Here is a 60,994-nt window from a genome sequence, read left to right on the forward strand (position 1 = left end):
ACACACACACACACACAAACAAACACACACACACACACACACACACACACACAAACAAACACATCTCTCCCACCTTCCTATTTTCTGCTGTGTCCATTCACATTCTTCTATTGTTTAAACCATGGGAAATGACCTCACCATCCTGCATGACAATAATCTATAAACAGCAGCACACTGGCAAAAGAAAACCATGGGAACGTAACCAAACAAAAGCATTATTGTTTCAAACTTGAATGTGCAACATGCTAAAACAGCAAGAGCATCTCAGTGTTGTGCTGGCCTTTTGTTCATATCCTGAATGGATATCCTCCATCTTTCATCATTACTCCCATTATGTTACAAGCCATTTTGAACCTTTACTCTTATGTGTGAGAGTTCAACAGGGGGCATGGTTTACCGTGGGGTTAATGGCGTTAACAGATAGGGCAAACAATATTAAAGATATAACATAAAACACATTTAAATTGAACCTTTATCTATGCAGGAATGCCTTATAACAGATTAAGGAAATCAGTTTTTTCAGAGTTTTCAAGCCAGAATAATGTAATAATTTAAAAGGTTTCACACACTGAATGGTACCTTAAAACAACTCAAAATCTGTATAAAACTATAATAGACCACCCTATGACAATGCTTAATTGCTGATGTTAAGCAAATATAATGTTAACTATTACAATAGCTCATATAGTTGCTCATTAGCACAAAAAAAATGTACCGCTGAGGCTTCTGGGAATGTCGTTTGTTTTGCAGGTGTTGTTTTGTACTCAAATGTATTATGCATTGAAATGTTTAACCTGATTGTGTCACTAGAAGGTACAGTACACTTTGGTCACCAACATCCTGAGGGGACCTGAATGGGTGCACCAAATGTCATGGAAATAAGTAGTAATATAATAGTTAAGACATATCACTGAAAGCCAAACATGTTGATCTCAGGGTAGTTCAAGGGGAAAGTTTATCGGATCGGAACGAAATGAAATATTTAAGTCAGAAACCCATGACACAGACCCCAGCATAGAAGAACGTTACAATCCAAAATGTTATTCCTGTCTAAAACTATGACACATTTACCCCAACATCTGCAGCCATAAATGACAAAATATTTGAGCAGAATTATAGTAAACAAAAATATACTCTTGATACATTTGACCAGGGATACCTAAAGCAGTAAATGTTGCATGTAAAATGGATAAAAAAAGGGATTTAAACCAAAACCACTGTGAGTTTATTACAGTCCAGAGTGTTTCGGCCAAATTGAATAGAAACGAGGGAAATAATGCAGGGAAAAGATCACAGAGCCAACTGGTCTGCCACACTGGCATCAAGTCAGTGTGGCAGACCAGTTGGCTCTGTGATCTTTTATCTGGTATTAAAAATCATGTGTCTTTACATGTCACTTGTTAGACGCTTTTATCCAAAGCAACTTACATACTCAATACTGTGGACAATCCCCACAGGAGCAATTTGGGGTGAAGTGTCTTGCCCAGGGACACAACGACATGCTGTCTAAGACTTAAAACATGATGCTGACATCATTATCTGCAGCGAAGTCACGTCAAACTGCAATGTGAAAAGGCTGATCCAACAACATGTATCTTCAGCTAACAGAAGGCTACCGATACTGAAAAACTGACCTCATGCGACAGACGAGAAAATGAAAAAGCAGAGACACAGGCAGATTAACTGTTTAATCTTTAGGCCATCAAATCTGTGATTGATCGGGGATTACACACTGTGTTTGAGTCTTTGGCCTTGTGATTTACGATGTGGGGAAACCTAAAGCACAGTGAAGACCAGTTGACGAACACAATTCTCAGACGAGGGTTAGGGGCAGTCTGAAAGTTCATCTGGCATGTAATATGGCGTAAATCTGACTCTTTATTGCTCTAAACCAAAAGGTTGCCGTGTGCCAGAAGAAGAACAACTGTACCACCAATGGAAACTGACTTTTGGACCTCCACTTTACCAAATGATGTGTGCTCCTCTCGATTTTCCGTTCTTCTCTAATTTGTCACTAAATCAATTATAATCTCTCATTGTTTTTGATTGGGATCTGTGTGCATGTGCATGGATTCGTGTGGGTGTGTAATCTCGGTAGTGCTGTAGAAACGTGGAGTGTGCACTTGGCCGGTGTTCAGCGGGCAGCTCACAGGATTATGGTGACTGTAGCTGTGGCGTCTGTGTTTTTTGGGACATCAGAGAAAAAACTAAAAACCCTAAGGGAGAGAGAAAATGGAGGCAAATAGAAAATAATTCTGTGGAGGAAATATCAACTGATTGAGAGACAATAAAAGAGGGGGAAAACTTTTTAAATAAGCCCAGGATGAAGAGGCAGATGCACAAAAAAGAGGCAAACAAAAAAGGACATGAAGGGCTGTGCTGGATTGTTTCGGCGGGGTAGCATGTGTGTTCCAGCTGTGGACAGTGGATTACGCAAAAGTTCAAGAGGATGCCTATCTGTCAGTCTCAATCAGCCTTTTCTGTGCCTCCCTGCAGTGGAAAACTGCAAACTTACTAGTGGAAACATATCAGTGGTTGCCTGTGAGCGCACTGGCATCCACCTGCTGGCTGACAGAGTGCAGCCAGAGGAGGACAGACACGCAGAGCAACAGTCTGCAGCCTGGGACTTGGCAGCGATCATGTTGTTTTACCCTTCCTGCTCCCAGTGCAGCTGTAATCCACCGCTCCATCCTTTAAATTCACAATCCTACACATGGCGTGGCCTCACACTCAGTAACAACAGATGCACACACACATTCTGTGTTCACACCAGCAAATTACTGCTCAACTTAGCAAAGGGGGGGGGGGGGGGGGGGGGGTTGACCAACACTGACCGAGTGAAAAAAGCAATCACAGCAGATGTCTCTGCAGCTAAATACATCCTTATGCTGCCACAATCGCTTTTGTCATTACGTCATATCTATACCACCCCCCCTTCTGATTGAGCTGTGATTACACAGCTGCACCTGTTACAATGAGGCAATAATTAGTCCATTCTTTCAGACACACACACACACACACACACACACACACACACATACACACACACACACACACACACACACACACACACACACACACACAGCCACATCTTAGTGTGAAGACGAGTTTAATTGAACAGTGTAGTGCTGACTGATGAATGCAGGAGCCAGTTAACATTGGTCTGATTTCACCTTTGCACAGAACCGGAGAAATAATCGTATAGTTTCACAATACGTTATATTTGCATAAGAAGATGAGGTCAATCAAGTTGGATGACCATAAAATCCGATCAGTAATTTGCTGAATGGAGCAAAAATAGACTAAGCTGTAAAGCAACAAATTATTACATCAAAATTGTGAAAATATATAATGAGAATCAATATCATTTTAAATAATCATGAAGCAACCATCAAATACCTTTTATATTGGGTTTAAAACGTGTTGCTTTATTAAAACTAGTAAATCAATAACTGATCCTAAAAACTCTTGGCTTTTAAGATGTCAATATTACAATTAGGCGACCCTTATGTGCTATGGCTATAACAGATGCAACAACAGTAAATGATTTATCAACAATTATTTATCATATATATATATATATATACTGATTATCTAAAAGTGGTAACCTTTTCTTAGTTTTACTGCCTGTACTTAAATATAATTGGTGACAATAGTAGGTTTTGATAAGTATTATATGTAATGTACACTGTGTATTCACATGAAAACAAATAATGTAATCAAAATAAAAGCCTGAAAACAATCCAAATTCTAACTGTGATTACCCTACGTTTCAACCAATTATGATATGACATCTAAATGAATTAATCAACGTTTTCCTACTTTTTGACCTCATCGCTGTCTGAAGCCTGCCTTTTATTATATGTGAGAGAGAAATCCATCACATCTTTCACTTGTATTCACATCACCAGTGTGTCGTCACTATTATTAAAAGTGCTAAAATAAACAGAGCAGCATACCTGGAATAACACAAGTTGTTATCAGGAATATCCAAAATCCAGTGCTGTCCATGCCCGAACCACCGTTGCCAGCTTCTCGTTGTGGTTAAATTCCCAGTGTGCACTTGTTTTACGGCTCCTGCCTACCGCGTCTGAACCCACGGCAGCAGGTTTCAGCTGCAGGTGTGCCCGCTGGTTGCAGCCAAGTCTGCGTATGCGCACACACACTTCGCAAAAAAAATATCTAAAACGTAACACTTACGCGCTGTGATTTGGGCTTGATGTGAGTAGTACCGGAGCTGCAGCAGTGTCTGCCCGGCTGAGGCTTGGCGGAGATAAAGCAGCTTAACGTGTGGGCAGATTACTTCCGAGATAGCCTCCCCTTCAGAGCCCCGAGCGACAACTCTCTGTCACTGTGTGAGGGTTGGACACCGCTAGTGTGCACAGTTAAAGAAAGGCTCAGTCAGGCTATTTTAAATGAGCAGACTCAATAGAAGCAATGAGGTCGCCCAGACAGGGATGTAAACACAGGAAGAAGCTCCCAGGGACTGCTGCCCCCCCCCCCAATTAATATGAATGGGTAACCGAGCCTCGGTCAGGACAACAACACTTTTAATAACTCCTTATCTCCCATTACTTAGGTTTTCTCCTGATTTGATCATTTGTGCACACTCATTTGCCTTCTGATTGGTGCTTTTTACTTATAATATCCTATATTTTGCCTCCTCCTTTTTTAGAGGGGCAGTGAACACTTTTTTGCACTATATATATTATTCAGTCGATTCGAAATACGAAAAATTCCTTTATGAGTGCTCCACATTATAGGTCTAACAGTCAATCGATATCATATATCGATTCAATGATCACCAATCCAATATCATCAGTGAGAAAACATCGATATATCTCGCAGGACGCTTCTGGCATTCTCGCTGATGTTGTTGAGTGTGCTGAGAAATAGAGGTGGCATATTTTGGGAATAGAAATTACGTAGCTGTGTGTAGTGGTGCAGTGTGTGTACAGTTAATTGTTGGTGAATAAATACTTCTACCAGGCTAAACTCCCGTGTCTTGCTGGCAACCTGCTGATTAAAGTGAAAGGGGCTGGGATTAGCCCCCAAACTCACAACAACAACAACCCAAGCTCACTTTAAAGTGGGATAACTTTTAAGGTTGACCAGATATCCTCAGAAATAATGAGGTCTATTTTTAGTGGTGCTTTATTAAAATGAAAATATGTCTGAAAGAGGCGAATAATAAAATGGTCTAATCATATTTTAGATGCTATATTTGATCATAATGTTATTAATTATGTCAAATGGGCATGTGATATATTCCCATATTGCTCGCAGGTCACTGAATCAAAGTCCTATCATTGTGACCAAACTTTGGATTTACTCCTTTACTCCACATCCCCGAAGCAGATTTTTTAAGGAAGTGGATAAGCTACTAGGTAAACTGTGTTAAATGTGTTTAAGCTACCCCAAAAAGAACACAATTTTGTGTTTAACCCAAAAACCCAAAGATAAGTATACCTATTTATCTCAGCCCAAAATTGAAATCAAACCATCTCAAAGCGATTCAAAATGAGAGTGTGAAGGGTACGCAAGATAAAACTAATGGCTTAAAGGTGATAAGCTATGGTAAAGCCACTTTAGACCTTTGGGGCTCATGGACATACAGCATAAGATTAGTGTGCTTAAATATCCAGCAATGTATATGTATAAGAGTTCAACAGTTACATACACTGAATCTATTTGTGGAAAGACATAACAGCAAAGCCGTAAGGGCAAATAGCCTGCATGTCCAGTTTAATTGAAGAGGAGGCTACCGCGGTAGAAAGGAGAGAAATTACAGAAATCGAGACTTAACATATTTGGTGTGGGAGGGAAGAGTCGGAGGCTGTGTCTGAATGTGCCTGAAGATGAAAGAGAAAGACATTTAATGTGGGCAGCACCATGAAATGTCTGTCTCTGATAAGCTAAAGAGAAATGTGTTCCAGCAGGCATTTATTTCCAGACAAACATTTTGCTGCATGTATTTCAACCGCATTCATATATAATTTATATATCTGTGAGAGAGCGGGATATGCAATCTAATTACAGGATGCCATCAAACTGTTTCAATCAACAACAAATTACTAATTATTTGGCTGAGTTTTGTTTCAGCAACATTGTAAAGAAGAAGGGATAACAGTCATTAAGCCTTTTGTCAATAACCAATGATATAAGTTCACTGTGTTCACTGTGTCCTCATCTGTCTTGATGTTCTTTACATTTTAATAGTAGCCTATTACAACTCTGACTTTCCTTTTCTTGTCTGGGTTTTCTGTTTACCAGGTTCAGGTGAGATACACGTCAGGGAGTTGTTTTCCTGCCTTCTGCACAAAGCATGCTTCAAACAGCCCAGTGATCTGTGATTGTGAATTAAGTAAAAGAAGTACATTTTCTTAAGTTTACCTTAAAGGTCACCTATTAGGCAAAATCCACTTTTTCCATGTCTTTTATACATAAACATGTGTCCCCTTTGTGAAAACCTGTCTGGAAATGAGCTGATCAGATTATGGCCACTTTGATGTCATAACGATTTTTTGGCTTGTGTAACCATTAGCCAATCACCAACCAAGGTAATCCCCCCCCCAATATCTCTCAGAGGGACGTGGGGAGTGGCTCCTTATTCTCATCCAAAGTAACAGACAGAGAATCAGCACAACAGGGCTGAAACAATGATCTATTTGGTATTTGGAGCCAAACACTTCAGAGACATGTTTTGTATATATTTGAGACCTATAATATATTTATGAAAAACAGTATAATAGGGGACCTTTAAAAGTAATTTAAGACAACATTACTTTTTTTTCACGCTTAATATATCTTCATCTATGTCATTGTAGCATTTAGCCCCCTCACTTTCAAAAAATAAGTCCTTCATTGGATGATATTGGTCATAGCCATCCACCTACAACAACAACAACAACAACAACAACAACTCAACATCCCATAGTTAAACCCTGGAACCTTGTGATGCATGCTTTATTTACTGTAGCTGCTTCCAATTTACTCTGTGAAATTCCTATTATGGCCTCAGGGTGGAGACACTGAGCGGTGCTAGAAATGCTAGAAATGTCTGGGGGTCACACCCTGTGGTCATACTTGCCAACCTTGAGACCTCAGAAATCGGGAGCATTTCAAAACCACCACGGGGGGGGGGGGGGGGCTTGGGTTGGGCTGGACCTGTATTTTACAGGAAAGGAGTGAGCAGAGGGTAGAGTTGTCGATTCTTGTTCTGTTTTCTGTGACTAAAGAGACGCGCTACCATGGAAACCAGAGAATGGTGTAGCTGTATTAAAGTCCGAGTGGAAACAGTCCTGAGTAAATCTGATTTTGTCAGAAATGCGGGAGAAATATGACCCCGGGAGGAAACCGGGAGAGGGCTATGAAATCGGGAGTCTCCCGCGAAAATGGGGAGGGTTGGCAAGTATGCCTGCTGTGGTACCACCCTGTGGTAATGTGGATTTTCAAACAGAATGTCAATTAAAGGACATATATCTTTAAATGATCTTTACAAATATTTTTAAAATAGTAAATCTAGAGTGTATAGTACGTAATGTGCTCGTTAAATAGAGCATCTTATAAGAACGAATCTCTGTCAAAGTAAAATAGGAAGTATAACAGCAGCATAACTGAATAGATAAGGGAGAATACCACATAGAGATAAACATAAAGTGAACATCTGTATGAGAAGAGCTTTGCAAATGAGACAAGGTGAGCAGAGGACCAGAGAGGAAATGTAATAAGGTCATATATGCTTCCTGTGAAAATGATGCTGACAGAGTTTTTCAGCCCTACATTGTGTCCTCCGTCAGACACTGCAGAGGAGAACATGACGAATCAGCGCTCTGTGGTCCACCCTCGTCCCTCCCTCTCTCCTCTACCTCTCTGTATTTCTCCACATCATCTCGTATGATGCTCTATATTGCTGCACACTAAAGCCGACAGCTTTTTATCATCCAGCCGGACAGGAACACGCAGGCAGAAACTACATCATCCAGCCCTGACGAGAGGTAAGTCTCCTCTAAGATGTTCAGCTCCAGCTATGGGAATAGTTATGAACATATAACGCCTAGGAATGCCGTAAAAGAATATAAGGGAATGACGGACATGATAGCAGAAAATGCCCAAGTGCAGAGATGTGTAAACAAAAATAATTAATTTGTGTCATGAGACGTTGCATATGGATAAATTAATGTAAAACTGTGTCAAGAGCGTTGGAAAATGTGAATAACAGTTTTACAAATATAGAAAACATTTGTTTCATCTAAGTTGCATCTAGTCAAATTCTGAAGGCAACTAGAGGACATTAACAATTTAGATCGTATAATATTTAAAGATGCTCTATGTAATTTGCTTTTCTGTCTTTAATAAAGTTGGATGGGTGCTTTTCCATCATGCTCAAGTCTCTGTTTGTATTTGGAGTGCTGGGAGGTAAGATTTATTTTGTATAACTTAATATTTCTTCTTTGTTGTATCTCAAGGCCATATAATAATAAGGTTTACATTTAAATATAAATCTGCTCAATTCCACTGGGTTTATCATTTGCTCTTTTATTGTTTTGCCACAGTTCTGCTGATCCCAGCACAGTGCGATCGGATCTCCGTGTGTGTTGAAGATGACAACGACCTCAGAGTTGACTGTCTGATTCCGCCCAAGCCCAGCCAGATTGCCAGCTATGAGTTCTCTTGGTCCACAGGAACCAAAGAGTACGTCATTAACACCAATGTGTCCGGTTCATCTGCAGATAAGGAGTTCAAAAACAAAAGCTACGTGGAGGAGCTGGATCCTCAGGGCTACAGGATGATCCTGACCGGCTACACAGACACACTCCACACCACTACGTACATGTGCAAAATGTCTGGGGAGGTGGCCAGCATCAGCGTGGAAAAAGGTAGGTGGATCGGCTTTGTGTGTGTGTGGATCTGAGCAAGTGAGCGTGAGAAAAAGTGAGTGGGAGACACATTTGAGAACATTTTGTCATCCAACTTTTCTTCCTCTGCAGAACAAGTTGTCCAGTGTTCAGCCATGTTTCTGAAGAGTGCTGGCTCCTGGATCGTTTGTCTGCTGCTCTTCTTCTATCAAACACACAGCTAAACAAACCCTACAGGCTTCTGCTGGCACACCCATATCCAACCACACCTACGCATCTGATAACAACAACAATAACACCCACATGTATATTAGATGTTGCCTATAGCTTACAAATGCATCTCTCTTGTTTCCCTCCCAAAAGCACAACAATAGTTTAAAATGTTTTCTTAACTCTCTTTGACCAGAAAGAATGAAGATAACTCAACAGAAATGTTTAGAGATGTGTTTTTTTCTGAGGAGGCACACCCAAATAGACTGAATAACTTCTCATGTAAATAATACTTTGGAAGTCACAACATTTGTTTTCAATAAAGGGAGGCTAATTAAAACCAGACATTGATTTGTTGTGAATTAATTGGACAAAGATGGAAATAATAGGGACGGACATTTCTTTTAAAGCTGCGTCATGTAGACCAGCTCCATCAAGTTTGAGTAAAGTGTTACTAAAAAGGCAAATGTTTCACATCATTAGCATTACTGCAGGTGTATTCGATGTTTCCATGTAGGGTGGTAATCCCAAGATGATCTACAGAGCAGGTAAACAAGTAGACACACTCCATCACATGTTTTGGTTTTACAACATGACATCTGACATTAGATTTGATATTATGTGAAACATAGTCACATATTGTTTTGTTCATAATACTGTCATTTTACCTTTAATTACTGTATAAAAAGGAATATATGTGTTACTTCTTATTATGCATTCACATTTACCACATTCCTGTTACCGTTCAGTTAATTAACTTGCACTACTTTCTACCATTTTTGTTAATATGTTAGCTAACCAAATTTAACTTGCATACTTGAGCATTGTTTGATGCAGAAAGTTTTTCTTTCTTTCTTTGTTTATTGGGTTTTTTCAACAGCATACAGTTATTCTATCAGATCATCTATCAAAAGTAGGTAAACAAATCTTCACTTTATAGAAAAATAGGTAGAGTAACAATGTAAATACTGCTTAACACCAAGGCAAACAAAATCCCACACAGACAGAAGACAAACAGACATACAAAAGAAATAAAATAAACAATACATGTCAGTATGGCAGCACCTCCTCCCCGTGACAACCCATCTGTGGAGGAAACTTCTGTGTAGCAATGCAGTGGGAGTCACCGACTCATGAAGGAGACACGGGACGAGCAGGAGTTCTGATGTCAAACACTGAGATTTAATACAAGCATCGGCCGGAGAAGATGTCTCTCCCATCTCTGGAGCTTAGAAACTAGCGTTCTCACACTCGCAAAACCCTCCACTTGACTGTAGGTCAAGCTGTAAAACCTAGTATCAACATACGACTGCATCAACACATTCCTTACGGGAGATTAGAAGCAGGGATGGTCGTACATGTCAACACACAAAATAAAGTTAAATGTCTAAGGAGTAAAGACAAAATTAATCCCTAACACCGTCCAGTGTAACTTGGGACCCCTCCAAAATGCAAAAGTTTAATCAGGAACTTCATCCTCTTAACAAATTTGAAAAAAGGGCCCCATATTTTCCCAAATGTATTTGAGGAGCCAAAAGAAAACCTAATCCTTTCCATCTTCAGGAAAAAAAGGATGTCTCTTATCCAGTGAGATGGAGGTACAGTATCTTTCCATTTGGTCAATATCAACCTTCTAGCCAAGGCAAGTTTATTTATATAGCACCTTTCAACACAAGGCAATTCAAAGTGCTTTACAAACAACGAAAGACATTAAGAAAATTGCATTTAAAATCAGTCATTAAAAAGAAAAGACAATAAAATAAACATTAAAAGAAAAAATACATGGATAAAAGTTACAGTACAGTTTAAGATGTAAATAGTTCAATTAAAAGCAGCGACAAAAAGAAAAGTCTTCAGCCTGGATTTAAAAGTAGTCAGAGTTGCAGCGGACCTGCAGTTTTCTGGGAGTTTGTTCCAGATTGTTACGACCCGTCCCCCTACCAAGTGGTAGTGGCTTGTGGGAAGACCCGTAACTTAAAAACAAACCATGCCAAACACAGAATATCGTTAAGGACGGGCATTTATTATCAGCACAGCCGTAACTTACATGCCTACCGGCAAAAAGGAACCAAGTCTGGAGGACGGCAATAAACAAACAAAAAGGAAGAAGGGGGCCTGGGCCAGCCACACCATGGGCCGTAGGACCCAGACTTCCCTCCTCTACCCAGAGATCTAACACAACCTACTGGGAAAAAACCAAAGCCGCGAAAAATCCTACACTAACATCCTCCAGAGTTCACACAGTATAAGACAGCAAAAGAATAATGGATCCACACGTGGGGTGAGAGGAAATCCACGGATATAATCCCTCGGCATCAGGGCAGGAAAAGAGAGCCTCTTCTCCTCCAGCTTCTCCTTTTAAAGTCCCCGGCTGAATGACACCTGGGGGAGGTGGAGCCAGGGGCGGACCAGGTGTACCTGAGCAGCAGAGAGACAGAGAAAAGCAACACAAGCACGTAACACCCCCACCATGAGTTAGTGATTTTTTTTTTTTTTTAAACAAACAAAACAATCACAACAATCGACTTTAAGTCGACAGACGTGCTCAACCACTCCACACACCGAACGGGCTACATATCAGTCAAAACACACACAAAAAATTGCAACCACTGCGACATTTTAAGAACAGTAACACCTCCAAGTGGTTGAGCCAGAACCATAGCCAGTGCTTCCTTTTCGACTGTGGAACCAATGGTGGAACACACCCGCTGGTGGGGATTGAATTTCCCGGAGCGGTACAACACAGGGCGCTCCACCTCACGATCAGCTCCAATACGTCTGCACGCTGCGCATCAGGCAAGTGTGCCAAATGAGACTCCATATTGGCCAGAGTCTCCGCAGCGATCGGGGCCTCCGAGGTGACAGGGGTGTCACTTTTAGCACTGGACAGTGCCTCCACACAGGCAGCGACAGGGTTATGAACAGCCCCAGGGCTTATCGTACCTGATTTCCCACCCTCACGCCATGATGGAGAATCCCTGACCGGTCTGTCCAATCCCGTAGCCGACGCTGTAAAACTGTCGCGGGTGACTGCCACCGCATTCACTCCCGGCTTAACGAGCACTCTGCCACCGGCTAAATCATTCCCCAAGACCAAATCTACCCCTTCAATGGGAAGACATGGCCGAACCCCGACAGTTACCGGACCTGTGACCAGATCTGACTCAAGATGAATATTATGCAATGGCGAACCCACACACTGCATACCAAACCCCTTCACAAGAACACCCGAACCCACAGCAGACTCCTCAGAGAGGGGCAACACACCCCTTATCATAAAGGATTGCGAAGCTGCTGTATCCCTCAAAATGGTCACTGGAACCCTGTTGTTCTTCCCCGGTAAAGACACCATTCCCTCCATGAGAAACGGAGCAAAAACTTCCAGTTCAGATTTGAGAGACCCTGGCTTTGAAGTACTCACCAAAGCGACCGTCTTTACAGGCTTCTCCTCATCCCGCAAAGCATAACAATTCGCAACAATAGGACCTATTTTCTTGCAGAAATAACACACTGGGCTATCTCTGGTTCCCCAATTCACCTCCCTCGCCTTTTCCTCCACAGCTCTCGGCATGCTGCCCTGTAACAGCACGTTAGTGGAGCTTTCCCTGACCTTGTTGTCACCAAACCGGGCCTGCGCGCTATCCCTCTCACCGAAGACAGACTTGTGAGTGAGGACATACTCGTTAGCCAAAACCGCAGCATCAGACAGTTTCATAGGTTTTTGCTCATTTATATATGTGGCTCCTCTGTCAGGCAAACAGTTTTTAAATTCCTCCATGAGCATCAACGTTCTCAGTTCCTCTAGAGATCTTACCCCCGTCGACGAGCACCACCGATCAAACAGCCCCTCTTTCTCACGGGCGAACTCCACATAAGCTTGAGAATCCCTTTTTCTAAAACTGCGAAACCTGACGATACGCCTCTGGCACCAGCTCATAGGCGCGCAGAATTGCTGCTTTTACCTGCCCATAATCCCGGTTGACCTCATCAGACAATGCAGCATATACCTCCTGAGCTTTTCCCGTGAGAACACACTGCAGCATCACAGTCCACACATTCCTAGGCCACTTCAAGGTTGTTGCAACCCGTTCAAAAAGAATAAAAAAATTATCCACGTCCCTCTCACTGAATACTGGAATAAATCGTGTGTATTTACCCACATCAAACTCATGAGGATGTGCGGAGCCCAACTGCTGAGTTCGGTGCGTTAATGTCGATAACTCCAGCTCCTTCAAACGAAGCATCCGATTAGACTTCTCTAGTTTCCTGATTTCGAGATTACAGTCGATCTCCTTCTCTCTCAGTTTGTTGTCAATCTCCTTCTCTCTAATCATCAACTTTCGTAGCTCCAGCTGAAGCTGAAGATCACAGATCAGATCTCTGATAACACTTCCCGCTCTATCAGTGCAGCCAACAGCTGTTCCTTAATGACCTGCTTCTTGTGTTGTTTACTAATTGCAACGTCAAATCTGCCTGCGATTAGCTCTAGTTGGGCTTTACTACAGGCGTCCAACTTCTCCCGAGTCGGACCACTAGCAAACCCCTCTAGATCAAACTCCATAATGCAAAATCCAACCTAAACTCACTCCAAAGAAAAAAACAAAAACAAAACCAGCTAGGCTATCATTCTAGCCACCCTACACTGCACACACAAATCAAAAATATATGCTGTCAAGGGCCGTTCTAGAAAGAAACACTCTCAGTACACCGGCACCTGCCCGAGACAGCCTTTGGACGAGCCCCCATATGTTACGACCCGTCCCCCTACCAAGTGGTAGTGGCTCGTGGGAAGACCCGTAACTTAAAAACAAACCATGCCAAACACAGAATATCGTTAAGGACGGGCATTTATTATCAGCACAGCCGTAACTTACATGAACTGGAGTGATGTGATCCACTTTCTTAGTGTTAGTGAGGACTCGAGCAGCAGCGTTCTGAATCAGCTGCAGCTTTCTAATAGATTTTTTAGTGAGACCTGTGAAGACACCATTACAGTAGTCGAGTCTACTGAAGATAAAAGCATGGACAAGTTTTTCCAAATCCTGCTGTGACATTAGTCTTTTAATCCTAGATATATTCTTTAGGTGATAGTAGCCTGATTTAGTAACTGTTTTAATGTGACTGTTGAAACTCAGGTCAGAGTCCATGACTACACCTAGATTTCTGGCTTTATCTGTTGTTTTGAACATTGCACACTGAAGCTCAGCGCTAACTTTTATACGTTCTGCCTTGGCTCCAAAAACCATTACCTCAGTTTTATCTTTGTTTAATTGGAGAAAGTTCTGACACATCCAGTCATTGATTTGTTCAATGCACTTACTGAGTGTTTGAATTGGAGCATAGTCTCCTGGTGAAATTGTTATGTAAATGTATGTGTCATCCGCATAGCTATGGTAACTTATTTGATTGTTTTTCATTATCTGAGCCAGTGGTAGCATGTAGATGTTAAAGAGAAGAGGCCCCAAGATGGAGCCTTGAGGTACCCCACATGTCATATTTGTCAACTCAGATGTGTATTTACCTATAGAAACAAAGTTTTTTCTGTCCTTTAAGTAGGATTCAAACCAATTCAGAACTGTTTCCGAAAGTCCCACCCAGTTTTCTAGTCGGTCTAGTAATATGCTGTGGTCAACAGTGTCAAACGCAGCACTGAGATCTAATAATACTAACACTGAAGTTCTGCCACTGTCTGTGTTTAAGTGGATGTCATTGAAGACCTTTACAAGAGCAGTCTCAGTGCTGTGGTTTGGACGAAAGCCTGACTGGAACACATCGAAACAACTATTTAAATGCAAGAAATTACTCAACTGTTGAAAAACAACTTTTTCAATGATTTTACCTAGAAATGGCAGGTTTTATATGGGCCTGTAATTGTTCATTACTGAAGCATCTAGATTATTCTTTTTAAAGAGCGGTTTAATGACTGCAGTTTTCAGGGCCTGTGGAAAAATACCTGAGTGAAGAGATTTGTTTACTATATGAAGTAGATCTGAGGCCATGCAAGGCAAAACATCTTTGAAAAATCCTGTTGGAATAATATCAAGGCAGCAGGAGGAGGATTTCAGAAGTTGAATAATGTCCTCTAGGTTTTTATCATTAATCTGATGGAATTGTGTCATGGTGTTTGAATTGATATTAGGTGGACATAGGGTAAATAAGATATAATAAATAAATAACTTTTACATATAATAATGATAATTTTGTTCACAACATTACACCTGTCCTCCAATCTCTACTAGGATAAGTGTGCATGTTTGGGTGTCTTAACGCTTAAATGTACCTAATCTTGTTATCCCTTTCATTGCAGAGCTGGGGAAATGGTATATTTAATAGATTCTGATCCGTGCAAGTCCAAATTTGACCGACATTAGTTCTAATGTTAATTTGAATTCAACCCATAAGTAATTATTTAAAGTAACTCTAAATGTCCTATGATGATGGATTAGTGTTCAATTTTTTCCAAATTGAATTTGAACAAAAGTGAGATATTTCTTTACGTACTGGGTATCAATATAGCCAGTAGGGTGGTAAAAGCTATCATATCTCTCTTGGACTTAGGGAGGGAGGGTGAAGAGGGGGAGACCCCAAACAATGCAGTAAGAGCCTTCGGTGCCAATGGGGCCCCAATTAGCTCCGAAAAAATCTCTACCCAATACGTATGTGAGGATGGGCAAAGCCAGAACATATGGATGAGGTCCGCAGGAGATTGTCGACATCTATCACAGGCTGGTGATACACTGTCATAGATCCTAGCAAAACAGGGCTTAGTATAATAAATACAGTGTAGTAGTTTACATTTAATAAGACCATGTCTTACACAACTTGAACATTTGTGTACACGTCCTAGAATCTCCTCCCATACCTCATCCGGTATTGGTTCACCCAAATCCTCCTCCCAAGCGGTCTTTATAGAGTTTAATGACTCCGGCTGCAAAAGATGAATTTGGTTGTAAATATGGGAAATTGAGCCTTTCAAAGTTAGAAATGGTGTCAAGAAAACATCCAAAGTGGAATCATTAGGTAGATTGGGAAACATAGGAAACGTGCTATGAGCACGCACATGTGTAATATTGATACCCAGTACGTAAAGCTATGTTGGGCCACTCTGAAGGGAAAGTTGTGCAAAGGATCCTTCTTAGCACTAGCAGCTGTATTCATAGGAAATATCTCACTTTTGTTCAAATTCAATTTGGAAAAAATTGAACACTAATCCATCATCATAGGACATTTAGAGTTACTTTAAATAATTACTTATGGGTTGAATTCAAATTAACATTAGAACTAATGTCGGTCAAAATTGGACTTGCACGGATCAGAATCTATTAAATATACCATTTCCCCAGCTCTGCAATGAAAGGGATAACAAGATTAGGTACATTTAAGCGTTAAGACACCCAAACATGCACACTTATCCTAGTAGAGATTAGAGGACAGGTGTAATGTTGTGAACAAAATTATCATTATTATAAGTAAAAGTTATTTATTTATTATATCTTATTTACCCCATGTAATATAATAATTGTAGTGTGTGTGTGTGTGTGTGTGTGTGTGTGTGTGTGTGTGTGTGTGTGTGTGTGTGTGTGTGTGTGTGTGTGTGTGTGTGTGTGTGTGTGTGTGTGTGTGTGTGTGTGTGTGTGTGTGTGTGTGTGTGTGTGTGTGTGTGTGTGTGTGTGTGTGTGTGTGTGTGTGTGTGTGTGTGTGTGTGTGTGTGTGTGTGACTGAACTCGAAGGAAGCTCGTTTTTAAATTAAATCAAAACAACTGTTAACTAAATACATTTGACATTTGGCTTGAGCTGGCTTCAATACTTTCTTTATGGTATTTAAATTGGGCTCAAGTAGAACCTTTACATTGATGCTATGATTTTGAAGTTTCATGATTTAAAGTGTAGGCCTGTGAAGGAAAGGAGAGGCCCTTGGAAAACAAAATCCATTTTTGACCTTTAATTTCTTATTTTAAAGATAATGCAACATTAAATAATTGGTCAATTAATTTAACACATTTATTATCAAGGGTTTATGCATTCAGTTGGTAGTCGGCATGCAATGTACATGTTCACTGTACATGCTGTGGTCCTGGCTGAATAAAGCCACCACTTGCCTATGCATTGTGTATTCCTTGTACATACACACATGCGTGTTCTAAGAAGTATCAACAACTTCTACAGCCCCCAAATGAAGAATGGTAAATCTAAGACTTTCCTTTTGTAACAACTTCACTTTGTTCACTCCGAAACTCTATGAAAAGGTGATTAAAAAGCAAAAGTGTGTGGGGAACAAACCCACTGCAAATCCCTTGTTCTTGCAGTGTTTTTAAATCTGAACCAATTGTTGGCACTGACACACACACGCGCACGCGCGCACACACGCTAGCCCTTAGCTGCTAACATAACTTCTCATCTGGTTTTTGACATTTTTGGTACTTGGTGCTATCCGTAGTTTCCGACAACACAACAATGGCCGCTTCAGCTAAAGGACTGGAGCTGTCTAAAGCTGAGTACCTAAAACGTTATTTATCCGCTGACGAAGATGGCAAGAAGTCAAAGGGGAAGCCTAAAAAGAAACGGCGTCCGGTTTCAGATAAAAGGTGAGTCGTTGTGAAGGTTTGTATCAAGCCTCTGTTAGCAATTTGTCTGTGAGTGATAGCCGCTAAGCTAACTGAAGTGGCCGTTGCTGTCGCTGCATAAAACTTATTTTGGTTGAATGAAAAGTGTTCATAACTATACTTACTGTTCCTTCCGTTCTTCAAGACTTACAATTGTGGACGATGACATAGACTGGAAACAGATGATCAATGAGGAGGAGGATGAAGAAGACGAAGAGGAAGCTCCAGTGGTAAGAAGTTAGCTAACTTTATTTAGCTGGCTAGCCTGTGTCCATTCATTCACATGCAGTGATTAGCACGCTGACTTATTCATGTAAACATACCGTGTACTACTGTCATTGTATGATATTAAGTAATCACCAGGTTATAACGTATTTGTTATGTTTGTGTCTTAAACCTGCAATTGAATGTAGAAAATGTTTTTGAAAAGTATGTAATCACTTTTATAAAAAACAAGTAAATGATCGTCATTTTGAATTAGTGGGGCATAGAATACGGGTTAAAAACTTTAAAACCCTCATTATGTATTTACATTTAAATTAAGATATACTTATTATATTGGGACAAAGACGTCAGACAATACTTTTATTTTAATGGTTACATCCATAATATTTGAGAACATTGTGAAATTCAAGTCCTGCTTATTGATCTGCCACACACTGACTGTAATGCTTCAATACAAGCAGAGGTATTAAACAAATGTCTACCATGTTATGTAGATGACTTATATAGGCTGTTTCTGTGATACTTTCCAAACACTCTCTTGAAATGTCCCCTCTTGCGTTTGCCTGCTTAGATTGCTGAGATGATTGACGAAAGACCAGCGGATGTGAAACAGCTGGAAGCCTTCAGAACCAGCCATAGATGGAAAGTTATTGGAGGTAATGTGGACGTACCCATGATAAGTATTGTATCCACGCTAAACAGGCTTATTTAATTTGGGTCTCCTCTACCAACAGCTGACGAAAATGAAGACACAGAAGAAGTCGAAGGAGAAGATAATCAACAGCAAGAGTCAGAGGCACCAAGCAGGAGTCGCCATGACTCTCCGGACATATCCCCTCAAAGAAGAGGTCGCCATGACTCCCCAGACATGTCCCCTCAAGGAAGAGATCATCATGACTCCCCAGACATGTCCCCTCAAGGAAGAGGTCGTCATGACTCCCCAGACTTGTCACCTCCTAGGCAGTCCAAGAAATCGGGGAAGGCAGAAAGTAAAGGTGAGAAGGTTGATGAGGAGTAATTTTTCTGGATAAAAACAGAGAGAAAAAAAGATGGGGAAAGTCATAAAAAAGACATCACCAAACAGAAAACCTTCAAAGATTTGTATTCAGTATATCAAGTTTATTGAAATATATTGGAAAATACCCGTAAAGTTGTCTAATGTATGGCCATTGATAGTCAAATGGAAAACTCTTTTTAATTTTGCTGGAACAAATGTCAGTTTTTTAGAAGTCATTATGAAAAGACTCCACTTCTTCCACATAAGAACATACTCCATATGGTTTAAGTGCTTTGTTATAATAACATTTCGCTTAACAACACCTTTTTTTTGTCAGATTCATCAAGTAAAAAACGCTCACCTGATTCTCAGCAATCAACACTGGGAAAAAGAGCTCAGAATCGGCACAATTCAGACTCTGACCAGTCACCTCCAAGAAAAAAGCTGCCTAAGGGAGAAGATGCAGACTCGGACCAATCCCCTCCAAGGAGGAAAAACAAAACAAAACGGGGCTCTGATTCTGACCAGTCGCCACCCAGAAGGCGACCGCGTGGTGGAAAGGACTCTGATGAAGATCTGTCACCACCTCGTAGGCCTGGCCAGGTGAGCAAAGAGAAGTTCAAAGAGTCATATTAATAATAATAATTCCGTATAGCGCTTTTTCCATGACCCAAAGTGCTTTATAGATACACATACATATTAGACATACATGTAATGGTCATGTACTGTGGACAATACCCACAGGAGCAAATTCAGGTGAAGTGTCTTGCCCAAGGACACAACGGCTTTACAGACGCAGCGGCGGCGGGTTTCGCCCCCTTGATCTGATGATCAATGCACAGCCCACTGCGCCACAACGTCCAGGCGCTTTACAAGTACACATTGATATCATACATGTACTGTGGACAATACCCACAGGAGCAAATTCGGGTGAAGTGTCTTGCCCAAGGACACAACGGCCTGATGCAGTGGCGGCGGAAGCGGGTTTCGAACTGGAGTTCCCCAGCACTCCCCCTTGATCTGATGATCAAACGCACAGCCCACTGCGCCATTCTGCCCCGAATATTACATCATATTCCTTGATAATTCAGTGTATGCAAACAATCAGACCCAATCAGCAATTGTTCATGTCTTCTTTTTAGGTCCCAAGGATGCTCTCTGGTGGGACGTCAGGTCTTGTTTCAATAGATGTTTTAAGAAAGGAGAAGGAGGAGAACAGACGCAGAGACAGAAACAACCTGCCACTGGAAGGTTCGCTCACTTCTTCCTTTATTATTATTATGGAACAACTCAGTGGATATTCCAGATTTGGATCATCTTCACTATCTATGCTTAATCCAAACATCTAAGTGTTTTATTGAAGTTCAGTGATTCAGGAAATGACCTTTCATATCTATTTTCCTGCTTTTACTAGATCAATCACGCAATGCCCAGACAGTGTTCCGAGACAAGACTGGTAAGAGGAGGGATTTGGATACAGAGAGAGAAGAGAAGCTAAAGAAAGCTGGAGAAAAGGCAGCAAAAGATGAGAAATATGCTCAGTGGGGAAGAGGGTACGTCTGCATTACATTCCACACATTTGAGAAGTGTGATAGTGACCCCATGAAGTTGATTACAATCTATTTGTATTTCAAGGATGGCTCAGGGCCAGATGTATCAGCAGAAACTTGAAGATGCGATGCATGAAGCCCACAAGCCGCTGGCACGTCAACGCGACGACGAGGATCTTGATCGCATGTTGAGAGATAAGCAGAGGGAAGGAGATCCAATGGCTGCAATGCTCAGAAAGAAAAAGGACCGCAGTTCAAACACACATGGTAAATTAAGCACCTTGTTCTCTGGGTTGACTGATGCTAAATGTTTTTCCCTTCTATATATGTATAGTGTATATTGTAACCTTTTTCTTGTTTTACTTTGCAGACAAACCTAGATATAAAGGTCCTCCACCACCTCCAAACCGCTTCGATCTTCTACCAGGTTATCGCTGGGATGGATGCGACAGGTACAGTGTGATATTCGTATCTGTCAGTCTGTGAAGGAGTGACTAAAAGTGGTCAATGGAAAGAAAGGGTCATAATCTGGGTTTGAGTTTACATTTCCCATTAGAGTGTATAGACTCAGGACCTGCCGCTAGTCTCAGGCGGGGCATTACCAAAGCCCATGAGACGATACATGAAATTGACTCTTAATACTTTGTCTCCTTTCTAAATTGTCTATGTATTAAAGGTCCCATGATATGGCCATTTCTACTGATCATAATTCCATTGTTGAGGTCTACTAAAATAGATTTACATTGTTCAATTTTCCAAAATCACATTGGTTTTCTCATGCAGCATCTCTGTAGTATGTGTATTCACTCTCTGTCCTACACGCCTTGTTGGAGCTCCTGCCCCCCCCCCCGCCTCCCTATGAGCCCACTGTGTTCTGATTGGTCAGCTCGCCCACTCTGTTCTGATTAGTCAACCACTGTTACAGCTGAACATCAGTGTTTATGTTTTACAATGGCGTTTGTTAGCAACCAGAAAATGACACCATTAATGACAAACAGATGAGAATGCTGGGTGGGGTCTGGGTGCCGTGTTGGCGGGACGTTGCGGGGCTAGCTGCTCCGCCCTTTGAGGCTCGAGGAGCGGACAGTGTGAGCTGGATTACTGGTGTCGTTTCCTGGTTGCTGCGTGGGGTCTGCGAGACAGCGAGACACCACGTAGCTCAGCCTGAGCACACACACACACTCACAGCCTGAGCTCCGAGTGTGTGTGCGGAGCTCCGCCAATTGGACTTTGTTACCTCCGTATTCCCCAGAAGGAAAAAATTGAAAAAGAAAAATCTCCAACGAGGCGTTCTGGGGCAGCATAGACAGGTATTTTCTGTGTTATAGTTTTACTCGCTACAAGGTGTACTTTGAGGGTTTGTGACTTTGTAGACTGTTTACATGCATAAAAAGCTAAATAACACACAAGGGGACGGGTAACAACCGGAAAAGCATGACATGGGACCTTTAAATTAAAGGTTTGCTCTGGTACATCAAATCAACTATGGAGTTGAATGTGTGATTAGATATTTAACAACAGAATTTGAATTGTTTTTGTCTCGCAGGTCAAATGGTTTTGAACAGAAACGCTACACTCGAATCGCGGATAAAAAGGCAGTCCAGGATGCGGCCTATAAATGGAGCGTAGAGGACATGTAATGGGAATCAGATCTGGAGCCAAGCTGAAGTGCAGGACCACGTGTCCCTAGAACTAAACATGAGCCAGAACATCTGATTTGAGGCTGTTCAAAAAGCTGTGTATAAGACTCATCTATTCAACAGAACTCACATTTTGAATGGATTGAGAAATTATTAGATTATAACAAAGTGAAAAAACAAAAAAATAATTGTACATAGCAGTGAAGTGACAGCATCTTAATTATTTTATAATAATAAGTCGATGTGGAGCCAAAACAGATGTGTTTTTCACTGTTTTATTATTAAATAATGTTTTGGTAAAGCATTGTGTCCTGTGTCATAAGTGGTCACATACAGAAATAGAAATATGAAGTGTAAAGGGATAGAGTTGGAATTGAGTCATTTCACATTTGAGCTTTATTTCACTGAACAAAATATAGAATAGTGTTTACTTTGTAGTATGCAATTATCAGAAGTTATAACAGTTACTTAACTCACTTCTCAGCAGATCAATCTTCATTACAACTGTGCAAACTCTGTCTGTTGATGAAAATGAGGGCTAAATTATTGAAAGCTCTGAAAAAACTAGCTGAGGAGTTAAAATGGTTTAATTAAATGATATTACAATAGGAATCGGCCTGTGCATAGTTTAATTTCATATTTAAGTATTGTAACTTACAGTATTATGTAATGACGATACATAAATGACAGTGAGGTTTTTTAATAAAGTACAACAACTATTTAAACAGTATCTCAACCTTAATCGAGTAAGTAGGAACCTTTTAAAAGGTGACTAGAACTCGTTTCACTACGGAATGTTTTTGTCGATGCACACAGACTCAGGTGAAATGTTCTCCGTATCAATGGGGTTTGTATCTAATAACATGAGTGTTGCGAAATAACCACCTCTAAACTGCTGCTGAAACTCGTGTTTAAAGAGAGACATTGTTATCTTAATTTTGCGCCACGATGGTTGACTGGAGTCCGATAGCGAAGGTGTACGACCCGCTGAAAGCTGGCAGCATCGACGGCACGGACGTGGAGCCCCATGACCGGGCGGTATGGAGGGCTATGACCGCCAGATACAAGCCCAACAAAGGCGTTGTTGGAGACCCACTGCTTACGCTGTTTGTGTACCGCCTGAACCCCCAGACGACGGAGGAAAAGCTGCATCAAGTCTTCTCAAAGTACGGAGACATCCAGAGGCTCCGGCTGGTTCGGGACATCGTTACCGGTTTCTCCAAAGGATACGCCTTCATTGAGTACAAGGAGGAGCGGTCTGTGGTCCGGGCCCGCCGGGACGCCAACAAGCTGGTGGTGGACCAGAATGAAGTGGTTGTGGATTTTGAGCAAGAAAGGACCCTCAAGGGATGGGTCCCCCGGCGGCTTGGGGGCGGGCAGGGAGGCAAGAAAGAGTCCGGACAGCTGCGGTTCGGTGGCAGGGACAGGCCTTTCCGTAAACCCATCCACCTGGGGTTCGGTGCTATGCAGGACCAGGGAGGCGGGGGAGGGAGGGAGTGGGACAGACAAGGGGAGAAAGACAGGGAGGACCGGGGGCGACACAGAGAGCCGGAGTGGGGCAGCAAAGGGAGGAGAGATGACCGAGACAGAGGCAGAGAGAGGGACGACCGGAGCCAGAGGGACGACCGGAGCCAGAGGGACGACCGGAGCCAGAGGGACGACCGGAGCCAGAGGGACGACCGGAGCCAAAGGGACAGGAGTAGGCACCGGGACAGGAGATGAAGGCCACATTTAAATATATATATATATATACACAGGAAGTCTGTGACAGATGTTTAGATCCAAAGCAGCTGCCTGTCTAGAAGAATTGGAAGTGTGCAGTGAAGGATCTGTTGGGTTGCACACCTGGGTCTGGTTACAATACAGAGGACGTTCTGGATGTATCATTGGTTTAGTCTGAATGGCAATTATACTGGTTGATATTCAACAGGTTGCAGTGTATGTTAATATTATATCGAGGGGGAGCTGCCCTTTTCAGCTGTTACTCTTGAATATTTCAGAGTGTTTGATTTTATCTTGGTGTAATTGGAGCAGCACACTGGAATAATTAAACTTATTTAAAGAAATAGGAATGTAAATCCCAATGAGTATACATTTTTGTTTTACCATATGTGAGGCCTAACAGTATGACACAAACTTTAAAAGCAGAATCTGCAGCTGAGCTGACAAAATGCAAACTTTTCTTATACTTTTGCCATTTACCAATTATGTTTTTACCGATGAAGATTTTTGGAGAATCATATTTTGTAAGCATGAGCATTGGTGCAACACCGGCTAAACAACATCAAATAAACCAAAACATTTTGAACAAGATGGCTTTCCTTGTTCCTAGCTCAAAACGTAATACGTTTAGTCTCTATTGTTTAATTGGATATCATTTTGTTCAGTGAAAGAAGCCATTACATGTGTTTTTGTATGTTTTACAGATAGTGTTGCAACCAGCTGTTGCAATAACCATAGCTTCAACCTAACGTAAAGCGCACTAATTTAAATTCTGCTTGTTTTCTTTAGGCATTTATAAAAGCACAACTTTGTAATTGAGCTTACAAAAAGGTGGTAAAGGTGAGGAACTCTGACTTTATATACACTCCAATATTTAAACTGAGGAGTTAGATTCAGACAAATTGGTTTTAATAAGATAATGTATAAACATGAAAATATAAATAGCGAAAAATACAACAAAACTGGCAACTCTCTAACTGGTTTATAACATCATTATCGATTTGATGGAATTAGACTGAATTGTTTTTATTTTTTCACGTTTGATTGTCCTGACGAGACCTCCCAGTCCTCTGGGGGTTCATGATGGGCCAACCAGGGTAATCCTCTCTCTGCACAGTGCTGAAGTCGATCCTGTGAACCCAAACACACAGACAGTGATGAGCTGGTCTCTTCCCTCAGCTACAGTATGCCGTGATGTCGTCAAACTCACCTGAAGGCGGGGTTGATGCCGATGTTGTCTGGCTGTGGGAGGATAGGTGTTCGCCTCCTGTGGCAGGAGGACGGAGGAGGGAAATCCTTCTGATACTGAGACTGCATGTATGTCGTTTCTTGTTTCTTTGTCCATGCTGTCTCGTCGGGGTTATGGCCTTCCTCGTCCTCCCCTGCTTCCCGGTCCCTGCGGCTGCTTCTTCTTCCTGCTTGTCTCGAGGATGTGGGAAGAGAACGGTTGGACACCTGCTGTGTGTTGGAGGTGCTGTTGTTTCCTGAAAGGTTATCATTAAATAGGTATGTGTTTCTTTTCATACACAGTCATGAAATATGCCTTTTTCTGTCAATAAAAAATATATAATCTTGGGTAAAACTCCTTTTAATTGTTACTGCCAGTGCCGACATATCTGAAATCTTATAGTCTTTCCCCCCTTCTGAGTAACGGCTTATAGTTAGGCTAAAAGCTTATCCTTATTATATTTGATTTCTAGTCCTTAATTATTTCTATTTATTTAGGATAACTATCTTTTCACAGCTTCATTGAGTGGTACCACCTGAAAGTCTTCTCTTATGACTTCATACCATTTTCATGTTGATCCAAAGTAAGGTCACACTCATTATTAAGCCAGTAGTTTGTTAGGAAAATTGTGTATTCAGGCTATTATTTTATTTTAAGTATTAAAAACTACCTTGTGAATTTTACTAGTATAGCTTTATGACTGATTAACCTTCAAATGAAAGATTTGAAAAGCTCCCATTCCTAATGTTCCCATTCCTACACACAGCCAAAAACACCCACACACAACTCACTGGCATTTCAGCACTGAAACACTCATACTGTATGTCTACACACAGGCTGCTCAACTCACTCGCAGTTTATCTTAAAACCATAGACTGTATATATAAACAGATTAAAAGAGGTAACATTTCAGACCTTTGCCTCTGTCTTGTTGTGAGATGGCTCTCGAGCGGAAAGCTTCTCGGGATGTGGTCTCCATCTTAGCGGGAGTATCCGGGTAGAGGAGAAATCCTGGAAAAGGCAAGACATCCAGAGAAATAACTATAGGACATAAATAAACACTTAAACAAGTTAAATTTAGGGATTGTTTTCAAATTCCTTTATTATTAACAACTTAATTTGGAGTCATTCCAGTCAACACATCACCGCTGGACTAACTTTACTTTGCTGAAATCCTTCCAATCAGGTATTTTTATCTAAGTGTTTGAGTTGGAGAAGGCCCAGTCAATCCTTGTTAAATATGGTGATGTCAGCTATGGTTCCTTAAGGCCTGTTTACTTTGTAAGCAGTAAAAAATAACTATAACCTAAGAACCAAGCTTCATACAAAATGCCCTGAGATTGAAGCAGAACTATAAATAGCAACAATTATGATTTTAGAATACATACTTACACAATCTTCTATTTTCTCAAACATTTCTTCCAGCTTTCTTTTTCTTGTATTAAGGCCACCAGTCACCATATCTTATTCAACCTGAACTAGTATATTTTGAACAGCGTCTCATGAAAACAGAAATATGTGGTCAAATAAAACCTTTACCTGCCACTGTAGGCGGCTCCCCCCTGTAGGGTGGACTCCTCAGAAAGAAGTCATGCTGGCGACGGGCGTTTTGTAGGTTGGCATTTTGTATGAACATCTTGTCTGTTTTGGCTCCTGGTTCCGCTCTTTGCACTACCAGCTGCTTTGTTGCTGTTTGGTACAACAACCACTGTGAAATTGACCACAACTGGACTTATGCAAGTCATGTGAGGATATTCTCGAGAATATCAATAATATAAATCACAACAATCCACTTGAGTGTTTCTTAATGCAATAGAATCCTTCATATTCCCATCCCTAGTTTCCTTCAAAATATCAATAACAACCAATATAATGCCTTTCTTACCTTACATGTAGAACAATACAAGCTGTGATATAATTCTGTAGTGTTTCTCCCTGTCTCTGTACTGTGTGTATGTGTGTACAGCTATACAAAGGGCTTCTTAAAGCTTGTTTTACTGCAGTAGTCATGGTGTTCAATTATTCTCCAGTGAGTGACAGATACAGTAGTTAGCAACTGAGAGAATAAAGCAGCAACGCCACAAACAGAGAGCTTAAACATGGTCTGCTTTGAGAGTTTTGAAGTAGGGAGCTATTCAACTGGGTGCTTTGTTTTGTGTCTTAAACGTCATGTCTTGCATCAGTAGCTCAAATTAGATTTACAGTAGCGAGTATGATGATGAAACAATGCATTCGCAGTTGTGTTTTCGACACTCAAAACAAGAAAACAGGTCTCTTCAGCGGTTGCCCTGGAGCATTTGGCCGGCGCTCAGCAATGTGCTGTGCCTCCCAGTGTTCAGCTGGCAGGCCCCCAACTATATTTCTTTCATTAGAGGGCCTGTTTTAGCCTGTGATTATTCAGTAGGAAACTGTATACTTGCACATAAATAATGTTACCTAATTTATTCAGATGTATTCTGTGGTACTTGGAAGTCACTTCTTCTAAATATAATACCGCCTACTGGATGGACTATTGTCTGTGTGTTGTGTGCTGGAGGAGGTAAGACACAGCACAGTGCATTTTTATGGAGCTATGATTATGTGAGAGTAATTATTTTTAATGATATCCTACTGTGTACAACAACAGCTTGATTCATATCTTATATATTATTCAGCATTTAGGTATCCATTTAAATCCCAAAATAAAAAAACACTTAACAAGATTTTAAAAAACAACAACAATAGATTCCCAATTTTACAACAAAATGAAAACAATCTAAACTTGCATTTGATTGCTAAATGTTTTCTTTGTATTTTGTTTTGATATTTGTATTATTGTATTATCACACTTGTCATATCTTTGTAATTATTTTCCTAAATATTTGGGATATTTGGACATGCTCCAAATTAAGCTACTGTAATGTAAGATGGAAACAACTGACGACATGAAGTTAAATATGGGAGGTTGAATCACAAATTGACCATTTATCTTAATTACTTCTGTGACGTAAAACTTTTTAAATGATTTAAAAAATAATCAATTTCTTCTGTTCTGCCACTTCAGTAGAACAGAAGAAACGTATAACCCACGGAATCGATTAATTAAGATATTATTATTATTAATCTTTTGTATTACTATTAGTTTATTAGACTTTGCACTGATTTCAGCAGACGCCAGCAGGAGTCTCCCGTTCCCATAGTAACAAGCCTTCATTTAGAGCCGTAAGTAGACGGAGTTAGTAGCACAGACTTTTGCAGACCGCTTCAAATACATCCAACTTTTAGCTCTTCTGCTTTGTTTTGGCGACGGGGTGGTGCTTTCTGTATCCACTAGAGATCTTTAAGAAGTCCCTTCGAAGTTTTATTTTCTCATATTGATTCTAAAATGCGAGAAAAGCTGCAGCGTAGAGTTCGTCGGATAGCTTAGCCGAACTCAGTGTCACAGACTGCTGCGGTTAGTGTCCGGAAGTTCTGAGGGAAAAAAGTAAGAAAGGCATGAAAAAAGCAGCTGGAAGAAACTTCGGACCAATTCAACTTCTCCAAGCCCCTTAAAACACGGTTTACTTTTGTAACTCTACATGGGAGAGCGTTTGCGCGTTTAACATTAGTTCCTTTTAATAATTAGCTTTGTGCATTTGTCTATCAATGGGTCTGCCAACGCTGGAGTTTAGCGACTCTTTCCTGGACAGTCCGGAGTTCAGAGAGCGGCTGCAGTGCCATGAGATAGAGCTGGAGAGGACCAACAGGTTTATAAAAGACCTCATCAAAGATGGAAACATGCTGGTGTCTGCCCTCAGAAGTAAGTGGTCGATCTTTAATAACTGATTTTCGGAGTGAAAGCGCGTGTCTGTTACATATAAGTTACTCAACCAGTTGCACGGTCTGCTGCTGGGAAAGCCATCAGTTCAAACAAAGCCGGTGTAGTTAGTTTATTATACCTTTTATTTACTTAATCCATTGAATTGTGGAACTGAGAGCAGCACGGTTAGTTAGGTAGTAACAGTGTTATGTATATCATATAGTGTATGTCTGTATCGTGCAGTGGTGGAATGTAACTTGTTAGCAGAGGTGGAAAAAGTACTCAGATCGTGTAGGCCTATTTGAGTAAAAGTAGAAGTACCAGAGTGTATGAATACTCTGTTACAAGTAAAAGTCCTGCATTCAAAATGTTACTCATGTCAAAGTACACAAGTATTAGCATCAAAATATACCAAAAGTACTCATGCAGATTGGTCCATTTCTGAATAATATGATATGTTTTGATTATAATTATTGATGCATTAAAGTGTTCTCAAAGCTGGTGAAGGTGCAGCTAGTTTGAATGACTTTGTATACTGCAGGGTAGCTTGTGAATTTACTCTAGGTGTAACTAAAGATCAGAAAACTGATTTAAGTGTTGATAACATTTCAAATCGTTAATCCGAATCTATAAAGTAACTAAAGATATTTAATAAATGTGAGTACAAGTACACGATTTACCTCTGATTTGTATTGGAGTAGAAGTACATTGTAGCATGACATGGAAATACTCAAGTTTAAGTACAAGCATCTCTACATTTTACTTAAGTACAGTACTTGAGTAAATCTACTTAGTTACTTAACCCCATTGCTAATTAGCCTATTACAGTTAGGTACTTGTAGGCATAGTTTACTTCGTTATGTCCTTATTGTACAACTTTCTTTGCACAGCTGACACAATAATAAAAGTTACCATTTAATACCAAATATTCCTAAATTAGCTCCACCTCAACTAACTACAATTCCTTACATTTATTATAGCGCTTTTTCAATGACTCAAAGCGCTTTACATATACACACATTACACATACATGCAATGGTCAGATACTGTGGACAATACCCACAGGAGCAAGTTCAGGTGAAGTGTCTTGCCCAAGGACACACCGGCTTTACAGACGCAGCAGCGGCGGGTTTCGTTTAACTACGACAGTAAAACCCTGCTTTTACATCAATACAGATGTCTACTTTTAAATAACAATGAGACAGTAAGAGTGTAGAGTAAGAGTAACAGCCTGCTTCCTCCTGCACTGCTAACGTCATACAAGAATAGGTTAAAGGTTTTATTTATCATACCTTGACAGGACTTTGTTTGGCTTTATATGATGTTTTGCAATTCGGAGGAGGAGGTTTGTTTGAACCTAGATATGAGTGTAATGAAAAATAAATGATTTCATTTGCCTGACCATCATCATAGCTATTAATGATTTCAGCATCAATGTCTTCTGCCACTTGAGCAGCTTTATGGGCACCCAAAATATACATTAGATAAACTGTGTGTCAACTGGTTTGTTGTAAATGTTAAAAGCACAGTAACCAGCAGGGCTATAAGTGTCACTCATTTGCCTTATCTATTTCTCTTGGTTCACCGACTTGCTGTAGTAAATGCTTTGCAGTAAGAAAAACAAAAGCAGAAGGCCAAACGAGTCAGGACGCGAACCTGGCTATAGAGAATAGGTCAGGCTGTCCATTCCCCAGCAAATCACTTTCACTAGCAGTTCTTCAGTTGGCTATTTTGTGGGTAATTCAATAATAATTGTGTCAAGACTCGTGTCAAGACTTGTTAAGTAAACGGAGAAAAATGGCCACAATTTGTCAAAGGCCAAAGTGAGCTCTTAAGTTTGCTGACATCGTCTGACAAATACAACAAAACGCTTAAATATACATACAATTATGTAATAAGTTTAATGTTAATACTTATAATTTGAGAGGCATAGCACAGCATTTATAAAAGGCTAATCAATCAACCAAATGGTGTCCTTTAATAGTCCCCGTCTTGAGGAGTTGCCCCATCCAAATGTACGTTTTCAGACTGCTTATGACCAAAAAAGGTAAAATATGCACAATTCAAACCATGGTTGATATGAAATCTACCGTAGAGTGCAAGATGGCATTTACGCAGCAGTTGTTTGTATACCCGTTAATGAATAGTGACATATCATATCCATTAATCATCAGCTAATGAATTCTTTCTTGAACAAGCGCGTCCCATTTGTAAGCGGTTTCTTTTGATCATCTCCAGGTTAAGCTCAGACACGCCTGCGCGTTGTAGCTGCTCTGCATTGTTAACATGAACAAGTCTAACTGAACACAATACAATGATATTCATGATATGCTAGCTTGTATTACCTTTACTGACTACAAAGCCTTTTATAAAATGTTTTAGTGTGTTCATCTCCCTTCACAGTGTTTTTATTGCCGCAAATGTGTTTTAATTAGACTGAACAATGCTGTCATAAAAATGAAGGAAACACATTCAAGTTTTGTAGGCATCCGACCACAAACCGGCTGCATTGACACAGTCCTACATCACTTATTGAAAACAGGACACTTGATTATGCAGACAGATTGCAGTAGGTAGACTGCTGTACATAACACATCTGAACATATTATAAATATTGATAATAAAGGGCCCAAGGCTTTTGACCCTCTGACAGGTGTAACTGAAATGTTCGACTTACTGATCAAATATAAAATGTCTGTCTCCCAGCTGTTTTTAATCCAAATAACATCCCGGCTTCCCCCCAGCTTCTACAAACAGACCTTTTACTGCACCAGAAAACATTCATAATACTTTGGTCCACAAGTTGTGCTTTTAAGTAGCAATATGGAATCTTAATTTATGTTTTCAAAATAGGATAAAGCTTTTTACTGTTTCATGCATTGGCCTTTAAAACTGTTGTTTCTATAAACTGACTCTAAAAGACATTTTAATGGTTTTATTATTGGTTTATAATGCAGTGTTGTGATTGAAATAGCTCCTTACATCAGCTGGCATGCAGTGCAAGGGAAAAAATGCAGACTTGTGTTGCCAAATATGCATACGCCGCAGAGAATAATAGGAGGTATTAAACTCTATTAATGGGATGTTGTTTGGACACGTAAACACAGTTCCCAGAGACTAATGCTGTAAAGTGGAGTTTGTAGCAGGGTGTGGTTGTTTACACTGTAGACTTTGACACCTTGACTCATAGGAAAAAACATTAACAGTTTCTTACAGCACGGAATGAATGATTCTGCTTGTTGGAGCTTTATGTTGTGTTGGACCAATGATGGAAATCCCCTGCCAGACGCATTCTTGAATGATATGGAAATAGTGAAGTTATGGCAATAATACAAAACCTGCTTTAAATGTCCTCCTTCTGTTTTCCCCAGGTCTCTCTCTTGCTGTTCAACGGTTCTCTCATTCCCTGCAGGAGTTCCAGTTTGAATGTATTGGAGACGCGGAGACTGATGATGAGATCAGTATAGGTAAGATGAAAATGTCCGCAGTGGTCTAAAAAAATCTAAAAGTACAGACTGCAAATATTTATCCAATATGATGATATTTGAGGTGTAACATTAACATATATTTCACAGCTCAGTCCTTAAAGGAGTTCTCTCAACTCTTGAGCACCATGGAAGAAGAGAGAAAACGACTGGTAATATACTGTGTGTGTGTGTGTGTGTGTGTGTGTGTGTGTGTGTGTGTGTGTGTGTGTGTGTGTGTGTGTGTGTGTGTGTGTGTGTGTGTGTGTGTGTGTGTGTGTGTGTGTGTGTGTGTGTGTGTGTGTGTGTGTGTGTGTGAAAGAGATAGAAATTAGAAAGAGAATATCAAAATGCGGGGCTGTTCTGTACATAAAAAAAAGAGGACATTCTTTTGGCTGTGACCTTGAAGCGACGGGATGGGCTAATAGTAAACAGTAAATAGGTCGACTAACTCTATGAGTGGCATTGTATTCTATACAATGTAAAGCTTTGTTCCTAATAATTAGGTTTATGGGTATTTACTTTTTTGAAGAGATATTTATGTTAATTTAAAAAAAGTCCACCAAGAACTTTGAATGGTTATTCCAAAAAGATTTAGACATGTTCTGAATGCTCCATTAGACTAAAAGCCCCTTCTAAAACCACATTGGTGTCACTCACTTCATGATTTCAGTTTTAAAAAAGTCGCCATTACTTGATTTACCAATCTTGCTTCCTCAAGCCCCTTGTCCTAATTTGGTTTTCCCACAAGTCTGATGATACTTCTTTTGTAACATTTCTGCCGGCAGCAGTGTGTGCTCCATGGCAATTTTGGAGAAATGTCTCAGGCCCTCCATCAACCAGAGGGCTTTGAGTTGGAGTGATTGGAGTCTGGCACAGTCTGTGTGCAGGCAGACCTCTGCGCATGCGCAAAAGCTTGCTACCTTATGCATAGCCCTCTGTCTGCCTGGGAGTGTGTGTGGCTGTGTGCACGGTCTTGTTACAGAGGAACCATGTGGAACCTATTCTGCCAATTCCCCTGTGAGCACAGGCCTGGGAAAGTCCAAAAAGGGCTGTGTGTGTGTGTGTGTGTGTGTGTGTGTGTGTGTGTGTGTGTGTGTGTGTGTGTGTGTGTGTGTGTGTGCTCTCTTTCTCCCTTTCTTTCTTTCCTCCTTTGTGTGTGTTTGAGTTGTATGCTCCTCCACTGCATCGCTGCAGATAGCTCTTAACCTTTACTAATACCATCATTATTGCAATCAATCCCAGCGAATTGGTTTCTCTGAAATACCTGCCTGTTCAACCTGAAACGACTATAATTACTATTTGACGATGGCCTTCAGTCTCTCAGTGTTCAGTTTCATCCTGCATATTGTAACGTGATGAAAACATACAAAGAAAGGAAGCCTTTCTTTGGTTACTCACGTGTTTCTAAACTGAAGTGAAAGTCATTATGCCGTGGGTTTCAAATCTTTTTACAGTCTGATGCTTAAATCGACAGAACAAAGCAAGAAATGACAGAGACCGAATGATTTAGACTTGTGACTAAAGAGGGCAGAGACCTTGTATAAACACCAGAGCTCTGCTAACCGCTCAGTAGCCTTTCTTGCTGCTTGACTTAAGTCTCAACATCAACCACAAGTTTCCCATACTGTACTGTACAGTGGACAAACATGGTAACACTATTGTATAATAACTATTTTAGATTTTGAGTTTTTTTCTAGTTAGTTGACATGTATTCCTCATTCCCCGATATGTGTTCAATCAATCAATCAAATTTGTATACAGCCCAGAGGTTGCGCTAGACTTTTTCGCTGCCCGAAAAAAAAAAGAGAGAGAGGAGAGAGAGAGAGAGAGAGAGAGAGATAGAGAGAGAGCGAGAGAAGAGAGAGACGTAGAGAGAGAGATAGAGGAGAGAGATAGAGAGATAGAGCTAGATAGAGAGAGCGAAGAGGAAGTAGAGCGCACGCTCTCAACAGTGGGACTGTTAGCGCCGTGGTTATTGCATGTCCACTGCACCAGCGTAAGCAATACTCACAGACATTTCAATGATCTGTTCGGCAAAGTTGGTTTGGAAAACGGTATAATTAACTTTTGGGCAGGCATACATACACGGCATACACCGGAGCCTCGCTGCAGGGAAACTGGCGCTGTTCTGAGTTTGACGGACGGCTTTCAGGATTTTTCCGTCATTGTTAAAAAAAAAATCGTCACAGATGGAAAATATTCGGTTAACGCAACCTCTGATACAGCCTAACATTTGTCTCCGGGGGGTTTACATATCACACACTCTGTCCTTTGCAGCGGGACAAGGAAACACACCCCAGAGACACCCAACAATGAAGGGTGAAAATATAGAATAAACCCAAGGAGAGTAACAGTGGAGGGATCCTTCTTGCAGGACGGACAGAAGTGCGATAGGTGTTCTGTGTATAGATTAAAAAAGACAATAAAGTTGCAACTCAGACATTTTAATGTAAACATATATTAAAAATGAAATGATCCTGAATGTTCCTCTTGCACCATCATCAGATAAACATTTGTTTAGTCTATAATAATAATAATGCATTACATTTTTTATTAGAGCGCTTTTACAGGTGCTCAAAGCGCTTTACAAGTACACATTACACATATTAGACATGTAAGAGTCATTACTGCGGACATTACCCACAGGAGCAAATGCGGGTAAAGTGTCCTTGCCGCAAGGACACAACGGCCTGAACGCATAGTCTAGATTACACTTTTAGATAATATTTGCTTCATTAAGGGACTTCCCCATCAGCCCCAGGCTGTAGTTTGTGTAAAGTGTTAATAAACAGAACATAGGTCCCCCACTGCAGCGCTTATTACATATGACACACTGAGCTGTTTCCTTCCCTCAGATCCAGAATGCCGATGACGTGTTGATCTCCACCGCTCGAGAGGTTTCGTAAGGAGCAGATTGGAGCTGTTAAGGTACAATTTGAGATATTAGAAACCAAAGCATAACAACGAATTACAAATTGGGGCCACAACTGAGGGTTCAAGCAAGGCTTTATTAGTCATACGTACATAGCTACAGTGTCGTTATGTGACGATGAAGAGCTTAGGTCACAGGCTCCACCAACAGTGTAAACACACATAAAACTGAAAAAAATATGTAGATTAGTAAGTTATTGTACCGTTAAGACTTAAGCTTTACTAAACCGGGATTTAAAAAAACTTCCCACAGGCTCTACTGACATTTTTACAAGGCTAATATGTGAAGGTTCAGTTCATGAGGCGTGCTAAGTGTTAGTTATCCAACACTGTGGGTCGTGATTGACACATCCTCCTGTCTGGTCTCAGTCAGTTCCTTAGTGGTCAAGGAATCCAATTTGTTCAGATAAACGACAGATCACAGTCCAGTGTCAGAAACGAGGTCATGGGAACGAATGCTGGGAGGAAAGACAGGGTGCGCGTCACAGACAGAGAGATAGTTGAACTCAGAGAGGCAGTATAAACAGAAGCGAGTCCAGTGTTTGGTTTCAGCAGCTGTCTCAAATGTTTAATTCACTTTGTCTGAACTTTGTTTCCCTTTCGCTCGCTCTCAGACAAAATGTAAAGATAGCATGGGCATGCAGTGGACAGAAAATAGAAACTATTAACCCTGAAAGTGAAATCATTTCTCCCCATTGAATCATACAGCTCCTCAGAATGTAGCAGGAGTGTGTGAGCGTCCACACACCGATGTTGTGCAGCAAGACAGAGTGGTTAGACATGTGGAGTTTGGAGATGCAGCTGTTGGGAAGTAGCTGTTGTCCCTAAATATTTTGGCAGGGCCTGCTCATTGAGATTACAAATGGTCCCTCTGTAGCTGTAACTTCACTGTGGCCTCACTCATTTGGAGCATCTTTAGGAGGGCAATGCTGGTCTGTCTGTTGGTTGGTCGTACCATACATTTGGTACAGACTTTTATGATCCTCAGGGGATAAATATCACTGACTTTGGTGACCCCTTGACCTTTGACCGACATTATTATGGTCAAATACCACTTATTTTCAAAGTGAAAGATTCTCACAATTATTGGATGGATTTCAACGAAATGTTCTACAGATATTTGAAGTCCTATTAGAGTGCTAAAAGAATGAAAGGAATAAGTACTAAAACCACAAAATGACTTAGCATGAGTCGCCTCCCGTCCTCTCAAGTCGATGGGTTTTGGTTAGAAGCCTGTAATAAGGTCTGTAATTAACACATGCATGCATAAGATTTTCCATATTTTATCCGACAACATAAAACGGGATTATAAATATCCTCGCTTGAGAGTTTTGAAGCTTTATGTGCTTTTAAAAAAGGCGGTTACTAACAAGCTGGCTCAATGACAGTACAGAGGTTTTTGGGGGAATACAAACATCATCAGAAACCTTTCATTATTGAAGTTAACTTAATTATCAGTTCTTGTACAAATTCTTGTTTTCCCCAAGCAAAAATACAGTTACATTTCTTGAAGTAAACGATAGTAAAGCATCATTATGACAATAGGTATCTTTAACTTTGATATTGTGTTTGCACTGGTATTGCAATGATTTTAGCCCCAGTGAATGAGACGTATAGGACTGCGGAAAGGGAGATATATTCAGCTGTTATTTCTCTCTGTTTTAAGTATTAAAAAAACGGAACACAAAGAGTTTTGTTAGCAGATGTAATCCTTTACAGATTGCTTTTATGTATTGCTCATATCCTCTCTACGTCCCTGTCTTTCTCAGGAGGGAAAGAAGCAGTTTGACAAGGAGACAGAAAGGTACTACTCTGTTCTGGAGAAACACCTCAGCCTGTCGTCCAAAAAGAAGGAATCACAGCTAACCGAGGGTAAAGCGTTAGACTCCTAAAAACATGCACCAAGTTCCTCCCACGTGTGTTAAGTAACAAAAGTGACTTTATGACCGTCGTTTCTGTTTTTGTTTCAGGCTGATTCACAGATGAGTAAAGACAGGCAGGTTTTTTATGATGCCTCTCTGCAGTATGTCTTCAAGATCCAAGAAGTGCAGGAGAGAAAGAAGTTTGAGTTTGTGGAGCCGGTGAGTTCACAAACATACATCATGATCATGTTTGTTATGCAACTTTATCACTATTTGACAGACTTTACAGCTCTGACCAAAAGAGAGAAATCAAAGCCACACACAATGTTTCTTCACAGGAAAATATGACATATTAAAATATTTTTGTGCTGCTTGTAAACAATGACAGCATCAAACATTAGGTCATAATTGGCAGCTAAGCCCGTAATGGTTGTGTGTGTGCTAACATAACTTATCATGGAAAGACAGCCAGTCCAGTTTCTGAAAAACACACACAACACACACTGTTCGGACGATGATAAAATGGTTTTAATGATTGATATCAGTAAAGCCCACTTCCTGTTGCTGTGGAAGCACTTCCTGCATGGAGATCTGTACCGCCTGATAGAGAGGAAAATCTTTGTTGTAAATATGGACAGAAACCCAAACAACATTTAGTTTGGGGCTGTTTTCTCTTACATAGGCCATGTTGATAAATTGAGCAGATGACAGACGATCCCTCTTTTCTAATCCTCTCATTATACTCTGCACTCCAGAGCCCCCAGCTAACATTTCTTCTCTGTATTTCTCCCTCTGATCTTCAGCTATTAGCCTTCCTGCAGGGTTGTTTACGTTTCTACCATGAGGGCTACGAGCTGGCCAGTGAATTTGAACCCTACAAGCAAGAACTGCAGTTCAACCTGCAGAATGTAAGTGGACCTGATATCATTTGTTTCATCTGGTCTACCTGCCATTAAGAAAAAGTATTTGAAAGTCAATTTTGGATGGAACTTGTGTCACCTTTCTTAAAGTGGAAACCTCACACAACTGATACTCTTGGCATGTCAAAACCTAGGATACAAACATAAGATGTGAACTTCTTTCAACCACAGTTTCTACTAGGCCTGCTGTAGTGCAGACTCATATGACCTCCTTTGCAGTTAAATCTTTCTTTGACCAAGTTACCTGATAAGGGTTAGAGTTTAAAGGGGCAAAAATGTATTAGGTCGTCCTAAATTAATCATGTCAGACTGCTAAAATGTATTTAATCTACTGTATGTTTCATTTCATGTAAAATGCAGTGTTATCTCCTCATAAAATAAAAATATTTACATCACTGTTGCAGCGTCAAGGTTTGCATCAGTTAAAAACTAAATGTACTACTTGGATAGACAAAGGAACTACCTGTATAAAGACTTGAAGTAAGATTCTGTATGCATCAAATAAATATGTATGCAAGCCTCCTTTTTAATGCTTCTTTTTTTTATGTTGATAAGGCTCGTAATAACTTTGAGAGTACACGAGTTGAGGTGGAAAGGCTGATGAAGAGGATCCGCTCTGCAGAAGAAGACTTCAAAGCCCCCAGTTGTTTTACCATGGAGGGATATCTGTATATACAAGAGAAACGTGAGCTACACAAAAATTAGTTTATTCTTCTCTCTCAGTCCATCTCTTTTAAATGTTCTGAAGGGAAGCAAATACCAGAATCAGACTTTATTACGTACAAACCAATATACATGTGACCCTGCATGAATGTGTGTCCTGTATTACAGGTCCGTTGGGCAGTGTGTGGACCAGATACTACTGTACATATGAAAAAAGCTCCAAGATATTCACCATGGGCAACACAGAGGCCAGACCAGCCAGCAGACAGGTGAGCTGCTAGCAGAGATAAATCACCAGACATTACACGTTTAAGCATGTTGACGAGGTGGAAGGTGGTCCTCCCCAGGGGGCTCAAATTGTTGCAGAGTTAAAAGTGAAAAACTCACATAGGATAGCCTAAATGTGTGAATGTATTATAAGATAGTTTCGAGATACAGCAGTAGTCAGAAATAAATACATTCCTTATGATAAATCTTTTTTATGTACTTGTGGCCTAAGTTTGTTAAACAGCAATAGTATAGACTATCTTGGCTGAATTGTTGCATGTTTATGTAATCAAACAACATAATCATAATCCCAAAGACATCCAAGAATCGAGTGAAACCAAACAAATAAACTGAGGGGGCACATTTTTCCAAGATTTGTCTGAGGGGAAGCCCAGAGTGGAAACCCCTGTTTGAGCTCATTCACTTAAAATGCCTTTCTAAAAATAAAAGGCCTTAAAGGTGGGGTAGGTAAGTTTCAGAAACCGGCTCAAGTGCACTAAAATTTGAAAGTACACAGCCGAAAAGAATCCGCCCCTTCCTTCAGACTTCCTTACAGAGCACCTCCTCCAACACACATGAACGCGCACATGACGTCTGCAGACTGGTGAAAGTGGCCGCCTGTTGCTGGCGAGTCATTGAAGTACTGCTGCAATGCACGCCCAATGAGGGCACGAGATACATTTGTGCGTGCACGAGATGGAAGGCTGACAGACAGGGTGGCAATCCAATCCGTTTAGCCGGGCCGGCTAAACGGATTGGTTGTACTTTTTACAGTATTACGGGTTCCACAGATTTTTTTTTGTCAAAGCACTTAAGATATTCATTGCTATCGGGATGTTAAGAGCATTCCATGGAATATAACAAAAAGTGTATCTCGAGCCGGTTTCTGAAACTTACCTACCCCACCTTTAAGTATGCAAATCATTTAAAAATAATAATTTAAACAGCAATAAGGGGCATGATTCTGTTTCACATCTTCACACAAGCACTTGAATGCACTAGCAAGAAAGAGAAACAGTCTCTACAAACGTCAGTATCATGTAAAGTAGCTGTTAATGCACATTTGTTGCTTCAATATCTTTTTTTTGTGAGAGTCCATAACAGATATACTACAACACATGTCTCTGTTAACAGAACGGCGTGGTGAACGGTACACCTGAGATGTTCAAGCTGCGCTCGTGTGTCAGAAGGAAGACAGAATCAATCGACAAACGCTTCTGCTTCGACATCGAGGTGGCGGAGAGGTGAGTAGGGAATAGAATGAGTGTCCGTATACACAGATGCTAAACTGAGATAGTGTGCCCCCATTTAAAAATCCTTTCCTCGGCAGGCATGGCGTCATCACCTTGCAGGCGCTTTGTGAGGCCAACAGGCGGCTGTGGATGGAGGCAATGGACGGAAAAGAACCAGTATGCATATCAAGCATTAAATAAATGTCAACAATACAAAAACATGATTGTTTGAAATGTCTCGCTAACACATACCTAAACATGTTTTCGCTTATTTCAGATTTACACTCTGCCTTCATTGCTCAGTAAAAAGGAGGAGAGTAAGTATCCTGATGAATGCTGTTCCTGATTGATTTCAGAAAATCATATTTATTGATATGAATGTCTTTTTTACAGCATTTCTTAACGGGCCAGGCTTCAACTTTGTCAAGAAGTGTATAGAGCTGATTGAAGCAAGAGGTATTCCTCCTTCTTAAGGACAACATTATTCGACTGAGTATTTATTATATGCCGTGTTGTTTTATGTTAAAACATGTGTTTTTGTGTGTGTTTGCAGGCCTTACCACCCTGGGATTGTACAGGACTGGAGGAGTCAACTCCAAAGTGCAGCGGTTGATGACGAGTGTGTTTGGTAAGAGTGTGTGTGTGATTTTTATGTTTTGTTATTGATTAATTCAAGCACAATAAATAGCAGTTATATTTATAAAAAACTGCTGAATCTTGTATAATCTACTTTCTAGCATCTTCAGCTCCCTCTGAGGTGCAGCTGGATGCAGAGGCCTGGGACAACAAGACCATCACTAGCGGCCTGAAGAATTATTTCAGGTAACATACAGTCAAAAGTTAATTAATAACACTTCTCTTGAAATATGAATCAATGATTTGTAATGTGCGTGCAGGTGTCTGGCAGAACCGGTACTGACCTACAGACTGCATAAAGAATTCATCAAGGCTGCAAGTAAGATCCCTTACTGCCTCTAAGTAACACAGACGTAGTAACACAGACGTAGTAACACAGACGTAGTAACACAGACGACGTAATAACACAGACGACGTAGTAACACAGACGACGTAACGCAGACGACGTAACGCAGACGTAGTAACGCAGACGTAGTAACGCAGACGTGGTAACGCAGACGTGGTAACGCAGACGACGTAGTAACGCAGACGACGTAGTAACGCAGACGACGTAGTAACGCAGGCGACGTAGTAACGCAGGCGACGTAGTAACGCAGACGACGTAGTAACGCAGACGACGTAGTAACGCAGACGTAGTAACTTAGATGTAGTAACGCAGACGTAGTAACGCAGACGTAGTAACGCAGACGTAGTAACGCAGACGTAGTAACGCAGACGTAGTAACTTAGATGTAGTAACGCAGACGTAGTAACGCAGACGTAGTAACGCAGACGTAGTAACGCAGGCGTAGTAACGCAGGCGTAGTAACGCAGACGTAGTAACACAGACGACGTAGTAACGCAGACGTAGTAACGCAGACGTAGTAACGCAGACGTAGTAACGCAGACGTAGTAACGCAGACGTAGTAACGCAGACGTAGTAACGCAGACGCAGTAACGCAGACGTAGTAACGCAGGCGTAGTAACGCAGGCGTAGTAACACAGACGACGTAGTAACGCAGACGACGTAGTAACGCAGACGACGTAGTAACGCAGACGACGTAGTAACGCAGGCGACGTAGTAACGCAGGCGACGTAGTAACGCAGGCGACGTAGTAACGCAGACGACGTAGTAACACAGACGACGTAGTAACACAGACGTAGTAACACAGACGTATGATGGAATCTATTTGTGGTTATTTCCACCGTGTTTTGATCAAATTAATTCCCTGATGCATTTCATGTTATCGTAAAGAAGCACAATATGTTGCCCTCTCTCCGCTGAATGGCATCCCTCCCTCTGCTCTGTCTCTTTACTGTTTCACAGAGTACGATGACCATAAGTACAGAGTGAGAGCCATTCATGCTCTGGTGCACAAACTTCCAGAAAAGAACAGAGCAATGTTGAAGATCTTAACCAACCACCTCCTCAAGTACGTACAGATTAACACAAACTGTGCTCACATTGTTCAATACCTTGATCCCATTGGCTCTGAAATGGCTTTCTCCAGTCATCTTTTTATACTTTCATGCAAATACTTTTGTACTATTCCAATATTCTGTTAGACATTAAAATCATCCTCACAACATAAAAACATGTTTGTTTCTTCAAAGACATCAATTTGTCTGCAAGGAAGGCAACAGGAAATAATTATTTCACAAAATAATGAGAGGTTTATGTGCTTTAGCTGCCTCGAGTAGAGATTCAAATTGTATGCAACACTTTAATATATAGCTAAACTAACAGGAGTGCATGTAGTGACACATATACTGATCACCATTTTCTTGTTGTATTACATAGTGTATTTGTACATGTTGTGGGTATATGACAGAAAAATATATGCTCTCATGTGTGCGTGTGTGTACAGGGTGTCCTCTCACAGTGACCAGAACCTGATGACTGTGTCCAACCTGGGAATGATCTTCGGCCCGACGTTGCTGAGGTCCCAGGAGGAGACGGTGGCCGCCATGATGAACATCAAGTTTCAGAACATTGTGGTGGAGATTATCATTGAAAACCACAACAAGGTAAGCTGACAAATACACACACATGCATACAAACACCCATTACATACACAGAAACACACTGAACAGACATGTATGTTCTTGCCAGATTTTTGGCGAGGCCCCGGATCTGTCGTTGCCGTTACCTCCGGCTTCCTCCTCTCGGTCGACTCCTCGCAGGAGCAAGGTGATCTGTATGTCGTCGGGGAAGAGGAAGGCCCGTCTCTACCCTCCAGCTCTCTGCTTGGCAGACAACGACAGTGAGTCTCTCTACAGCTAACAGCTCCCTTTTCTTGTCACTTATTAGTACATTTTTACTACACAACATTTATTGATCAATTATAGCTGTAAATTACCTTTGAGATATGTGATAAGCTTATGAAATACAACCCATTAATGGGGCGAAGCCTGCGAGCTAGTTCAGGCAGTCAACTCGAGCACCAATGATACATTAACAAGTGACGCACCTCGCCCCTCTTACAAACCAACCAAACACATTCTCCTAAACATGCCGCTCTATTTAAGCTGCCAGGTCTTCCTGCCTCTGCCTCGCTATGCAGCTGCTGCACTGCTGTGTTCACTTGCTATTGCTGCGTTCATGTTCCTGCTGCTGTGTTTCATGTTGCTGCTGCTCGCCTGCCCCACCACCACCCCAGCTTCCACCCGTAGGCTCGGGGGATAGTTATCATTCAATGTTCTTTGTAAATCTGTGGAGTGATGATGCCCGAGCCTAGACGCCAAACTCAAACTATATGCTGCTTCTAATAAACATATTAAGAAACACGTGAGTTGTCTGAATGAAATAGAATAAATCCAGCAGTTTCCGAGCATTTGGGCATGTGAAAATGCTCTTCCACTAAAGAATAAATTCCCATCAGATGATTTTATTCAGGTATTCAGTATGGCTGCAATCGAAGATAAAAAAACTCTCCTTTATACATCCTGTTTTTTTTTTTTTAAATCAAGGATAAGATATAAAGAATGAAGAGAAGACTTTGATAAGGTTTATATTATTAAAACTACATTTGAGTCTCTTTTTTCTTCCTGAACAATATTGTCCGTCACAGTTTGTGTTTAAGGAGGACAGAGCCGTCTCGTCTTAGGTTTTTAGCGACATATTAAGTGTTTCATTTTCTTTAATAACACCGACACGCGGGATGGACTAACCTTGTCATCGTGTCTCTTCATCTGCTGACGTGTATTTATTTCTCCCTCCAGGTGACACCTTCAGCAGCAGCCCCAGCACGACCCCGATGGGCAGCCAGGAGTCTCTGTCCTCTCACTCCTCGGAGAAGAACGGCTTGTCTCAGACCTCTCCTCTGTCCTCTCCGGCTGCTGAGTCCGGCTCGTCCTCCACAGCTCCAGTGTCTCCTCCTGCCGCGTCCTCCTGCTCCCCGTCCCACAACTCCTCAAGCGGGAATGATCAGAAACAACCGCCGGACAGCGCCGCCTCCCCTCCCCTCACGCCTTCCTCTTCCCGGACTTCCTCCAAGCTCAATCCAACTTCCTCTGTGTCCTCCACGTCCTCTTTAATCTCCAAAGAGACGAGTCTGTCTGGTAAAGGAAACTCTACTGCCTCCTTATCATCCCTCAAAGAGTCTAGATCTCCTTCCTTAGCCTCCTCGTCCACTGCCTCCATCCAGGACTCTTTAGTGGAGCGCACCCCCCCCCTCAGCAGGGGTCGACCCATTCAGAGAGGGTCGTCTGTCTCCTCTCTGAAGAGCACTCTTTCAGTGGATCAACGAAATGCATCGAGCAACACCTCCACCCTCAAAGAAACCAAAGTGACGGACTCTACGTCTTCACCTCGGCAGCTCAGAAAACCTTACAGGACTGCCTCCTCCTCCTCTTCGTCGTCTTCGTCTTTATTCCCCTACCAGCTCTCCACATCTTCCTCTCTCACCTCCCTACACATCTCAGAGGGTGCGTATATCTCTACATATTTAAGAGAGATGACAGTGAGAATAATGTTAAAGGACCTTCCACTTCGCAGGGCGACTGTGGCTGCGAGGGAGTGCGGTTGCCTTTCAACCAGAAGGTTGTGGGTTCGATCCCAGCTCATGCAGTCAACGTGTCGATGTATCCTTGGGCAAGATACTTAACCCTGAGTTGCTCCCGATGGCATGGCCAACGGTGTGTGAATGTGTGTGAATGTTAGGTCCTAGAGCAGTGCTTCTCAAAGTGTGGTCCGTGGACCACTGGTGGTCCGTGAGCGCCCCCTAGTGGTCCGTGAGTATTGGTAACATTTGAAATAAATAAATACATTTAAGTTTTCCGCACTCTCACAGGAATATCTCCGCAATGGAACGAGCTTAAGTTTCACTTTATATTGCATGATAAAGCCCAGGGGAACACCTTCGTCACACATGTTGCCACTTGTTTGTACCATTTCCAGGCGATTTATAATCTGCTCTAGAAAAACGATGTGTTTTGGGATATTTGTGGAGTTAGGTGGTCCGCGAGTGCTTTTTTATTGGTTAAGTGGTCCTTGGTATGAAAAAGTTTGAGAAACACTGTCCTAGAGTAAGGTACACTGCTCTGTATGAATGGGTGTGAATGGGTGAACGACATGTAGTATGTAAAGTGATTTGAGGGGTCTTAAAGACTGGATAAAGTGTTATATAAGTACAGTCCATTTACTTCCACCTGTTTTTGTTTGGTTCTAATTTCTTGTGTTACTATCGCAGATTACAGAAGTTGTCACGGATCTGTACAGAGTCTCATGTCCTCGGACCCACAAGAGGCAACACACAAACGTAAACCTGCACACACCCGCTGGGGCTCCGATCTGAAACACCCTGCAGGCTCTGCATCCAGCAACGGCTACCAGAGGCCTGGATCACTGTGAGTGTCTGTAAATATCAGATTATAAAGTGCTCTCATGCAGCACAGCACTTTCATCCTTTGACCTGTTCTGTCAGAAAAGACGAAGACATTAAGATCAATGGGTGGTTTAGCCCAGGAGAAACAAAGTGGTTCAGTTTGCTGAAACCTTGTGGTATAAAGATGGTGTGGTGCAGAACAGATGGCATTTAAAAATATTTTTGATAAAGAGTTGCACTGTAAGGAAAGGTCAAGTTTTAAAATGTCAAAACCCTTTTCAAAAAATATGTCAATTGACATGAGAATGTTTTCTTATCAGTTATCCCTGTAGATCACTGGTTGGCTTTACATTAAAGAGATACTACAACTCTGGGATTTGTGATTTCTGACCTCATTGGCCTGATTCGAGGATTTAATGTATTTACTGAGACTGGGTTTTCGAAACTGTCATGCTCTCACAGAAACATCTGGGAAAGATCTCCAACATAATTTCATGTTTGTGTTTTACAGAATACCAGGCAGACTACCACAGCGTGAGAGTTCAGTATTCTCCTCAGCGTTAGACATTTGTTCAGGAAGGTAAGTTCATTTCCAGCTTGTTTATTGAACAACTTTTTAAGTCTAGAAGTGGTCACTTGTCAGTCACTACCTCATATCAAGTCATTCAAGTCTGAAATCTACACAAGAATCACATATAGTTGAATATAATCATCTGTAGCACAGTTCTTAGATATCTCTTTTTATTGAATATATGTTTTCTTCTAGGGATGCGAAAGCTCTTTACTCGTGTGAGGCGGAGCACAGCCATGAGCTCAGTTTTCCACAGGGGGCGCTGTTCTCAAATGGTAAGATTTTACATCATGTTTTCAATTCACTGGGAAATATTTTCAATGTTTAAAAACTGATGAAACTAATCCATGTAATAGATTTTAATCTGTAATAGAATGTAATACAAATGTGTGTGGGTCTGAATAATATAGGGCTGTTTTTATATCAATGATCCAAGAGTTGGGGAAAACCTGTGCTATCCTTTTTTGTCTTTGTTTAATGTAATTTTAAATGGGTATACCATTGTATGACATATTCAGTGACATGTTATGTACACGAAAAAGACAAGAAAGACAGAATGGGACAAATATGAAGAAAGTCTATATTAAACATGCTTAGCTAAGTGATAGTTTTTACATTTGAGCGGAACAGATAGTGATTGGATTCAGAAAGGATTTCATACTTTGTTAAATGTCTTTTATTATTATCCTGTGAGGAAAGGTAGGTGCCTCTGTTCATATAAGTAAAATGAGGCGTCTTACGTTTGCGAGGGTCTCAAGGGGCACAGGTCAATCGTTTTGTTCAAGCATTCTGAAATCCTGCACTACATAATCAGAGGTAAACTCAATTGCCCCCAAAGTGTATCATTTGTTGAGAAGTCCTGTTTGGATATAGATTACATGAGTGTGTGTGAATGAAAACGGTTTTATAAATGAAGGTCTTTGTCTTGTTTGTGTTGCAGTGTACGCCTCGGTGGAACCAGGTTGGCTTCAGGCGACGTACAACGGCAGAACAGGCCTCATACCTGAAAACTACATCACATACATGTGACAGACCCGGTAGCCAAACAACACAAATATCTAACTTAGACTTTAGGGATCTCCAGTGCGTGCAGTAATAATCTGTGCTGCAGATCGAAGATATAATATATTCATCATGTGACTGTTACTGAACAACTGGGGCTCGATACTAACGATGTATGTACTGAATGTATATCTGACTATGCTAGGTGATATTAACCAGCTTATAATACAATAGATGTTAAAATCTTGACTTTTGCTCCACTCCTTCATGACGGTGTCACTTAATCAACGTGATCAGCTCCTCTTTTATGTTGTGTTCTACACTATGCAGACATGAAATGTGTCTGTAATGTACGTGGAAACATGTGTTTTTTTATCAATTCATGTGATTTATGTATAAATTATCATACTAATATCAAAACTGTTTTTTACCTTTGTGCCTGAAACCGTGTGAATCGGTTTACGACTGAATCCTGACACATTTCTTATACTGTGTGTAAGGTTTCACACTTAATAATAATAAACGTAATCTACAAAAACAAACGGGCATTTTTTTTATTTAAGTATTTTCTTCGTGTGTTTATTTTGCATTCTCCTCAAAAACAGTACTTTTGTTCCCTTGGTATTGAATATGCCACTGTGCATAGCAAACTGGAATAATGAAATAATTGTTTATATTCCAAATGTTAGGGTAAGCCCTTATCATATCACTAAATGTTTTTAATGTGCATGAACGTTGTTTCTCCAAATAAGATGTGCTCTCTACAGCAGTCCTTTGTGTGTATTATAAACAAACAAACAACACATAATCATGTATTCTGCAAGCTACATTTTAATTTAACATTCACATAAATACATTTTTATTTTATATAAATGTTTTGACACTATCACACTGTATCTACAGCCAATGATGGAGAACAGGCACCTAAACATGTTCAGTTTTATGTACAAGTCTAGGATACTGGCAGTGTTGCTGAAGGTGTGCTGATCTCTGCGAGCCTCCTCAGCAGACCTTCCAGTGTCTCTGTGTTTTGAGATTTCTCCTCCAGCAGCTCATACCGCAGACTGGAGATGTCCTGCTTGATCTCTTTAAGCTCGCCTGAAGAAAAAAAAAACAGAACATGTAAAGGAGACATTTCACTTCAAAATGGAAAGTATACAATTTAGAGGAGAGTAGATGTATAGTTTCAGAATCATTGTGCATTTTTTACCTTCAGTGATCTCGTCACTCTCTTTGTCTGCTTGGGCTTTGATGATATAACGCTTTATTAGACGCTTCATGATCTTCTGCAAATTGAGATAGAAAAAGTGCTCAAATTCTTTTAACAGGAAAAATTAATAGTATCTAGGCAAACCTAAGATGTAGTCCCATTTAAAATGATTATATAGTGAAAAATGTAAAACTTTTTTTACTAAAACTCAAACCATTATTTTGTAAATGTAAATCCTAGTTTATTGCTGTTTAGGTTTGTAGAGTAGCAATTTATCATTTTGTATGAACATTTCAATTAAAAAATATATACGTATAACATCTAATTCTTGAGAGTTGCTAAAGAGTAAAATATGTTTGTCTAAAATGTTAGAAATGTACATACCTGATATCTGGATGAGCTAGTTGATCCATCAAATCCAGAACTTTTTACTTCTCCGAGCTGTAAAATTAAGCTATCGTTAATTCAGTTGATATTTCTCAGTCTTCTGGTCTGAAGTGGAGCCTGTGGTGCAGCAGTAAAACCACTTGGAGGTGCTCAGGCTCTGCCTCTAACACTCCACAAAATGTCATATTTTGTTCTTTCTACTGTATAAAAGCTGTGTACATTTGTTCACTTTCATTATTGTGTGGTACCTGATTTAACTGTGTCTCATTTTTCTCCTCACTGTGTCCTGCCACATACTGCTGGAGCAGCTGCAGCAGGGACTTGATGCCTGTAGCCAGTCCCAGCATGGACTTTGGACTGGGGACCAGGTTGAAAGGTACTGGGAGCGTCCTTCCCTCCTCAAAGTAAGAGAACCAGAGTTTGGCCCGAGCAAACTTCCACTCAACATCAGCATCATCCTAAAGCAGATAGAAAAACAAAGGTAAAACCAACAGGTTAAAAAGATAAATACACACACATCAAGCTATTTCATTTTGATACGCTTATGCACTTTGTTGCCAAGAGTTTTATAAGAACACTGATATCGTTCTCTGAGTTTTTACCGCCAATATGAACCTACAGCCATGAGGCGATTAGCTTAGCTTAGCAAAAAGACTGGAAACAGAAAAAGGAGCACCTCTAAAGCTCAGTAGTTAAGTTAACACTAAATAAACTTGTTTGTTCATTCCGTTTAAAGGGCACAGAAAGACGTGGTTTTTAAAGAGGGGTTATGTTCCTGACTATTTCTTGGTCTGGTCTCTGCTGGTTACCTTTCACAACTTCATGAAATCATTGCACCATGCTAGTGGTTTCAAGCTAAGCTAATCAGCTGCCAGGCTGTTCCTTAATACTTCCGCATACAGACATGAAGTAACTATTGATTTGTTTAAAAAAAACAGAATACCCTTTGCGTATGTTTGCCAAAACTTTAAAAAAAATAAAAAAGTACACATTTGATCTGCAAAACAAACAAAAATACATTTGTGGAGCAAATGCAAAGCTAAGTCAGTTGCAAGTGCAAGGTTTATTTTATAGCAAAAACATGTTTATAAAATAAGGATACTTTTATTGCAATTGAGTAGGCTACATACCTCAATCGAAATCTTGTGTTGAACCTAAAATATAGTATTGGCGTTTAACTAAATGTTATCTTCCCTGACAAAAACTGAACAAATATATCAATAGAATATGCTACATGTGAGGGCAGGTAAGGCTGTCTCAGGATTCTGTCTTTGTTTGTGAGCTTGTAAATTAAGCACATGATGATTTTTGTGTTTTGCTGACGAACCTCGATCTCCTGGAAGGAGCTGTTGATCATGGCGATGAGCATGTTGAGCAGTACTATCACCATGGTAACGTTGTAAACCCCGTACAGCACGTAACCAATGTTCTCGATGAATTTGTGCCCGTTATTGATCACGACAGATTTGACCTCAGACAGTCCAAAAATAGCCCAGAACAACGTCTTGAAACTCTCCTCCAAGCTAGACGAACGCACAGAGGAGGAAGTGGAGAGAGACAAGAGAAACAAAGTTATTTTTGAATTCAAACAAACCATTAATCATCAGGACTGAGATGTTAAAGACACTGTGAGAACGGAAGAAAGGTCATTTTCCTTCTGTATGTACAAGAATACATTTTGTTTTCCTTAATTATAACTAAAGACAAACCATGGAGTCGGGTCACCAAAACTATTTGACACAAATTGGTCACAATCAAGTTGAGGGGATTAGACATATCTGACTGAACATTTACATTTATTTTTAATTTAATAATGAATTTGATTTAATTGATCTTTTATTTGAAAATATGGCATGTATTTATAATCATCCAGCCTCTGAAAATCAGTCATATCATATAATCTGAGACAGAAAAATCAGTTTTTGGTTGTAATGCTGACAGCCTGTGTCCACAACCAGTGCCAGGTAAATATTTCAAAGTGAATCTCTTGCAAGCTGCATTTCAGGGCTAAAACAGTGAATGTTTGAATGTAACATAAATATCTCCTTGAAGGTAGAAAACCCTAAAAGCATGTGCGAACAGATGCAGGTGTCTCTCACGTGGTGAAGGCATCATTCTGCTTTGCCCCAAGGTAATAGGAGTACAGGTTGAACATGCCAATCATGAACGCCAGAAAGACCAGGATGAAGATGACCATGAACTTGAAGATGTCCTTGACAGTCCTCCCCAGAGAGATCTGCAGTGGACCGAAGCTCTCATTGGCCGGTAGGATGTAAGCGATGCGAGAGAAGCTCAGCACCACGGCCACCGCGTACAGACCCTCCGATACCAGCTGGGGATCCGAAGGCACCCAGTATATACGTGCTGCAAAAACAGTAAACGTTAATATACTCTGACTGACTCTTGTACACTACTATTTGTAAATCAAGTTAACCAGGACACAACATTATCCATTTTGACAGAGCATTTATGTAAGAACGCCACTTCATCTAGACTTGTTATGATCATTGGGCTAAAAAAGCTTGTTTGGGTACATTTCACAAATCTTTGCTATTTTTGTTATAACTTTGGATATTATTTCCTCTTCTGGCCTTCAACAATTATCCAATACATATTTGTGCTATAAGTAGACTTTGTGTATTTTAAGAAGTCACAATCCAGATCAGTTGGGAACCAGTCAATTGCCTTCAAGAAAGCTATTTTTGTTAAATATGATTAGTCTAAAATTGTTCTATTTTATCATACAACAATAACAGAGGAAATCAGACGGACTATTGGTGTTCAGAGTCCAAAGCCAACACACGTCACATGTGCTCCCATATGTACCGCCTCCTGCTAACTCACTCTATCTGTGTATACATTAAATAAATGATGGCGGTCTGAGCATGCTCACCCAGTGTAAAGTAGTTTATCTCGGGGGGCAGTGTGACATTAATCAGTGTCGTGTAGTGTGTGTGTACATAGGTCTGGGCTAAGTCAGCGTGTCTCAGGGTGGATAAACGGCAGCTGAAGGAGGCGAGGAAGATTGCCAGCATCCCAAAGTCCAGGAAGTTCCACGGTTCAACGAAATACTCCCCTGGGCCTTGACTCCAGATCTCCTTCACCTCAGTCCAGATCATACCTGCAGTGGCACAAGGTAAGGTAAGGTACGTTTATTTATATAGCACATTTTCAGACACAGAGGCAATTCAAAGTGCTTTACGTCATCATTAACACTTAATAATAAGACAACAGAAAGAAACACAATAAATAAACATAATGGAATAACAGATTCATAAAAACCATGCATAAAAGAGATACAGAATAGTTTAAAAACAACATTGTAAATACGGTAGGTGCTAAAACAAGGTAAAAGGCTTCTGGGTAAACAGCTGTAAAAAGTAGTGTTTTTAGCCTCAACTTAAAAGAACTCAACGTTGGTGAAGACCTCAGGTTTTCTTGAAGTTTATTCCATTTGTGGGGAGCATAAAAACTAAAAGCAGCTTCGGCGTGTTTGGTTCTGAGCCGGGGTACAATGAGTAAGCCCCCACAAGGTACATATATGATACAACCCTGTCACATACAAAAGTCCCATACAGCTAAACTATCCTTAAGCCTCAATTCTCTCAAGGATTCTCACTGTTTTGAACGGTAGGTTGTTATTTGAAACTAAACCATTTATGTTTAAGCAACAAATCTACTTGTAAGCTTCAGTGTTTGGTTTTGGGGGAGAGAAACTCCCTCTGGAGAGAACTTTGAGTTTTAGACTTTGCAGACTATTTACATGCACAAAAACCTACGCATATAACACACTACAGGAAGGGAAAACGTTTCCCTCAGAACATTATTGTCTACACGCCATTTCCTTCCAAATGTTTTGGAGACCTGGCTGAAGGAGGACACAACCTTCCTCTTTAATCATTGCCTCATGCTCACCCATGACCCATGAAATGATGAGGATCTCCATCCATGTGAAGGGTGAGGTGGTCATGCGGTAGAGCATCAGCGGGTCAGAGTTAAGATTGTGTTCTCCTTGGAGATCATGGTGGGTCATATTTGCCAACAGGGTGGCGCCTGCGAAACGGTCAGCAGCGTTCATGATCAGAAGACCCAGAAAAATAGTAAAAGATGAGGCGTGGGCCACAAATTTCATGAAGGGGCTACGCATCACTTTCCCCACCTGAGAAATAAAAGAATAGGAGGATGAGATAAATGTCCAGCAGTGAATAAAATGTAAAGTATTTGGGAGTTACATACTCTGCTGCACGGAGCGACCAGGTAAGCCACAGCCAGTCCAGGCAGTCCTATCGCCACGGCCAGCACCACCAGCAGTTTGGTGGCAGTGGTTTGTTGTCTCAGGCCGGGCAGATTCTCATACCAGATACTCAGCAGCTGCTGCTGGCAGTTAGGATGAGCCACAAACTGAGGGGATAGACATTACAGAGGAGACAAGGAAACACAGGGTTTATGGACAATATGTTAGAGAAAATACGTAAAGATATGCTGCCTCGACTCTAATTTGACCCTTACATTATAAGAGGAATCGGCCATAGAGGCACTGTGAGACAGAACCATCGTGATGAACTGGTAGAGATGAAACTATTAGTGTCATCAATTTATTTCATGATTATGTTTGCTTGACTTGTTTAAAAATGTTGCTTTTTGTTGTAATTACCTTCGCTAAGGTGGCTATGCTGTTTGGTTATGAGCAGGATTACTGTAAAATTATAGGCCCAAGTTTTATGGAACTTGGTGGAAGGATGTACCAGAACCATAGAAAGGATACACAAATGATTACTGATGTTGTTAACACTGTGAGATAAGGCATTTTGCACGTGTAGTTATATTTTGATCCAAAAACATGAGCTCTCTCTTGCCTTTTCTGTCATTGCTGGTTTGCGAGCACTCTAACCTTTTTGAGTTCGTATTTGATGGCTAATTTGAGCCGTGTGAGGGAGGGGCGACCTGGTAGATCGTAGTTGTCTTCAGAGTCAGTTTCTCCGCTCAGTATGGCCTCCACCTCCTCAGTGCTGCGGCACAGATCCAGGAGGCCGACCACATAGTCCTTACACTGGGTGGACAGACAACAGTAGTCGTTCTACAAAACACAATGATGAAAAAATGTCATTAGTGAGTGAAATATACAAGATGTACTGCAGGAGATATCTTCTGATGCTCGCGGAAAATATGCTTTGTGAAATATGTTCTAATTTTCCACAGCTTGGGATTTTAACAATGTCACCACAGAAACGTAGTTAGCAACATGTTTTTTTTATCAGTAGGGTAATAACGTAATAACTCAATCACTTCTTTGGCTTTAAATAGTCACTTATTAGACTTTTTTTACATCAAAACCTATTTACATTTTTATAGTGAAAATTAAGGTAAAGTTTATTTGTATACCAAGAAAAATGGGCTACATAATTAATTGTGTAAATTAATCATGGTTTAGATTGGGACATTTATTTATTGTACAGTATACAATCCTACTGTAGGCCAGTCATAATTACAGTTGTTAAATATGTGTGTTAAAAAAACGAAGTGACTACAAGATCCCTTCTGTGTCTGCTTCCTTTCTAAAGGCTCATAAAATGTTCTTGTGTTTACTGGCAGCTGGTTGGCAGAGACATGACAAAATTAAGTTTTAATTAATGTTTTTAGTACCTTGAATTCTTTCTCAATATTAGCCAGCATGGCCAGTTCGCTGCTGAGCTCCAGGGCGGCCAGCACCGGGTCCTCGTTGGACAGGGAGAGGTAGGCAGGGCTGGCGAGGCCTCTGTAGGCATTGATCCGCGATCGCGAGTGACTGAAGGAGTCAAACTGCTGCTGGTAGTTACAGGAGTCGCAGCCGCAGAAGTAATCGTGAGGATGATCGATGTGAGCCCCTTTACTCAGCAGGGTGTGAACAATCTCATACTCTTGGCAGTGCGCTGCAAGGATCACTGGAGTAACGTCATGAGAGAACCTGTAGGGAGGAAAACATAAAGACCATGTACATTTACATAGAGGTCGGCCCAGACCCTAGGGGTTTTTAAATCAACACTAAAAACTCACTTCTTCTCCCTGGCCTTCTAGTCAGAGCGGAGCACGACTTATGACATTTCCCTGTGTTTGATTTTTATATTTGCTGTTGTAATTTATTGTCTTCTGTTTGCGACTGTAGTAATGTGTTATTTATTATTTGCATGTACAGCACTTTGGCTCGACCAAAAATCGTTTTTAAAATGTGCTATATAAATAAAACCTGATTTGATTTGATTTGATAGATCTTGTCATCATATAGTTCAAATTGGCGGGGAAAGGGCTGGCTCTGTCCAAAGTAGGAATGGACCAATCCAACTTTTCCCAGTCCCAATTCCAACTCCTTTGGGAGTGTTTGCCGACAACCCATTCAATAGGCTGTCAGTGTTTTATTAATAGGCTGTATGCCCCACTGTGTGGAAGTGACTAGGGTCATCTGTAAGGGAACATCAGGCCATTAACATTGCTTTTCTGTCTTTGTACAACCTAATGTAACAAATAAATACATAGAAACAATTAGTCCTACCATATGCAGCAATATAAGTCAGTATCATGACATGTCACTTGTTAGACGCTTTTATCAAAAGCGACTTACATACTCAATACTGTGGACAATCCCCAGAGGAGCAATTTGGGGTGAAGTGTCTTGCCCAGGGACACAACGACATGCTGACTGCAGTGGGGTTTGAACCTGTGACCACCTGATCCGAACACCTACGCTCTATCCACTGCTAAGATATAAGAACAGCCAAATATCCAATATCAGGATTGTGATCATTTCAGCCCTAGTCCAAAAAAATAACAACATCTGCCAACAGCAGCTCCGAAGCTCACAAATCCACATGTTAAGTTTGATAAACCATACCAAAACCAAAGTCTATAGACAACAATTCGCTTTATTCTGGGGTGGTTAAGTCTCTGTTTCAGTCGTACGCACTAACAGCCTTTTAAACAGAGACGTTCAGGTTGTCCCACATGTCAGGACATTCAGTTATTTAGCTGCTGTTTCTCTGCTGTTAGAAGGCACAACATTCTTTAATGATTTCCTTCAAATGCCCTACCTCGTCCCGTCCTCATCGTAAGCGTAGAAGTCGTCCAACATGTCTGCTTGAGCGGGGCTCCCTGTCAGACGATGGGCATCTCTAAACGCAGGGTGACACAACAAGGCCTCTGTGATACGAACATAACCTTTACCTGCAATGCACACACACACACACACATACACACACACACACACACACACACACACACACACACACACACACACACACACAAACCGTAAACCCAGATATAATGTTGTATTAATATAGCTATAACAAGGGTGCTTGTATGTGCATTTTATTTTGATTTCCACTAACTATGGTGCTCTAGATTGATATGTAAGATTTAAGATATTCGGTGGAAGAGCCATTTTAGGTTTAATTAAATAAAACGTCAAACATGGCGCACAGTAAGGTTTGTCATCTGCTCTGACATCTTTAAAAAAAAATACATCGTTTGACCCCTGGAGAGAACTGCAGTGTCAGCTTTCTGACACGTGTGATTAACTCTATTAAAGAGGACATATAATGCTCTTTTTCAGGTTCATGTTTATATGCTTTAATGTTCAAAAGGGTCTTTATTTTTCTCATACTGCCTGTGGTACTGCACCTCTTTACAACCCCTTTCTGAACCAGAGCCCAGTCTGATCTGATTGGTTAGCTGGCCGGCTCTGTTGTGATTGGTCAACCGCTTAGAGATGTCACTATCTAACGGAAGTAACAAAAGGACTACAATTGAGGCTTTTCAGGCAGGGGGGGAAGTGTGTTGGAGAGAAACTCCCTCTGGAGGGAACTTTGGGATTTTAGCCTTTGCAGACCATTAACATGCACTAAAACCTATATGACACACTACAGGAAAGGGAAAACCCCAAAAAGCAGAAGATGGCCTCTCAGTGTTTGTTGGCCTTTGTATACAAACATGCACAAATGTACACATCTTACTGATGGCTAACAGGAGGGCGTCACCCACTCTGGCCAGATCCGCCCTCCCCAGCAGCAGCTCCGTCACCTCCAGATGTTCGTTAGACACAGCCAGCTGCAATGCATTCTGGCCCATGTAGTCCACAGCGTTGACGTTCAAGTGTGGCAGGTGGAGCATCATGCGCCGCACCTCTGGTATGTTGCCGTACTCAGCCGCCTCCAGGAAGCGCTGCTCAACCTCTGACGGGCTGATGGAGGGAGCAGAGAACATGTAGGTTGGACCACGAAGCGCCTGGCGTCGTTTCACTGCACCGAGAGGGGCCACGAGCTGTCTCTCTGAGCTGCTGTGGCTGCCAGAGTCAGGGGACATAAACACACAGTATATCACATCTACATCGTCACTTATACAAGCACATAAACCCTCTGGAGAAACACTCATCAGTTACATGTTTGCAGGTTCACATTTTACAACTAAGATAGTTACTTAAATGCTGTTTAGAGAGTTTAATGATTTATTCTACTCGTGGTGGGGATACCAGTACAAATGCAGTTTACACATGTCTTAAAAAACACCTCAAGTTATGTGCTGCAAGTTTTATTTGGTATAATATGGGATATTTTATACCTGAAAATAAAACCTTTTGGATAGGTTAAAGTCGATTGATCTGATTTCTGACAGAAATACATCATCAGATCAACATGGGAATAGGTATTTAAAATGATACAATACTGTGTAGAAATTGTAATCTTGACTCCCCTGGAATGACCATTGTTTGGATTAAAGTCTAATAATAGGTACCGACAGAGATAAAATGTACAAGCCAAGTTTAAAAATAAATGTTATACTTTCAAAGTTCACAGTAGTGAACAAAATCTAGAAAAACAACTCAAGGCTTCAACTTTTTTAGAAGACACTGGAAGAAAACCATGTCACTCCCCACTTTCCAAAAATGTTGAAAAGAAAATTAAAGTAATGTAAAATATAGTTCAATCACAATGTTTTTCATATAAATAAGTCATTTACAGTGTGCAGGGTAAACAGAGATCAACCTGAGAAGGCTGCTGTCTCAAACAGTGAGCCATGCTGTAAACCAGATTTACAGGATAAACCAGGAAGAATTTGAAGACTTTAAATACTGCTGTGTAACAGCCAAAAACGTACAAGTGTTATCCTTTTGACCTCCATCAACTTCATCAAAGTTTGAGTTTCCCATGAATGGTAAAACTGTCAATGATTAGCTACAGACATGTTGACATTATTTACGCTTTAACTTGATAACTTAAATTCATATGTAATTAACTTGTGTTAGTGGAAGACTGTGGCTCAGTGGATAGTAATAATAATAATAATTCCTTACATTTATTATAGCGCTTTATCAATGACTCAAAGCGCTTTACATATACACACATTACACATATATGATACATGCAATGGTCAGATACTGTGGACAATACCCACAGGAGCAAGTTCAGGTGAAGTGTCTTGCCCAAGGACACCCCGGCTTTACAGACGCAGCAGCAGCGGGTTTCACCCCTTGATCTGATGATCATTGCACAGCGCCACACCATCCATCTTCACGCCTCGAAGTCATCGAGGCGCTTTTACAGGTACACATTGGTATTATACATGTACTGTGGATATTACCCACAGGAGCAAATCCGGGTGAAGTGTCTTGCCCAAGGACACAACGGCCTGACGCAGTGGCGGCAGGAGCGGGTTTCGAACTGGAGTTCCCCAGCACTCCCCCTTGATCTGATGATCGGATGCACAGACCACTGCGCCACCCGTCCATAGTATGATGGACTTCAAATCAGGGGATAGCAAGTTCGAGTCCCACTGCAGTCAGCATGTCGTTGTATCCCTGGGCAAGACACTTCAACCCAAATTGCTCCTGTGGGGATTGTCCACAGTACTGAATGTATGTAAGTCGCATTGGATAAAAGCGTCTAACAAATGACATGTAATGTTATATGCTATATAATGTTATATACATTATCTATATATAACAACAACCTGTTATGTAAACAAACCAGCATTAGATTAACACACACATGCACATCTGTCTGCGTATGGGATGTTGATGAGAGACTCACCCAAGGCATCGTCCAGAGCAACAGTTTTCCTCTCCGAAGTCCTTGCACACCAGCAGGTTATCCCGGCTGCGGGCCCGGGGGCTGTCGCTGCAGACCGCCGGCCGGCTGCTGAGGGGCGGTCTGTGGTTCATCCTGGAGGAGATCCACAGTGGAGGGTCCTGGTTCATATGAAGCAGTCGTCAAGTGTCCGTGGCACACTCTGACTCTCCCGTCGCCCTGCCCCCTCTACTTTTCCGTGTCCTTGAGAAAGAATGCATCCTTCTGGGTCCCACTATACTTTTATGATCTATATACAGATGTGGAGGTCAGCTGATGCTACTGCTGATACATGGCTATTTTCACCAGTAGCCTTATTGTTTCAGCTAAATCAACTTTCTGATTCGTTTTTTTTGTTGCTTTACTGATTTAAATGACTCCCTACATTAGTGTTGTGAATGTTGGCTCGTCTGCATGGTTGATAAACAAGAACAAGTGTATTCTGAAAATGTTGTGTGTTTCGGCAACGGTTTTGTATGCTAGGGTTGTAAAATGCTATTTTAAACCGCAGTGTTTAGAGAACATGTTGACGTGTGTGTGTGTGTGTGTGTGTGTGTGTGTGTGTGTGTGTGTGTGTGTGTGTGTGTGTGTGTGTGTGTGTGTGTGTGTGCGTGCGTGCGTGCGGGTGCACATGCATGCAGGAGTAACTGATGACTGATAAACGGCAGATGAGGTTCCTCAGGGTTTATATTCCCATTAGACTTTGCTTCCTGTATGCTTGACCAGTGTGGGAAAACAACTTCCCACCATGCACACACACACGCTTAAAATACACACGCAAACACAGAAACACGTACGTATACATATATTATACTCCAATGTGTTTGAGGTTATACATGCTTGAAATTTGAAGCAAGCAATTTAGTATCTATTTACAGCAGGCCCGACACTCTAAGATGAGTCCAGTATTTAGTCAAATGTGTTACCTCTCCCTCTCATTTCAAGCTGTTTCCACATAATACACCCCATTGTATCACGCCGACATGCCAACATCCAAAGATCTGATAAAGCAGAGCTCCTAATTTATGTTTGTATCCGTGATAATTTCCTTTTAAGGCCCTGATTGCTGAAGATAAGTCACTTTGGACGTTTAATGACGTATAAGAGCGTAACTTTTAACAAGGAGGATGGCAGGGTGAAAGGGGGTAAACTCTGACGAATGTCACGGTGTAAGTTTTTGTTAAGACTTCCTCCTCAGAACAGAACAGACCCCAGATCTGGATATAAACACTGTCAGCTCAAACATACACACTGTTATTGGGGGGGGGGGGGAGATGAGGGACAGGCAGCTGGATGGTCATGTTATGTCTGCCTGTTTTAGGGCCACTGATTCTGCTGATAACACATTAGGAGCTCTGGCTCTTTGTGTGGTCCGGTGTGGGTGTATTGGCAGGGTCAATAAAACCTTCAAACGCAAACAAAAACACACGAGGCAAAGAAACACCGCACTCAAAGTCATGTTACATAATATGTTCAGTTAAACCAAAATGTAAGACTTCCAGATGACGCATCATTGAAATCTAAAGGATTTTTTCTCTGGGAAGCAGGAATGGGATCGGGACATTTTGTGGCTGACTAAACTCCACAATAAACAGACAGAGACAAAATATCTGAACTAAACTACGCAGGTTTAATCACAAGATAATAACACATTCTCCACACACTCCATTAAAGGGGCCGTATTCTGCTCATGTTGAGGTTCATATTTGTATGTTGTGCCTCTACTGTCACAGTATAAATAAATAAAGTGCTTTTTGAACATGGAGACATGTGACATGTCTCCATGTTCAAAAAGCACTTTATTTTTCTCATACTGCCTGTGCTGCAGCACCTCTTTTCACCCTCTGTCTGAAACCAGAGCCCAGTCTGCTCTGATTGGTTGGCTGGCCGGATCTGTTGTGATTGGTCCACCGCTTTGAGATGTCCCGCCCCCTTTTCAGGCCATTTATATGCACAAAAACCTATATTACACATTATAACAGATAGTGGGCCCGCAGTGGGCATCCCCTGCAAAGGTTCGGATGTGTTGCTCAAACAATTACCGGTTGCCTTGTCACAGACAATCTGCTCGACAAAATATGTTTGTCTTTTTTGTTTTCCTGCGATGATGGTTCTTCAGGACTGCTTCTTAAGCTCAAAT

General features: G+C 41.0%; 5 protein-coding genes across 7 annotated transcripts in view; 3 read left to right on the plus strand and 2 right to left on the minus strand.

Moving 5' to 3' along the window:
• The window catches only part of nectin1a (nectin cell adhesion molecule 1a), an 18,045-nt gene extending 13,716 nt beyond the window's left edge, over positions 1-4,329 (minus strand). For 2 of the 3 annotated variants that reach the window (XR_004567573.1, XM_034201428.1), the window contains exon 1: positions 3,960-4,329. Coding sequence is in view for 2 of the 3 variants with exons in the window: in XM_034201428.1 (XP_034057319.1) it covers positions 3,960-4,011 (52 nt within the window). In the remaining variant the exon portion in view is untranslated. The remainder of the gene's footprint in view (positions 1-3,959) is intronic. The other variant, XM_034201431.1, reaches the window with a different exon arrangement.
• A 13,149-nt stretch (positions 4,330-17,478) lies between these two features.
• bud13 (BUD13 homolog) lies at positions 17,479-22,385 on the plus strand. Its single transcript, XM_034201566.1, has 10 exons — positions 17,479-17,653; positions 17,817-17,901; positions 18,468-18,552; positions 18,631-18,891; positions 19,231-19,496; positions 20,036-20,144; positions 20,308-20,446; positions 20,529-20,710; positions 20,814-20,895; positions 21,990-22,385. Exons 1-10 carry the CDS (start codon positions 17,523-17,525, stop codon positions 22,081-22,083), a joined length of 1,434 nt encoding a protein of 477 aa, XP_034057457.1. The 5' UTR covers positions 17,479-17,522; the 3' UTR covers positions 22,084-22,385.
• A 353-nt stretch (positions 22,386-22,738) lies between these two features.
• On the plus strand, positions 22,739-25,380 carry snrnp35 (small nuclear ribonucleoprotein 35 (U11/U12)). Its single transcript, XM_034201574.1, has one exon. The coding sequence runs from the start codon at positions 23,032-23,034 to the stop codon at positions 23,803-23,805; it is 774 nt and encodes a 257-aa protein (XP_034057465.1). The 5' UTR covers positions 22,739-23,031; the 3' UTR covers positions 23,806-25,380.
• Positions 25,381-28,221: 2,841 nt separating this feature from the next.
• On the plus strand, positions 28,222-47,708 carry arhgap42a (Rho GTPase activating protein 42a). The gene is given in 25 exon segments (XM_034200944.1): positions 28,222-28,811; positions 32,183-32,278; positions 32,387-32,448; positions 35,134-35,163; positions 35,165-35,206; positions 36,979-37,081; positions 37,181-37,290; positions 37,875-37,979; positions 38,547-38,676; positions 38,823-38,923; positions 40,056-40,165; positions 40,252-40,330; positions 40,431-40,470; positions 40,547-40,609; positions 40,707-40,781; positions 40,891-40,975; positions 41,050-41,108; positions 42,095-42,200; positions 42,636-42,795; positions 42,881-43,031; positions 43,990-44,694; positions 45,459-45,615; positions 46,105-46,173; positions 46,360-46,439; positions 47,105-47,708. Coding segments are annotated over 25 exon segments (2,961 nt in total). The 5' UTR covers positions 28,222-28,657; the 3' UTR covers positions 47,194-47,708.
• Positions 47,709-47,979: 271 nt separating this feature from the next.
• On the minus strand, positions 47,980-59,040 carry LOC117536182 (short transient receptor potential channel 3-like). The gene is made up of 14 exons (XM_034200954.1): positions 58,819-59,040; positions 56,746-57,074; positions 55,825-55,957; positions 54,407-54,707; positions 53,655-53,840; positions 53,000-53,164; positions 52,679-52,922; positions 51,657-51,884; positions 50,863-51,127; positions 50,091-50,286; positions 49,012-49,221; positions 48,761-48,817; positions 48,377-48,452; positions 47,980-48,264 (listed from the first exon to the last, which is right to left on the minus strand). Exons 1-14 carry the CDS (start codon positions 58,983-58,985, stop codon positions 48,119-48,121), a joined length of 2,703 nt encoding a protein of 900 aa, XP_034056845.1. The 5' UTR covers positions 58,986-59,040; the 3' UTR covers positions 47,980-48,118.
• Between the last annotated feature and the right edge of the window lie 1,954 nt (positions 59,041-60,994).

This window comes from Gymnodraco acuticeps, unplaced genomic scaffold (assembly GCF_902827175.1).
Source record: "Gymnodraco acuticeps unplaced genomic scaffold, fGymAcu1.1, whole genome shotgun sequence".
Lineage (NCBI taxonomy): Eukaryota > Metazoa > Chordata > Actinopteri > Perciformes > Bathydraconidae > Gymnodraco > Gymnodraco acuticeps.

Excerpts from the sequence above, each read along its gene's own strand:
- bud13 (XM_034201566.1), top strand. The coding sequence starts at position 17,523 with ATGGCCGCTTCAGCTAAAGGACTGGAGCTGTCTAAAGCTGAGTACCTA. Across the intron at positions 17,902-18,467 it reads ACGAAGAGGAAGCTCCAGTG|ATTGCTGAGATGATTGACGA; the intron begins GTAAGAAGTTAG and ends TTGCCTGCTTAG. Across the intron at positions 20,145-20,307 it reads AAACAACCTGCCACTGGAAG|ATCAATCACGCAATGCCCAG; the intron begins GTTCGCTCACTT and ends TGCTTTTACTAG.
- snrnp35 (XM_034201574.1), top strand. The coding sequence starts at position 23,032 with ATGGTTGACTGGAGTCCGATAGCGAAGGTGTACGACCCGCTGAAAGCT.
- LOC117536182 (XM_034200954.1), bottom strand. The coding sequence starts at position 58,985 with ATGAACCAGGACCCTCCACTGTGGATCTCCTCCAGGATGAACCACAGA. Across the intron at positions 50,287-50,862 it reads CAGAATGATGCCTTCACCAC|CTTGGAGGAGAGTTTCAAGA; the intron begins GTGAGAGACACC and ends GCGTTCGTCTAG. Across the intron at positions 49,222-50,090 it reads GCTCCTTCCAGGAGATCGAG|GATGATGCTGATGTTGAGTG; the intron begins GTTCGTCAGCAA and ends TATCTGCTTTAG.